Source organism: Hypomesus nipponensis, chromosome 25, assembly GCF_054491055.1.
Source record: "Hypomesus nipponensis isolate SF chromosome 25, ASM5449105v1, whole genome shotgun sequence".
Classification (NCBI taxonomy): Eukaryota; Metazoa; Chordata; class Actinopteri; order Osmeriformes; family Osmeridae; genus Hypomesus; species Hypomesus nipponensis.
This window is the reverse complement of record NC_140385.1, coordinates 10,907,505-10,977,142: the sequence shown is the minus strand read 5'-3', so window position 1 is coordinate 10,977,142 and position 69,638 is coordinate 10,907,505. Positions and strand designations below refer to the sequence as shown.

General features: G+C 42.5%; 6 protein-coding genes and 1 non-coding gene across 13 annotated transcripts in view; 5 read left to right on the top strand and 2 right to left on the bottom strand.

Annotated features, from left to right (window-relative positions):
• LOC146222248 (phospholipid scramblase 2-like) overlaps window positions 1-5,131 on the top strand; it is a 9,477-nt gene extending 4,346 nt beyond the window's left edge. For both annotated transcript variants that reach the window (XM_084692119.1, XM_084692120.1), the window contains exons 5-7: window positions 255-416; window positions 2,533-2,694; window positions 2,789-5,131. In XM_084692119.1, the coding sequence (XP_084548245.1) occupies window positions 255-416; window positions 2,533-2,694; window positions 2,789-2,818 (354 nt within the window). In that variant the 3' untranslated portion in view covers window positions 2,819-5,131. The remainder of the gene's footprint in view (window positions 1-254; window positions 417-2,532; window positions 2,695-2,788) is intronic.
• A 797-nt stretch (window positions 5,132-5,928) lies between these two features.
• On the top strand, window positions 5,929-12,578 carry LOC146222247 (phospholipid scramblase 2-like). The gene is made up of 8 exons (XM_084692021.1): window positions 5,929-6,071; window positions 6,796-6,915; window positions 8,399-8,715; window positions 8,847-8,889; window positions 9,261-9,481; window positions 10,144-10,305; window positions 10,477-10,638; window positions 10,732-12,578. Exons 2-8 carry the CDS (start codon window positions 6,903-6,905, stop codon window positions 10,789-10,791), a joined length of 978 nt encoding a protein of 325 aa, XP_084548147.1. The 5' UTR covers window positions 5,929-6,071; window positions 6,796-6,902; the 3' UTR covers window positions 10,792-12,578.
• A 955-nt stretch (window positions 12,579-13,533) lies between these two features.
• On the bottom strand, window positions 13,534-13,694 carry LOC146222246 (U1 spliceosomal RNA). The gene has a single exon (XR_014747298.1). It is a non-coding gene; the product is annotated as a U1 spliceosomal RNA (small nuclear RNA).
• Window positions 13,695-14,809: 1,115 nt separating this feature from the next.
• On the bottom strand, window positions 14,810-23,311 carry tnk1 (tyrosine kinase, non-receptor, 1). The gene is made up of 14 exons (XM_084691438.1): window positions 23,053-23,311; window positions 20,410-20,598; window positions 20,099-20,169; window positions 19,811-19,999; window positions 19,553-19,705; window positions 18,833-19,110; window positions 18,011-18,137; window positions 17,741-17,887; window positions 17,418-17,512; window positions 16,717-16,935; window positions 16,447-16,520; window positions 15,765-16,267; window positions 15,568-15,663; window positions 14,810-15,331 (listed from the first exon to the last, which is right to left on the bottom strand). The coding sequence occupies exons 2-14, from the start codon at window positions 20,570-20,572 to the stop codon at window positions 15,182-15,184; spliced, it is 2,265 nt and encodes a 754-aa protein (XP_084547564.1). The 5' UTR covers window positions 20,573-20,598; window positions 23,053-23,311; the 3' UTR covers window positions 14,810-15,181.
• A 1,967-nt stretch (window positions 23,312-25,278) lies between these two features.
• Window positions 25,279-34,215, top strand: trmt44 (tRNA methyltransferase 44 homolog). Of its 4 annotated transcripts, XM_084691840.1 has the most exons (12): window positions 25,279-25,685; window positions 25,823-25,940; window positions 26,113-26,332; window positions 26,508-26,576; window positions 26,704-26,811; window positions 27,252-27,323; window positions 28,383-28,489; window positions 29,308-29,491; window positions 30,145-30,493; window positions 30,559-30,664; window positions 33,250-33,366; window positions 33,657-34,215. In XM_084691840.1, the coding sequence occupies exons 1-12, from the start codon at window positions 25,340-25,342 to the stop codon at window positions 33,730-33,732; spliced, it is 1,872 nt and encodes a 623-aa protein (XP_084547966.1). In that variant the 5' UTR covers window positions 25,279-25,339; the 3' UTR covers window positions 33,733-34,215. The 4 variants fall into 4 exon arrangements, with proteins under 4 accessions (XP_084547966.1, XP_084547965.1, XP_084547967.1 ...); XM_084691839.1 differs by lacking the exon at window positions 30,559-30,664; XM_084691841.1 differs by lacking the exon at window positions 33,657-34,215 and having other exon boundaries at window positions 30,759-33,282.
• A 17,190-nt stretch (window positions 34,216-51,405) lies between these two features.
• On the top strand, window positions 51,406-54,427 carry LOC146222243 (G-protein coupled receptor 26-like). Its single transcript, XM_084691506.1, has 3 exons — window positions 51,406-52,073; window positions 52,180-52,293; window positions 53,300-54,427. Exons 1-3 carry the CDS (start codon window positions 51,406-51,408, stop codon window positions 53,535-53,537), a joined length of 1,020 nt encoding a protein of 339 aa, XP_084547632.1. The 3' UTR covers window positions 53,538-54,427.
• A 702-nt stretch (window positions 54,428-55,129) lies between these two features.
• LOC146222242 (carboxypeptidase Z-like) lies at window positions 55,130-64,060 on the top strand. 3 transcript variants are annotated; one of them, XR_014746744.1, is made up of 12 exons: window positions 55,133-55,287; window positions 55,776-55,805; window positions 56,772-57,146; window positions 58,446-58,658; window positions 58,888-59,117; window positions 59,492-59,653; window positions 60,381-60,539; window positions 60,702-60,837; window positions 61,174-61,313; window positions 61,788-61,887; window positions 62,254-63,613; window positions 63,781-64,060. XR_014746744.1 is itself a non-coding variant. In XM_084691504.1 (12 exons), exons 1-11 carry the CDS (start codon window positions 55,176-55,178, stop codon window positions 62,604-62,606), a joined length of 2,010 nt encoding a protein of 669 aa, XP_084547630.1. In that variant the 5' UTR covers window positions 55,134-55,175; the 3' UTR covers window positions 62,607-62,651; window positions 63,781-64,060. The 3 variants fall into 3 exon arrangements, 2 of the variants coding, with proteins under 2 accessions (XP_084547631.1, XP_084547630.1); XM_084691504.1 differs by having other exon boundaries at window positions 55,134-55,287; window positions 62,254-62,651; XM_084691505.1 differs by lacking the exon at window positions 62,254-63,613 and having other exon boundaries at window positions 55,130-55,287.
• Window positions 64,061-69,638: the final 5,578 nt, after the last annotated feature.

Here is a 69,638-nt window from a genome sequence, read left to right as displayed (position 1 = left end):
TGGACTGTGGTCCGCCTCCACTAATGAAGGCCCACTAAGTGTATTCGTTTTGTAATGGCAATGGTTGCTATGCTACAAAGGAGAGATTTGTTCACTCATCTTACAGTCCTAAACAATTTAGGACTATTTTGAGCCACATGTCCCTTGTCCAGATATGTGCACTTGGTAATAGCTTTCAATTTGTGTGTATGTGCCCATTTTTTACATGTTTAGGACATATACATTTTCATAATGATGTATTGGTGTTTTCTTAGCTTGAGGTGCAGGCTCCACCGGGCATCACTGTTGGCTATGTGTCACAGGTCTGGCACCCTTGGACTCCCAAGTTCACCATTCAAGGGGCCAACCAAGAGACACTGATGACATTGGAGGGGCCCTGCTTCGCCTTCAACTGCTGTGGCGAAGTAAACTTTGAGGTGAGGACAGGGGCGTCGTTAGACCCTTTTTACTGGGGCACGTGCCCCAGTATAAATCTGCTGTGCCCCAGTAAAATCTAAAATTTGAGTTTTAACAATTTACTTTATTAGTCAATGCACTAATTTAGATTGATAATCCCGAAAAAAATTAACGCAGTGTCCCAATAAACGCTTGTAAAATTAAAGCAGTTTAACCGAAAACACAAACCGATGCATGCAACAATATTACATGAAGCTCAAAAAAACAGTATTTGCGCTCAAAGGAATGCACAAAAAATGTGCGCTCTCGCATTAACTATTGATGTCCCTTTCAAAGCTGATATCAAACTTGCGTCCCTGAACCGTGTATAGTGAGTTAAGCAAGGGGGAGTTTCTATTGCCAACAAAAAAAAGGGATATAAATAATGGCCTGTGCCCTAGTAGAGTTTTATGTCTAACAATGCCCCTGGGTGAGGATACAGGATACAATTTTACAGCACTGCATAGACTTTATTTATATAGCACTTTTCATACAAGAATTGTAGCTCAAGGTGCTTTACATAAAATCAATAAAAACAATAATACAAGTGACAAAAGCAATAATTAAAATAGCAAATATATAAGAACAATAATATAACTAATAAAAGTAGTAAAACCCTTTTGAGATAAAATTACTTAAATGCTTTGGTAAAAAGGTAGGTTTTAAGCTGTCTTTTAAAAATGTCTAGCATGTTTGCTTCCCTAATATTTATGGGTAATTTGTTCCTTAGTTTTAGGGCATAATTGACAAAGGCCGAATCACCAATCTTCTTATGACTGCTTCTGGTGACCTGTAATAGGCCTGCATTTGATGATCGCAGTGTTCTAGTTGGTGTGTAGTTTATAAGGGAGTTACCAATGTAGCTAGGTCCTTGTCCGTGTAGAGCTTTGTATGTGAGGAAAAGGACCTTAAAGTCATTTCTGAGGTGACTGGGAGCCAGTGTAAAGTAGCAAGGACAGGACTAATGTGTTCTCTCCTTTTAGTTTTTGTTAAAAATCTAGCTGCAGAATTTTGAATGAGCTGTAGTCTTTCAGTGGTTTTCTTGGGAAGACCAGTGAAAAGTGCGTTACAGTAGTCCAGCCGGCTGGATATAAAAGCATGAATTAACTTCTCTGCATCATTTTGGTTTATGAATGGTCGTACCTTTGCAGTGAAAGAAAGCTGTTTTGGTAACTTCATTAATGTGAGAGTTGAAATTCAAATCTGAGTCCAGGATTACACCGAGACTAGTCACCTCTGGTTTAAGACAGGGGGTTAAGCCTCCTAGATCCTTAGTAAGCATCTCTCTTTTGGATTTGTTATTGGATTTATCACACAGTAAGACCACATAGAAGACAGTTTTGTCTTCATTTAATTTAAGAAAGTTATCATTCATCCATTTATTTATTTCCAATAGGCGGTAATGGAATTGATGGCCATTCCATCGTTGGGTCCAGTGGATATATATAGTTGTGTGTCGTCCGCATAGCTATGGAAATCTATATTATGTTCTCTGATTATGTTGCCGAGTGGTAACATATAAAGAGAAAAAAGTAATGGACCTAGACAGCTTCCTTGAGAAACCCCGTAGCAGTTCTCATGTTTCTTGGACCTATGGTCTCCTAAACTAACATAAAACTTCCTTCCTGTGATATATGATTTCATCCAGTTCAATACACTATCCATGAACCCAATAAGCTTTTCGAGTCTATTGATTAGGATGTCGTGATCAATGGTATCAAATGCTGCACTGAGATCTAACAGGTTAAGGATAGAGACTTTATTTGCATCAGAGTCTACTCTGAGGTTGCTAATTATTTTGGTAAGAGCAGTTTCAGTACTGTGAAATTTCCTGAAACCTGACTGCAAGACTTCCAGGATGTTATTTTCTTCAAGAAAATAATTTAATTGGACTAAAACTATATTTTCCAGTACTTTACTAATAAATGGAAGGTTAAACCTGAAGTCACCTCGCCAACCCCAAATCCTGCTTTGAAGTGTAGACCCCAAGTGTCATGTTTTTCACGGGACTCCATAAAGAAGGTTCCCAAAAAGAAAATGGACATACCAATTAACTTATTTGTATGTCTAACCCGTGTCCGTTTTGCCCAATCGTAGTTGTGGGGGAAAGATGGGGAAGAGCCGATTGGTCGAATCAGCAAGCAGTGGAGCGGTCTTCTTAAGGAGACCTTCACCGACACCGATAACTTTGGTATCCAGTTCCCCCTCGATATGGATGTGAAGATGAAAGCTGTGCTCATGGGCACCTGCTTTCTCATTGTGAGTCCATCTGTCGTTTTTTTGGTAATTAATGTTTGTTTGGAGTTATTTTATCTTTTAATTACTTAATGTTTTTGTTGCTTTTTCTTGACAGGATTTTATGTACTTTGAGAGTTCGTCGTAATTCGGTTTTCTCATAACATGGACACGTAGAAAGGAAGAGAGAAGGAAAGTCAGTTCAATCTGTTATTCTTTGTCTGTTATTCTTTGTCTGTTTTCTGGATAAAATCCTGCCTGTTTCCAAAGCATTTTGTAATCTGCCGTATTGCCAGTCCTGGAGTTTTTCTTTATTTATTCTTCCAAAAACAGTATGAAGAGGTGGTACAATACTAATGGGAGAAAAAAAACATGATCACGTGTAGAAAAAAAAAATCAGGCCACTGAAAGCATGATCAAAGTTGTTAAGTGTCTTTGACTGCTTTGCTCGAGTTCTTGGCTTGTTTTTCTTGCTAAAGGTTGCATGTTGCATATTTCCTAACCACTGGGCTAACGTCATACATGCCCTGGAAATCCCCATTTGAAACCCCTGAAACCGCCATGAAAAACTAAAGGCAGAGAGAAACATGTTTAAAGAGACAGCAGCAAGATGATAAGCTAATGAAGGAGGCATGCCACCGTGCTATTGGATAGAGGAGACCAGCTGATCCAAACAGCTGATACCCAATGACAGCCCAGGCATTAACAATGAGGAATAACGAGCATGCATAGTGGGGGGCGGGAACTTTCGTTAGAGCTTCATTAGTCAATGGATTTATGCAACTTTCCCCTGTTGGAAAGTCAAACTAGAGAATTAAACACTTAGAGTTAAAGGGAGAGAATTAAAATTAATGTGACAGAAAAGGCGAATGGGAAGTGAAAAAAAGGAAAAGAAAAGTCCAAACCACTGGACTAACATCTTACATACACAAGAAATCCCCATTAGTCAAGGGATATGTGCAACCTTCTCATGTTGGAGTGTAGTGAAACTAGAGAGGACATGCCATGGCCTGTTTGTGGGAAATAGGCTAAGTTGCTGGGATGTTCAGGTGCAGAAAAGCTACAGTAGGCCTAGTGCCTAATAGATAAAAATACAGTTTTAATGTAATCTAAATATGTTGAAAGCAAGATACTGTATATGTTAAACCAAGCATTTGTAGCTAACATTTTACTTACCCATATGTCATATCAAATACCATGGTTGTGCCTGTAATGAGGGTTTGGTTATTTGATTTAAAGAGACATAAAACGTTTCCATGTAATTTGAAGGCTTTTTGACAGTGAACATTTTATTTTACCATTGATACAGTTTTATCTGTCATTGATGAAGTTATACATTCTCTGCTTATATTTTAGCATGACTACCAACAAGGAAATGTCAAAAGACAACAAAAGGATGTTGTCAAACTTGTGAAAAAATTGCCTTGACTAACTCTCCTGTTTGTGACTAGAGATATCAATGCACAGTGCCCATCATGCAGTCAATTATGAAGATATCAGTGACACAAGCACAGAGATTCCTGGAATTATATATAGTGCAGAGCTTGGGATGTTAGTGCCTTTGATGGAACTGCAGTTTTTCTCAGTTTATTTTTTACCTACATTTCTCATATCAATCAATCAAAATTGAAATTCTCAAAACTACTTGTTCGACCTCCACATCATCCAGTCAATTATACATTATAAGAAAAGCATTTACTCATTCTTACAAACAAATTGGCAATGCTTTTGTGCATTCATCACACCTACGATTCTCTGCTGTTTTATACATTATCAATTGCTTATGCCCTGGTTCTTCCCTTTGGGACTTATTTAGTTTTCACAGTGTATGCTTAATGTTTTGGCTACCCGCAATGTTTGGGTCTCAATCTCGTTGTTATGATCAGTGACCTATGCACTTTTGTAAAGCTCTCTTTTGGAAGTCGCTTTGGATGAAAGCGTCTGCTAAATGCATAAATGTAAAATGTAAATGTAAAATAGTCCTGGCCCAGCAGTGCCATCACATTTTAGCCATATTTTACATCACCAAATACTTAGTCCTGTAATTACTCTAAGATATTCCACCTCAAAGCTGACTTGTTACCGGTAACTTGAACATTAACATTTAGAAGATGGTATGCAAAACAAATGTTGCCATACTAGTTCAGAAAAGCCATAATGTGTGAAAAAGTATTGAATATGCTACTGTATATAAAAAAAAACCTCATTGTTAATGTAAAAGAAGTAAACTAATTGCACACTTGAATAAACGTTTTTTTCTAAGGGCACATTTAGAGAACGTTATGTCCCAAGATTGTCTCCTCCTACGTGGGTATGAATTATTATTATTGATCTTTCTAAGAGTTAACATTTTCTGACTGGAAAAGGGACTATAGCTGACTGAATTGTGAGCTGACTAAGGCAGCCTAACGTTGGGACACAATTACATAGGCTACATTTAAAATACTCTTGTCTCTTGTCGAGTCGACATCCTCTAGTGGTGGCTGAAGGTAGGCCAACAAATCTTTTCAATCTTCATCGAACACTTGGGAGATCAGAGAGAGAATAACATGTATTGTTGAGGCTGATGTTCCCTAGCCTATGGCCTAGCCTACTGCACTTACACCAAACCATTACCACACAACACATTTGCTGGTGTTTACTCTTATCTGCCAAACTTACATGTCTTACATTTTTTGACACAAGTTTGAAAAAGATATTCAGATTAGCAAGGATTTCACGCTATTTTCAGAGATGAGCAATTTTCTATTATTCTTTTAAAAACATTATTGAAAAAGTAAAGGGTTTGGAAGTAGACCAGACATTATTAGAATAATCTGGTGACAGTTTGAGGTTTTATATCCATAAAAGTATTATAAAAGTCATATTTTTAAAAATTGTATGGGTGATTTTCACCCGGTCCCTAACTCGACGTCGCAAGGTAGCGTCTTCTGAATGTGAGACGAATGTCGAATATGAAACTAACTTCACCTCGGTAGTTAACTCGAGGTTTGTGTAATCGACGTTTCTTTTTCTCTCTACTCCTCCAGTGCTGCATGTCAGTTAAAACAAAAATATGCAGGAAATAATACGTAGGCTACCATACTATACAGACATAACAAAAGAAAAGGTGTAGGTTACAAAAAGCTACGATAAAGAAATAATTTACAAAAACATATATAGAAAACGGATATCGTCTACATCAGATCCTTCAAGCATCATGAAGGCATTAAAGCTCAAAATGGGGGGTGGGGGTGGCGGTGGAGGGGGGTGGATTGCAAAAAGCTGAACTGGGAGGAGTCTTTGCTGCTGTCGAAGGCTTCTGTCAAGCGAATCTGCCCGGGCAATCTTATTTAACTTTAAACATTTTATAGTCGTGACTTCCGCGTTGAAGATAGCCAGGTGTATACTCTTCTCTTCAGGTAAGACATAACAAACACAATTTTGTAAACCTATATTTACTTTTGCTCGCAACTAGTCACAAACGGAAGGCTATATTGAATGCAAAACATTTGTTGCAAGTTGAATCAAAGGCTTTTACTTATTCGCAGCTCAAAAGAACTGTTGACATCTCTAAACGGAAAAATCCCTACTGATTCATGCAATTATGTACAAACTAATTTGCTTTCCCAGAATCCTTGAAGGTGAAAATACAATTTAATTATAATGACTGACCTGCTCGTATCCGGTGTGATACAAGACATTCTGGTTATTGTGTGGGTGACCTGGATGTCATATCTTTGATTTCATATCCCTGTGAAAACTTGTTAAATGGAATTCCATGCCTCACCTAAAATATAGTGAGTGGAAAATGCCCATGATCCTTTCTTTAGCAGACCACACCCATAGGCTACAATAAACGATTTGAGTTAGTATTTGATAAAGCCATGAAAAGCACAAACTGGTTTGACCAATTATAAAGTTGGCAAAAGGGATTATAAAAAAATGTAGCAAACTGGACTTATCCTGGCTTTCCTTTTCCTATAGCTAGACAGATAACATAGGCCATTGGGGCTATGTGATGGGTTTTTTCTATTCTCTCAACTTGGAAAATCCGACGACAAATGTGTGAACTGGTGTGTTGACTTGTTCTTCCTTTTCCTTCCCTTCCCCAAAATCCCTCCCCCGATCCCTTTCCCTACTCAGATTTGCATTGCATCCACCTCCCTGAATTTCTCCTGGTCTCCATAGTGACAAGGGAGGAAGTTAAACCTACTTTCCCGCTTGTCTGGACAGAGAAACACTATCTCACAATGTCTGCTCCAGGTGAGTGTCTCCGCAGTCCCTCCCCTTATAAAAGCATTAGATATCATGTTGCATTTAATGAGAGCTTATTCATAATAGGTATGTATTAGCATTCACAGTGATGGATGTATTTGTTTTTTAACCAGATGTTGTTCTATACACCTTTTTTTCTGCATTACATTCCTAGAGGCCCTGTACCTCATACACCTCATATAATAGTAGTTAGTTAGTAACCAGATCCTTTATTCAGGAGGTACTGCTAATGTATTTAAAAACACCTCTCAATTTTAGGAAAGCCTTTAACATTTATATATATATATATATATATATATATACACACACTTTTTTTCTCTGGGATTTAGATGAATATATGTTTTTCATATAAAATAAGTATTTTACCTGCCAGACACATATTTACTTGAACAACAAACTCTAGTTCTATCTGATAAAATGCAGCGTGTCATACCTAAGCGGTCAAGACTCCCAAAATACATTAGCCGACATGTTTGGAACCATTGTTGGGAAAGCCTAACAGGAATTTGCCTTCTATGTCGTTTGGAAACTTATTTCTATGGAGACTGGTTGTTTAGAGGAAAAAGTCAATAGCAATATAGTTCCACTTTAGTTTGAGTTAAGTTTTACTTTTCTATTTTCCTTTCTACTTTCTGTTTACGCAACACTATGCATACTTAAGGTAGTACAAATGCGTTGATTATTGTTCAATAGTAGACTCCCACAGTAACACAGATCAGAAAAATTGACACTGTCTCTCCTTAGGAGAGCTTTTCATTCTTTTAGATTTGGCCCACTAAAAGGTGTACAGTAACATGGTCAGGGAGTTGTTAGTGTGATTGAGTTGCAATATGTATGTAATTGTTAATATGAGTGTCCAGAGGAATGTGTTGATCTAACCACTATCCTAATGGCAACCTCGAGTTCTCGGGTCATGTTCATGCTTTCCAAAAGCTGGCAAGACAACTAGGTTATTATTATAAAACCCAGCAACTATTGCTCCAAGTCCAATTGTTGGTGAAATGTGTCAGACCATAGTGAGAGGTGTCATCAGTGGTGTAGGCAACCCTTTTGTTTGTATTTTTTTGCGAGTATCCAGACATTGGATACCACTGCCTGATGAGAATGTGGTGTCGTACTGTAGAGCAATGGCTGATGGCTACACCCTCGTCTGACCAATGTTATGTCAAGTTTCAAGACCGTTTGGCCCATGAAGGCAGAATTATTAGGTTTTCTTTCGTAAGACTGTGAGTGTGTTGAAACTCAACTTTGGCAAGGATTTTATTTTATCAAGGGCATTTCCGCTTAATCTGGACAGATATATTGAAGAGAAAAGGGAAACGTGAGGGATAGGGATAGAGGGGAGGACATGCAGGAAATGTGCAGGATTCAAACAATTTCCATGGAAACGGTACAGAACAGAACATCGCCTCACACAGATGTGGTGAATCCATAGGTCCCTTCAAATATTCGACTTTTCTGTTCACCGCAGGTTACCCATCCCCCACCCAGGCTCCATACCCCATGCCCCAACCAGGCAGTTACTCCATGAGCCCCTACCCTGTGCCACAGGGAGGTTATGGTGATCCGAGCCATGCCCCCCCACCTGCAGGCTTCAACATGGGCTACCCGCCCCAACCACAGCCTGGGCAGCCGATTATGTACCAGCCAGCAGGTCATGGTCCCATGCCTGATTACGGAGGTCCAAACATGGGTTCCCCTGGAGGCATCTCCCCTGCTCCAGCTCTGGCTCCAGCTCCAGCATCCGTTCCTGTCGGTGTGCCACCTGGGCTGGAGTACCTAACCCAGGTGACTGGTTGAGGATTCTCATACCCTGTAAACGTCAAACACTCACCATGCAACAGGTGTCAGTTGATATTGACTCATCTGACTTCTGACTCATACATCATCTTGTGTTGTGTTCTTTATATATTTTTTAGGTTGACCAGATCCTTATACACCAAAAGGTTGAGCTTCTGGAGGGTGAGATTGTTAATCTGTTACTAAGACCGTTGGTGACCAGAGTCTGTGGTCATCTGGGGACCGAAGGTTTTAAAGGGTTGATGATGCATTTGCATTGCTTTCTCATTTGTAGCCCTTGACACAGTACTGTTTTTAGGAGAATCAACCAATTTGCAAATTGAAAACCATAACATAAAAACATCGGTCTCTACATTACATCATTAATATGTTTAAATTTGAGCGTTTGCCATGAATACCATTTAAAGTAAAAATAATACAAATGATTGTGTGTTGTAACTTATTTAGTCAAAGTCTATTGTATTACCTAGTTTGCTCCTAACTTATGTTATTAGTCCGTTTTAATCTCTTCTCCTCATCCTCCTGATTCTCAGCATTCATTGGTTTTGAAACCAACAACCAATATGAGATCAAGAACAGCTTGGGCCAGAAGATCTACAAGGCCAAGGAGAAGAACGACTGCTGCACCAGAAACTGCTGTGGCGCCCTGCGCAGCTTCGACATGAAGATCAAAGACCTCACGGACCGAGAGGTCATCCGCCTCATACGGCCCTACCGCTGCGCCTCCTGCTGGTGCCCCTGCTGCCTGCAAGAGGTGTGTGTGTGTGTGTGTGTGTGTGGGGGGGGTCTCGGTGGGGTGTGTGCACGTTACATAGAAGAGAAAGCACTATATACTATGTTCCTGGCAGTGGTATAAAGTGGGTTGGTGTTAGTGGTTAGAGGATGTTCTGCCCTGAAAAACTACTACTGTGCTGGACCAGAGTCCACATTACACAGCCCACACCACAGCCGGTTGGGATTTGAAGTCTGAATTGGCCTTTGTCAGTGTAACTGTCTCCCAGACCATGTTGAACTCTTCCCATCGCTTCCCTTTCGATGGTCTTAATTGAATCTACAGCACATTCCCCATGGGCCATCTGAGCCCTCACACACGGACTGTGGTCCGCCTCCACTAATGACGGCCGTACCCTGCCGTGGCCACGTGAAACACATTTGTTTTGTAATGGAAACAGTTGCTATGCCACAAACGAGAGACTGGTTCACTCATCCGTGAGGTTGTGTTGTGAGTAGACTGGGAAGCTTTGTAGCGTCAGTCCTAAACATGTAGGACTATTTTCAGCCGCATGTCCTTGGCCCAGATATGTGCACTTGGTAAAAGTTTACTATTTGTGTGTGCATGTGTGCACGTTTACATGTTTAGGGCATATACATTGTGCATATGTACATGTTCATAGTGATGTACGTGTGTTTTCTTAGCTTGAGGTGCAGGCTCCACCGGGCACCACCATAGGCTATGTGTCACAGGACTGGCACCCCTGTGTTCCCAACTTCTCCATTCAAGGGGCCAACAGGGAAACCGTGATGAAATTGGAGGGGCCCTGCTTCGCCTGCAACTGCTGCAGCGACGTCAACTTTGAGGTGAGGGTGGAGGTGTCCTGTTTCTTTTAGCAATACTTAGACCATGTCAGGTCACAACCATTTTGGTTTGACGTGGAATGAGACCCCATGAAGAAGCTTCCCCGAAAGAAAACAGACATAACAAGGAACTTCTCGGCATGTCTAACCCCTGTCCGTTTTGCTGACTCGCAGTTAAAGGGGAAAGATGGTGGCAATTCGATTGGTCGAATCAGCAAGCAGTGGAGCGGTCTTCTGAAGGAGGTCTTCACCGACACAGATAACTTTGGTATCCAGTTCCCCCTCGATATGGATGTGAAGATGAAAGCCGTGCTCATGGGAGCCTGTTTTCTCATTGTAGGTCCATCTGTCATTTTTTGGGTACTTAATATATGTTTCAAATTTCTTTTAGTTAACAATTACTTTACATTTTGTGTTTTTTCTTCACAGGACTTCATGTTCTTTGAGAAAGTGGGCGAAACAAACCAGCGTAATACTGTTTTCTCGTAACATGGAGAGAGAGAAGGAAAGTCAATTCACTCTGTTTGTATGTGTGTCGAGGCAATTTTTCTGGATGAAATTCTGCCCGTTTCCAAAGCATTTTGGAATTTGCCATATTGCCAGTCCTGGAGTTTTTATTTTATACCTACAAAACTGGAGTATTCGTCTGATGATGATCTGCAGTTTAGCGAAACACAGCCTTCATGCAGTCTTCTACATTTGTGTCAATGGAGAAGTCAACAACCAGATTTGGGATGTTTTTTGTACCGGGTTTCTAGTCCTTTCTATGTAGTGTACTTGTCCATGTTTTATTTTAAGGGTTTCATATCTATTAAATACGTGTGGGGTTCACTTGACACTTAAGTATTTATTCTTCAGGTAAACCAGTCACATGCATCAAAATTGTCTGGCATTGTCTGTTGAAATTTGTATCCATCATCATTCATTCTTCAACTATTCAAGTGTGTATATTCATCCTCATTTGTCTTCTAATGATGTGCCTCATCTCTCCATTTAACTAAATATTCTATGATTCTCGTTCATATATCAATGATATTTAAGGGTGTACATGTGCAATATTGTAGTGTCATAGCTGCCATGTTTGTAGAATTGCTAATTACATTATGTTTGTTGATGATATATATATATATAATATATCTCTCTCTCATCCGTCCCCAAATTGTCACCTCAAAGTTGCATGTTGCACATTTCTACTGAGTGCCTACCCAATGTAAACAATTGTGTGTTTTGCATAGTTTAGGCTAACTACATGTATGCGTTTTTCCAGTCTGTGAGTGCAGTATGTTCTATGTAGGTCTACATTCTGTATGTATCTCACTGTGTGTGCCATCTTAAAACCAATGCAACTGTGCTGGGGGTCATTCCAGAAAGCAGGTTATGTGACACACCCAGATAAGTTAACTCCCCGGCTGACACCCAGCATTGTAGCAGCCAGTAGGTTGCTGCAACATTGTGAATCAGCTGGTGGGATAACCGGTTATGTTGCATAACCTGCTTTCTGGAATACCCCCCTGTTTGTGCTGTTGCTCTGGAGAATGGCAATGGTCGTCTCCCTCATCATCTGAAGATGGGTGGACTCCAAGGCAGGCCAAAAAAAGGAGGGAAAACAATAGTGACAGAGGGGAATGGGAAGTGAAAAGAAGAAAAAGGACCTCATAGGGCTTACATCTAAAATGCAGGAACTCCCCATTAGTCAAGGGATGTGTTACTTTCCCTTGTTGGTGTTGAGTGAAACTCGAAAGGTCATGCTGTGTCGTGTTTGTGGGAAACAAGTCAATGGGTTGTTCAGGTCAAGAAGAGCTACTTTGGTGCCTGAAAAGATGGTTTCAGTGTAATCTAAAGATGTTTAAAGCATAGCTTATGTTTAACCAAGCCTTTGTCACATGCATTTTACTTACACTTGTCACATCAGATTTCATGTTTGTACCTGTACTGAGGGTTTGGTTATTTTATTTCAAAAAGTGATATCTTAAATGTTTCTTTTGGTGTTTTTTTCCAGACTTTTTGTTTGTGTATGTTTTATTTTACCATTTCTGTTTTCAGTCTATGATAAAGTTATACATTCTCTGCTTGCATTTTAGCATGACCACTAACAAGGACAACAAAAGGATGTTGTCAGACTTGAAATATTTGCCTTCTCACCACTCCTGTTTGTGATATGTCGGCATTTGGATATGAGATAATTGTTCATTACCTGGTTTGCCTTGCTAAACCTACATGTAAATGTGTGTTTATTCATACTGTTAATGTTACACATAAAGTGCCATTTAAAGATGTGTATTGTTCTGTCGGTGGGTATAGCAGAGCATCAGAGTGACGGCTTGGGAAAGAAAGCTGTTTTCAGAACCCCCTTCCTTCCCAGACATCTGTTTCCAATTGGAAAATGTGATCCATGCTTTAGGAGGGGTTGTCCTTTCTCTCCACCACCTCCAAAACGCTCCAACCAGAGAATGTTTATTAGGGGAGAACTGCCACTCTCGGGAAACCTCCGGGTTCTGAACTGGTTGGTCCAGTGCAGATATACCCCTCAAAATCCACTTTTGTCAGGATAAATTTGAATGTTGAATTCGAAAAGGGAGGCAAATACATACTGCTGGGCTTTAGATTTGTTAAATGTTGCTTTTTTGTCTTAAAAAGCCTTTTAAAATGTCAATGACGTCATACACATAGTACGACCAGCGATACTGCTTCACGGCAAGCTCAAGTCACTTCCTTTATTCTCTCGAGGCATTGGCAACACAGCTGGCAGGTTGTCCCTGTCAATACACATGCTAGAAAGAGTTTATGCTTGCTAATGTTGATAATGCTCTGACATTCTGGTTCCGCTCAGGATGCCATCAAGCGGGGTCTCTGATTGTAGTCAGTCCTTCACTAACCAATCAGCATTCATTAACGACTCACCCTGTAAGAACTTTAAAGTGCATTAATACTCCATCATTCAGCTTTCGACCTATAATCCATGTGGAACATGCACAAACTACAATCGAATCTGAGATTTCTCAACGACAATCAGGCGAAAGAGACATTTAGCCATTTAGCTCCATAGACTCCCATTCAATTTGCACTCGAACGCGATCACCCCCAGTGGAACTCTGTGTAACTGCAACAAAATTCTGTACAACGGGGCTTAATAGGGAGTGTGTAGGCTATCTTTTGCTATGTTCTGCTTATACTGAAGTTTCGGAACCTCGTTCATTCACGTTCCCGGTGTCCGACCATCTTGCACATGTCTCATTAACGATTCATTAATTGTATTACTTTCACATGCAGTCAGGGGAGAGCTTCCACATTTGGGATATTCGCAAGCGTCAGACAGCCGGAGTGCAATGGCTGAGCCTCAACTTGGGGGAACCACCTCTGTGATCATGGTGTCTCCCCTGCCAGGTAAGTATGGTGCTCTTCGAATAATGTGGGGTACTGATTTCCATTCGTACCCTATACAGTGACGGTATCATATTGACTTCTTTATTCTTTTACCAGCGCATCAAAAAACCATTCACTTGGTCACGAATAACCATGAGAAATTGCTTTTGGCTGCGTTTTAAACCTAAATTTAAATCTACTTTTGTCTCTGACCCACAATGCATTGCAGTATGTTACCCAATTGTATTCGACTTCATTCAGCGGGCTGACTTGAAAAGTGAACGCCATTGACTGCTTCAAGTCAGCTGGCTGCAGACGGCTGTCGGCGCCTATGGTCATCAGCATATTACATCAGAGACAACGTTCGCTCATTAGGTTCGAAGAACCTAATAACCTAATGAGCCATATCATGATTAGCAAGATGATGTAATCTTGGATGTGCCATTTGATCTCGGATGTAATAAGCGAAGAACGAACTCTAGGTTTGAGCATTGGTACTTAATGTTTGTCGAGGGAAAAGCCAGTCTAATCTTTTCTTACCCAGAACAAGCATAAGTAATACGATTCTATGGTTTGGCAGTGATTCAAACAAGGGTGGAGCAAAGCTTGGGTCCAGAGTTCATCACTGTCCTCTCCTCGAGGGAAGATGATGTTCTCTGAAGGAGGAAAACTACAGTTATACACTAGTTTTGTACTAGTACTAGATTTGTACTATTTATAGGGTTAATTATTCAATCAAACATATTCTTGTATGATGCTAATTTAGCAGGATGTAATCGGAGGTTATAGGGCACTTTGGGAGGTAGATAAACCCACAGTGAACACACCTCGACATGGCCCTCTGGTGGGTATTTTAAGATACATTAAAATGGTCAATATATTCTTAATTCTGAAATACACTTCCTGCCAGACATGGACATGAAGGTAGGTAAGGGCACATGGGCACCTGGTTTGTCATTGTAATTTAGCTGTTCGCTATTTTGTAGCACGATTGGCTATAACAGTGAATAGTTACAGTGCAAACACTAGAAAATAGTATGAGTTGTTCTTTGTACTTGTAAAGGGGATTCATCACAGCATTGGGGAGGGGTCACACAGCACTACTGTTCTGCAAATTCTAGGTGACAAAATATTACAAGTAAAATACTTTTAAATTTGTCTTTATTGAATTAGGAGGAAAAAAACCTCTGCCTCAAGTTTCTGTTTGGCCCATTTGACATCCAACCTTTTACGGTACTGTAACCTGCATTGACAGTTTATTCAAACAATTAAGACAAATAAAATATGTACATATCTATCAGGATATATGTTTTAGAAAACTGTGGATACACCTGTCTCTTCATTAAATAAAAGTAAACACAAAAGACGGAATCGGACTTTTATCTTCTTCATACTCCAGCCTGTTTGTAGTCCATTCTTCATTCCTCCTCCTCCATTTCTCTTGTCTTCCAGTTCCTTAAACCTCCCTCATTTAGTTCAGTGTCCTTCCACCTGAGTTGGTAGGTGGTGCCTCCCTCTATCTCTCACTCTGTCCCCCATTAACCCTCTCATCCCTGGTCAGTTTGATGAGGTAACGGCTGGCCAGCTGGAGGTCCCACTGGTATTTGGACAGGATCCTAAAACAGTCCTCTCTGGTACACAGACTCAGAGAGTAGAGCTGCTCCATCTAAGAGGAGATCAGATCATTTGTAACCGATTAGTTTGATAAAATGCATGCTGCAATTTTACAGTCCTTCAGGGATAAAAGGGTCTTCTGTGTAACCTCAGGAAAAATTGTTAGTATATCTAATAATCGAAGTGTGAGATATAAAGGGAGAAAATACAATATTAGATTGACCCGATTCGAACACAAAGAAATTGTTACACAAAATGATGGAATGAATGTTTGAATACTATGCCAACCTTAAGCTGTTGTTCGGCCTTGAGTGGGTTCCATTCATTGCGACGGAGTGCGTTACGGACTTCGTCAATGGTCACACCATGCACCGCCTCCATGACCTGGCCAAACAGAGCAGAGAACCAGAGTTAAATCTGTGAAATTGCTTGCTCCATGTTCCAGATCAAACAGCGATGATATTTAACCAACATCTCAAACATACCTGTGAAATGACTGCTTCTCTGGTGTTCTGCACTTGAGGTGGGTACCGATCTCTTTCCTTTTCCCTGTCCCTTTCCCTCTCTCTCTCCTTCTCTCTCTCCTTCTCTTTGTCTGCACTGTCATCAAGTTGTGGTGTTGAGCGTGCCATGTGGGCCATCTTGACCAGGTTGCTGATGCCCATGGTTGGCTGAGGTGGGGGCTGGGGCACCTGTATCTGCTGCTGCTGAGGGTGTGGAGGCCAGGAAGAGCCTGGGGCTGGATTCACCGCCGGCCTCCGGTCTCGGATCACCATTTGTGGCTTGAGGCACTTGAGGTTTGGGGGTGGTGGGCGTGGAGGAGGGGCTATGCTGGCCTCGCTGAACCTGCGGGGGTCCTGCGTGACCACGCTGCGAGCTGCCATGGGAGTGTTGGGGAGGGGTCTACGGGGGTCCGCACGCAGCCCTCCTACCGGCTGACCTTTACTCCTAGACTCACCCAGGACAGACTCCAAACTCCGACACATACCTTGGAAGGAAAGGATGCAAGCATTATAGCTTCTAGTAACAAATCAATCCATCAATCAATACGGGCAGAAGTTCAAACACAAGTACACAGGTTTAGGCAATTATTAAAACAGTTTCTGAAAAAAAAGATGCCTAATTGGGATGCCATTTGGTGGGATCTGAATGCAAGTAGTGGTTTACCTGCCATGCTCTGTAAATTTGAGCCTTCCTTGTCTCTCTCTTTGGGGACTACAGGAGTTTTCCACCTCCCACTACTGTAACAAAACCACAAGCACATGTAAACATGCAGCATAAAGTGAATCTAAATCTGCAAACCAGGGATGTGTCAATAGTGATTTCCATGCTCTGTAGCACACGGCGTCTGTAAAACGCCTTACTTTGGTCTCCCGTAGAAAAGCAGTCTGTTCTGACTGGGACCTTGTTTGAAAGCTTACTGAGAGATATACTCACTCCTCCAGGCGTTCGGGAGTCCCCCAGCTCCGGTCGGGATGGGAGTCCCCGTGCCCTGTGTGCTGCAGACTGCCCCTCAAGGGGGCAGAGATGTGGGCGGTGGCGGGGCCTGGACCAGGGGCGGTGCCGGTGGTGACTGAGGGTGCAGCCAGACTTGGGGGGAACCAGCCGACGCTGAGGGTCCTCTGGTTCTGGCCCTTCCACTCACACAGCTCCAGGCTGCAGGAGAACAGGAAGACAAAGGGAGAGTCACAGGAAGTGGTTTCACATTATCTTCATATTGCAATGGCAGATTAAAAGCGGGAGGAGTATGAGAGAAATTGAAGAAGAAGAAAAAAATTAAATGCACAATAGCTGTTATTTACACATGCCATGAGGCTGTTGACCTCCACATTGCCCATGCCCTCTAGAACGCAGCCTTTAACCCCCGTCCTGACAATATCTCAGCTTTTCTCCACCCTTCCTTTTACAAATCTTGATATACCGACTAATGTGAAATACAGGGACATGGAACGACCCACATGAATTTCAGGGTATGCTTAGAACATTTTCTGCTGTGTCTCTCAGACATCAGAAGTAAATACCTCCCATGCTTAATACCAAACCCCTTCCTTGAGAGGGAGGAAAGAATGTGAGGCACTGGTTCTGGAATGTTCTTAAGAAGTAGAACAGTTCATAGGCTGACCCCCCACCCTTCTCACCCGTGGTCTATGACGGTGACTAGGTCGTTGGCCAGCAGGGGCAGCATCCTGAGTTCGTTGAAGTCCCTCACCGCGCGCACCTCCATGGGTTGAGCCTGGAGAGACGGGAAGAGGAATGGAGGAAGACAGAAAAATTGAAAAAGAAGATTGATTGAGAAAACAGAAGTAGAGCATTTGGATCGACATGCTCACAACCACACGGAACACCCAGCAACAAGTGGTGTTACTATGGTGACGATTGGCGAGTGCTAATGGGAAATGGTGAGTGCTAATAAGTACTGGCTAGTAGTCATGAGTACTGGTGGGTGTACTGGTGAACCGACCTCTGCCACCAGCGTAACGAGATCTGAGAAGGTGGGCCGGTCGGTGGCGGCGCAGGCCCAGCACTTCCTCATGACGGAGTACAGCTCCTGGGGACAGTCCGGGGGCCGCTCCAGGCGTTCGCCCTCGCGCTCCACCCTCCACAAGATCTGGACACAGCGAGAGGGGAGTTCGAAAGGATTGTTTTCACCCTAGTCAACGTCGAGTCGATGAATCCATCGTCGCTTTTTGGAAGCACAGCGTCCTCACGCAGTTAAAAGCTCCCCACACACCTGTCTGCCTGACATGCCCAGCCAGGGCTCCTCACAGTAGGTGAACATCTCCCACAGCGTGATCCCAAACATCCACACGTCAGACGCATGAGAGAACGAGCCGACGCGCAGGCTCTCTGGGGCACACCTGGAGAAGGGAGAGGGAACATTTCTTAGTCAAGAAAGGCTAATAAGCTTTTGTGGCAAGGGGCGACAAGTCTCCCAAGCTACTTTAGTGGGAAAAATATGATTTACTATTTGCATATGTTATCCCAATCAGTAGATGAAGCATGCTTTTTAATACTTAATCTATATGACCTTATTATTATTATGTTCTCATGTCATATCATCCACTTGTCTTCATATTACTATTTTGTTTCATGTTGATTTTTGTAGAGCAGTTTTCCATTCATGTCACCTTTCACCCAATGCACTGTTCCAGTATTCTATTCATCTGTAGTGACTAACTATGGGCAGGTCCAAAAGAGGGTGTCCAGGTCGAGCTGTGTTTCACTCCAGCGTCTGGAGCCAGGAAGGGAGCTGACAAGGGTATGTATGTTAAAGTAAGGAGCCACTGGAAGGTGCGCACTGGCCTTTAGTGCTTGTTTTTCATTCTTTTTCCTCTGTTCTCTGTAAAAATGAGCTCCCACCTCAAACTGAAAAAGGTGAAGGGAAAAAAAAAAAACCTTCACACCTCAGAGAGCCTTTGCCATAGGCCTTCCAGCGTCTGTCCTGGACATTATTCATGTCGTAGTCTCCTCTAAATGACCCTGATATCTGCTCCCCCTGCACCCAACTCCACCTGCTCCTTCCTCCTGCCTCCCCCGCTTCCTATCTCCTCACCATGCAAACGGGATCCGTCTGTGTGCCTTCATCACGTAGTGATCCTTCTCCTGGCTCAGGCCCCTCATCAGCCCAAAGTCCCCGATCTTCACCATCTCCCGGGACGCTAGCAGGACATTCCGTGCCGCTAGGTCCCTGTGGATGAACCTGCGCCCCTCCAGGTACTCCATACCGGCTGCAATCTGGGTGGCAAAGAGCCACAGGCGAACGAGGGGGTACTCGTACTGGCGTGAGCGCAGGGTGTCATACAGGGAGCCCAGGTTTGCGAGCTCTGTTACCTGGAGATGGTAAAAGGAAGGGCAAAATCAACCCAAGGATGCTTACATAACGCTGTTCCTTTAAAGTTGACAAGTCAATGGAGATCGTAGGGAAACTGGATAAAGATTTCCGAGTCCAGATATAGATCCACTGGTCCCCTTTACTATCCCCTAGTACCAATACTAGATGTTGTAGTGCTCTGTTTCCCAGTGATCCTGTAATCAACTCAAACTATTTAACTCATAGTCTTCTCAAAATGCTAATTGTATGCTAACCTATCCAATCTTGCATCTGCCGAGACGACCAACAGAAAATAACATTTATGTAACACGGTATCGCATAAGACTGAAGCAGGATGACAGTATAACTCGCATGAGTATTGTTACGGTATTGATTAAATCCAGAATCCAGCTGACCTGAGAGCTATATGCTCCCAGCTGACCGTTTTAGTAGGATTCCTACCATCTTGAGGGGCTGCGTCAGCACCACTCCGTACAGACGGATGATGTTGGAGTGGTCCAGGGACTGCATGGTGGTCACCTCCTGGAGGAAGTCTGTCAGCGTGTCCGCCTGTCTGGACAGGCTGCTACGCAGAGACTTCACGGCGACGGGCAACTGTCATGGCCATAGGAGAGACATATCTCAGCAAATAAACCCCGCTTCAGCAAATAAACCCCGCTCAAAGTTGTATTGGATTCAAAGCCGAGCCCAGTGACCCACCACTTTCCCGGTGGGAGTGTGCCACTCTGCTCTCTTCACCACCCCGAAGGAGCCAGAGCCCAGCCTCTCTCCCAGGGTGAGGTCACTGTCCTGGATTAGACAGCTCACGTTCCGCCTTGTGTCCTGGTCCTGGCTGGGCGCTCCCGCACTCCATTGGTCGCCAACCTCTGGACCACGCCCACTGAAGACCTGGACATGGGGGGAACAGGTTTGAATGTGCTGCACGACCTTTTGATCCCAGAGATATGGCGGTCAGGCTTTTCGAGGTTGAGAAGTGAGCTTTTCTACCTTGGTCATCCATGAGCGTGGTCGCATGTTGAGTTTGTAGCGTTTTAGAGCCTCCCATAGTCTTCTCTGTCCTGCATGCAGAAAATACCCACATTATACATAACACACAACATACTGCACGAAAAAAAAAAAAAAGTATTTCATTAATGAACACCTCTCAGAGGCCACACATAATAATTCAGACGTTTATACCAACATAAACAGGATTTCCACACCCACGCTGCACATATGGAGCTGACTACAAGAACATGTACATCATCCCATGATAGAAAACCAAATGTTTCTGTTCCGTGTTCCAAGACCGAACCGACCTGGTTTGCTGATGCCTATCTGCTCCAGGTCAGCCTCCTTCACGTAGGAGAAGTGCTCGACACGTGTGATGTTGAGTCCGTCCCGGACGCGCAGGTAAAACCTCTCCAACTGGACCTCGGCCAGGAGATGGTACAGCCACTGTGTGTCCTTGTCCATCAGCATGACCTGCACAGGCAGCGCAGTTCAGCCTGGGGCCAAAGGGCAAAGGTTAGGAGAGGAGGAAGGGAGGGAGGGGAAATACACGGCCCTCGACCGATAAGACTGGAGAAGCACAGAGGACAGCTCATTTCATGTGACATTCCTGGGATAGAGTTTGACAATGTTGTTGCTGTCTCATCTATCGTGAATGTTTTGAGGAAGTTCTATTCCCGACAAGGAAGCAAAGATCCTCTGTTGAACTCAAAATAAGGTGCCATTTTAACTGCTTTCAACTCAGCATATTTAGAAATATACTATACAATACACACACACAATATCATTCCAAATTCACTCAAGTTGTTTATTGGAAGCAGATCTGAGAAATCCCAGAGAGCTGTAACCAGAGGAGATGGTGTTTCTATGCAATGAAACGCTTCCCTGTGTTACTGTAACTGTGCTGACACTGTCACAATAATAAACCTTGCAAGCTGATCTCCTGTCTGTCTAGAACCATCAAACCTCTGTTTTGTGTCCCTTAAAAACATGGAAGCCTTGCTGTGGGGAGAAATTTACGCCTGCCAGAAAAGTACAATGTCAGCTGAGTTCTGGCTAATGTGATATCCCCCCCCAAAACAACATGGACGCCATCCCAACTTCCATGGCAGCAGGAACAGACAGGTTGTAATCCCAACAACAGAGTTCACAATGCATGGCAAATGAGGAACTAGGAGATCGAGGACAGGAGATCGAGAGAGAATACCTCAATCCACAGAAGTTATGGGTGACTTGGCCACGCATGGGTGAATCAGTCAACACCAACAATAATCTTTAAACAACATCACCAACCCAGATAGGAAATGGTTGGTGGTCGACTAACTAGTCCAACCTGTTCTTCTCAGCAATTACGTAAACACAAAGGACAGAAACCAAGAGATGCTCAAACCCAACACTAAAGACGTGTTTTGTAAGGAAATACTGTCACAATGTCTCTGAATAAGCTAAACAAAGCATTGACCCTGAACGGAATCACTTATGGTCAGAGTGCGAATTATACAATGACGATCGGGGGGGGGGGGTCAACTTCTTCTCCAGGGTGTGTATCAACCCCCCCCCCCCGACCAGTTGTTTTGACCTCTTTTGGGGGAGGTCCAAGTCTTAATTAAGGGGGTCAGACCCCCCCAAACCCCCTGTATTTCACACCCTGCTCACGCTCTCTAATGAGCAGTCTATGTGACACTGATATTTGAGCTTTTATCAGTGTTCCAGGTTGTGTTTCCTTTTCTGCACATAATTGCTCTCCTGTCAGTGTGAAATGTCAGCTATTATACGTCTGTCTGTGTATGCCTGCTTCAGGCAACAGCAGTCATAAAACAGCCTGTCAGTATTATCAGCTGGAGCAGTTAGGGGGGGTAGGGCATGAGTCAGGAGAAGCCTGTCAGATTCCTGTGTCGTTTGTTGCCCTAGAAAACTCAGAGCCTGACAATGTCATGCAAGACAGACATGTTTTCAATCTCTCCTTGACGGCCCCCCCCACAATGATTTTAAGACAGACACATGCAAGATGGGGCTAGTCCAGACAGAACTTCATCAAACGGAATTACCCAAGACTACTTCAGCGTCCACACCCAAACACATTTGAAAACATACTGGGTGGGACAGTTGTGCCGTGTCGGCATGTGAGCCAGTAAACATTGGAGGGGTCTGTTTCATGCCATTGAGTTGAGGTCAGTTGTCCCTATGTACACACGGTGGAAATCTTTAACCACCAACTGGATAATCGTTTGAACATGTCTTTCAAGGCCTGGCCTATTAAACTATTATTTATTTCACATTGGCAGTCCATTTTAACATTTCTAAGTTTCAAACTATGCTGGACGGACTTGAGTGAGTGCACAAGATCAAGGGAGATCAACTTATAGAGTAGTAACCCAAGAAGTTGAAAAAACGTTGGAAACACGATCCTTGATAAGAAACACCCAGACAAAAAGCCTGGCAGACAAAGCATAAAAATCTACTTGTATAACTTCTCTTGACAGTCTGCTGCTTATCCACATCGGCAAATAAGCGTGTCTTAAACGATGTCTGACCAATGTTGTGTTGAGAAATGTAGTCTATAATTAATGAAGTAATTATATACCTCACTGACGTTGCCATTACCACTTAATCAATTTCAAAACTAAACTTAAACGACACTGCACGGGTTCTAATACACGCACACCGCAAATTACTGGCATTGCTCTCAATGAGACTACTTTCACTTTTGTTAGGACACATGTAGGCCTGATTCCTTATGAGTTCCAATTAATACTTTCAACAAGAAATTATAACACTGAACAATAATTTGGCCTCAATAAATTAATATGAATTTAAAGTGATCAAAGCCATCATGTCCAAATTATTCATATGTCATTATTTTGTAGAAAGGGAGTTGACTTGCTGATAGGCTAGTATAAATCTATCCACCAAAGTTTCATTTATTAAGACAGGTAAGTGTAAATACATACCGCCAACAATAGGTTTATGACTCCACGAAAAGCAAGGAATGATTTCGCTTATGATCCCAGTTATTTCGTATTTACATAGAACACACATTCCCTTCTAGCCATTGCTGTCGGCTAACCTCCATAGACTCGACGACTCATCCACTTCTGAAAAAATAGTTTGAATTATGTTTAATATTTACGCGATTCTATCAGTTCTTTTTTATGCATACAGTGTCTCATGGTGTCTTCAAAACGTTTTTAGATACATTTGTTAGTCACGGAAATCTTTTCGAGCTACCTGTTGCCTTGCTAGACTCCACCCCTGTCAGTCTTCCACCTGTGCGCACATGACTGATCACCGGAGACTGGAGAGTATCGTAGCATTCAAATTCACGGAAGTACTCTGTTTATAAGACTATCAATCTTTATTGCACTGAAATTGAACATAGCAATTACTAGCCATAAAATTGACAAAAATAGACAAAAATGATCACATTTACATTTAGTTTAATTTTGCATTGTGCTTTTTGGTTAGATACTTTAGGAACTCAGCATCCTTTTACAATTAAAAAAGAATATGTTGGAGCAAATATTTTAGCATGAATTCACAATTCTAACACTAAGGACTTCATTGAGAAAAGAGGCGATGTTCCTGCACTCTTAATTAACTTATTTGGTTGTGTTTGGATACCGAAACTTGCCAGGAGCCAAAGAAAACTCTCGACACGCTCTCTTTCTATGTTCCAGTCAAGCCGGTCTGGCAAGATTTCTACTTCTCACTTGGCCGCCAATTTGAATGTTAATGTAACCATATCTTAGAGGCATGCCTCCTCTCTCCTGTACCTTGTACTTCTTGGTACAGTATGACACATTCGTTCAACCTCTGCTCACTTGACTACACCTAAAATAGACTGTGAAGGTCCTATTCACATGAGTGGCTGTTCATTTTACATTTCAAAGAAAGTGTTTATTTTGTGTTACCTGAAATAATGGCATGCAAATGCCTGATTCTATGGATTTGGAGTTTAGCCAATACAGAACTGTGTGTGTGTGTGTGTGTGTGTGTGTTGATAGTGGGGAACAGGAGGCACATAATGTTGTATTACATTATATTACATTTTACAGAATAAATGGAATTGTTGAACCTGTCAACTTCAGACTGTGATGCTGAAATTTGTCAGAGCTGAAAACTTAAAAACAGCCGAAAACAGCTGAAAACAGAGCTGGAAACTTAAAACAGTCTTGTGCAACAAAAAAAAAATCACCAAGGCGTCAATGTGGGAATCTATCCCAGGGTATGTGGGTGGCCTGGAGGTGAGCAGAGGAGCCTCAAACATGATATGCACCTCTCACTCACATGCATTATGAATGCTGAAGTTATTTGATTATGTAACACGGTCGATACAAACAAAATCAGCATCCCTGTACACGTGTTTAGGGGGTGGCCTATGGTGACCCCTCGAAATGTGATTGGTCACTCCAGTGGCTCCTGTAGAAATGTGTGCAGTTTTGGATAGATGTCTAGCAGGTTGGAAAAAGACTTGTGTCAAGATAACAGGGAAGGTTCTACCATTTAATCTGGGGGGGGGGGGGGTATACACGCTGGGGCAAACATTAACCCTAACCATATCGTTTTCTTCATTGCATTAACAGGCAAAATACCATGTTTACAATAATTCTGTACAGTGAGGGTGTAAACAAGGCACAGAGCCACAAAGCTGCTTCAGGTTTTAAATTGAAGCATAAAAAATGCCATTGCATTCAAGCTCTTTGTTCCATGTGTGCCATGAATACTGTATGTATTTTCTCCTTCAGTTTAATGTATGTAAAAGTGAACGTGGCCCGTGTAGTCTACATTGTGTACGTGTGTGTCAGTCTCTCTCTGTGTGTATGTGTGTCTTCAATGCATATTAATACATACGTATATATTATTTCATGTATTTAAAACTTTCAGTAGTAGAAGTAGGTTAAGTTTTGACAGAGTAGTGGTGCTAGAAATAACACTAGCGCCCTCTCCTGTCTCTGTCTGTAAACGCAGTTCACTGACATGACGCCATTCTCTTGCCCGGTACATATAAGATAAACAATAGTTATATTTTGCTGTTTTATAGACTTAAATAATATATAATTTATTCCTATATTGTAAAATATTCAAGATACGTATTCATTAAATTGTCACACTTTTGAAAGCCTTCTTGACTTTTATTTTGAAATGTTTGGCTGTTTAATGTATCCGGAAGTTAAATGTTTCGGTAAACACACGTTTTCTTCGTAATGGTACTCTCAGCCGTGGTGGTATATCTTAACAATGCCAACATTATTTGAATTAAAGTTCCCGGATCAGTGCAAGACTCTTCCAGAAGGATTTTGGTCTGCTGTGGAGGTGTGGATAAAGAAACCTCATGTTGTGAACAAACGCTTATGCGGAGTTAAAGAGACAGAGAGGAAGGATGTGGACTTAACAGAACTTGCACCCATTCTACAAGGCCAAGAGAAAGATGCCACCGAATCCAATGATGTGTTTACTTTCTTGAGAACCAGTGGTGGTGAATCTGAACGTGGAAAGGAAGGACAATGGTCTTATAGTGTTAGAACAATAATCCCCAAAGTAAATTGTTATGGGACAACGGCTCATAAAGAAATTATACTCAGAGGTAAGGACTTGACCATGATAGCCAGACTAACGAATCCTGTGCAAACCTTTTAAATCATGTTTTTGGATAGTGTTGTTTCATACATTTGTATATTATTACATTACAGTTGTGTACGTTTATTATGATACTGTATCCAGACTTTGACACTCAAAGAGTGACCTTCATACCGACTGAAGAGGACATAGAGGGACAGGTATCTCACAGAAAAAGCAACATATATCAGCTCCAGCTCCTTGCTCCAAGCTCTAATGAATGGTGAGTCACATAATGAAAGTCTTTTATTATTAATCTGAGATCATATGAACAATTCGAATCTAACATTTGCTAGCTCGGGGGTGACCCGAGGGATGAGGATCTTTTTGGAGGACACGAGTAATGTGAAAAGCTTATCCAGCGTAAGACAATCCCCTCCCCTTTCCTCTCCCAGGGTAGTGAGACTACATGTCCTTAGGCCAGAAGAATGGTTCTCGGATGGGGTGGCCTACCCGAAGCTACCCTGGCTCTCCACAGAGCTCCTGCCCAGACTGGTGCGTTGGGCCACAGAGAGCAGGACCAGTGAGTTCAAGAGCACCCTGTCTCTCCTGCCTGTAGAGAAGTACAGCTATGTGTACCAACAACTAAAGGACAAGTACAGGGAAATGGTCAAGGTAAAACATATATATATATTCACAATGCAAGCTTAAGAAATTGTGTTAAATCGTTTTAAGGTATTAGCAAATGTGTTGTACGGTCTGACATGGAAACATGGTGTGAGTCTCAAATGCAGCCAGGCCTATCTGAGAGTTGTTGACTAAGAAGCCATTTCTGTACCTGTTCCCTCAGGTTTGGCCTGAGGTGACCAACCCAGAGAAGTTTGTCTATGAAGACGTTGCCATCGCTACCTATCTTCTGGTAGGTTGAGCTTAGTTCTGACAGCACATCTCTAAGTGGATGCTTTCATATTTCATATTTATGTAAATGCAAGTGGGAGTATATCAAAAGTATCACGAGGACAATAGCTTTCTTCACTGTTCTTTAGGTCCTCTGGGGTGAGGAGCGATCTGAAAAGGGCCTCACTGACAAACAGTCGTTTGTGGATCTTGGCTGTGGAAATGGCCTTTTGGTGCACATACTGACCAATGAAGGAGTATGTATAGTAGTCAGCCCACAAGCCTTCCCTTGCATGCTCATGTATTACATATATATATATATATGTATGTATGTATACATATATACATATGTATGTATATGTGTGTATACAGCTCCTGAATGTCAATACCGAAAAAAAAACCGAAAAACTTTTCATGTGGAAAATTGACCTCTCTTGCTAAAGACTTAATTTTTAAATGTTCATTGGAACGCTTAATCAATGACTCGGTGGTTGTCTGACGCAGGTGAGAGGATTTAATCCCTGGAAACACATATTTAATCAGCAATCTCATACAGGCCTATCATCCAATCATGGTCCTGGGAGGATGTAATTGAAATTACACACAGGGGCTGTGTGGGAGAAGAAGGGCTGTAACCAGACTCGGTCGGCTTGACGTAGACATTATGAACTGACCGTCATGGTTGCTTGTATTGCAGCATCCTGGAAAGGGCATCGATGTGCGGAGAAGGAAGATCTGGGACATGTACGGACCCCAAACACTTCTGGAGGTGAGATAGTTCAGTACATTTTCCTGATGGATACAAATAGTATAGACCAGTGGTTCTCAACCCTGTCCTCAGGGACCCCCTGTCCTGCATGTTTTAGATGTTTCCCTGCTCCAACACACCCGATTCCAATAAAAGGGTCGTTATCTAGCTCTGTAGAAGCCTGGTAACGAACATGCATTTGAATCAGGTGTGTTGGAACAGGGAAACATCTAAAACAAGCAGGACAGGGGGTCCCTGTGGACAGGGTTGAGAACCACTGGTATAGACACTTCATGGTGTCGAATTGTGCAGTACGCAACTGTGATGCCGTGATTTGACGTCAAGTGTAGTGACTGACCTAGTAGTATAGCTTAGAAGAAACTTGAACATCAACAGAACATTCCCAACCACGAGCACAAACACACACACAATCATAGGGAACCCCTTTTTACGTATGCCCACTCTACTTTTCCCTGCCTCTTGTCGGCTTCAATCTTTCATTTGACAACACTCCGCTGCGTGTTCTCCACCATCCATTATTCACTGTGTTGAGGCCAGGGAGGACACGGCTGGCCACTTCATCCCACAGGGCGCCCCGTGCTCTTAACAAGGGGGTGGAGTTCTGTCGGAATCTGCTCACTCATTCAGCCCTGGTTGTAATAAAAAAACAAACTTGTGTTTACCGCTTTATCAAGGAAGCAAGGAAGATTAGCTAGTGTTCGAAGGGGGTTGTTGCCGCATCTTAGTTTCACTGTTGTAGCTGACGTGAATGCAATTTGGGATATCGGCTCGAGCAATCATCCACATTTGGAAGCCCAATCCCAGTGTTGAATTTCAATACTTTCAAACACCCAGACACAAAATTCAACATGCATCATAACAAAACACTTGCTACATTCAAAGTTAGAACACCCCCCTGGTCCCCCCTTGGTCCCCCCCCCTGGTCCCCCCCCCCCCTCCTTCCCATACAGGCAGGTTGTAACAAGCAATTTTTAATGAACGATTCCAAATGTAATTACAGCCAGTGTGCCTCTGATCTGCAGAAGCTCTCACGGTTTCAGGGGGGTGTTTCTATTTCAGGAAACCGCAATCACCCCCGGCGATAGCTTCTTGTTCCCGTCCACAGATTGGCTGATTGGGAACCACTCAGACGAGCTCACGCCGTGGATCCCTGTGATGGCGGCGAGGTGAGTCATCGACATATTCACTTTAGACAAGAAGCCTAAGTGCCAGCTGATGTCTTGCGAGTTTGAATTAAAAAACAAGGTGGTGGTGATGATGATGTGACTGACGTGTAATTAGCAGTGCCGGCCACCTGAGGGTAATGTTGAGCTTGGGCTCTTGACTCTTCAGTGCATTTGCTACGTTGATTCGTTTAGCAGACGTGCAGAGTAGGGTAGTGTCAAGTAAGTGTAGCAAATAACCAACGACTAGAAGTGTCCAGTTCTAACTGGATTGTGGTTGTTAATGCCAAGGAACAGTTTGCTCATGTTCTTATTTCCTCTTTCAGGAGGAATCGCTGCTCCCTCGACATTCAGTTAGAACTGAGTTTACTCAGACTCATGTTATGGACCCTTTGGAGTTCATGTCTTTGCACTTTGCACATGTATTAAAGGGGACTGGATAGGTAGAGGAATATGGTACAGTTGGTATCTACACCCTGACTCCTTATAGCTCATACATTGACAGCATTCTTTCTACACCTATCCAGTAAATTTTTGATCTACGCTTCTTAGATAGACACTATTTGGATCAAAGTTCTTTAGATGTATACTATTTAGATGTACACTGTTTACATCAAAGCAATTTAGATCTACACCATTTAGATCTACACGATTTGACTCTACTCTACTTAGATGTACACTACGACCCAATGGGAAGGGCTGTGATTCATAGACATCATCGGCTTGGATGTGTTATTGAACCCAAACATGACTAAACCCACCTGAAACAAAGTTGATGAACCAAACATGTCAATCATCGAGTGTTTTATGTTCAACCCCAGGTCGTCCTACTCCTGTCGATACTTTGTCCTGCCTTGCTGCTTCTTTGACTTTTATGGGAAGTACCAGAGGAGACAGTGTAAGAAGTCTCAGTACAAAGAATACATTGACTTCATTACAGAGGTCAGCACAGCCTGTGGGTTCATCACCCAGGAAGACTGCCTAAGAATCCCCTCCACCAAGCGGGTAGGCTGGCAGCAACACTGAAACCTAGACATTGGCACCCTCCTTTCATGCCATGTCATGCTTAATGATGTTCACAACAATTTATTTGAACCTTTTTAACATTTACCCAAGGCGGTTTCAAGGTACACCTGAAATAGTGGCACACACAAATGGGATTTTACAAGCAAACTTACGTACATTATGTATTTGTATTATTTTATTGTTGCCTGCGCTCCTGTGCAATTTTCCCCTAGGAACGATAAAGTTCTACTCTCCTCTACTTCCATTTTCTTAACCCGTGTGTTCTGTTCGGGTCATTCTGACCCATCAGTCATTGTGACCCACCGTCGTTTGCAACAACTTTACCGCATACAAAAACAAAATGAAGCATTTTCTTTTAACCGTTGGGCTGTCTCAGACCCCCCACATTGCGAAGGTTAAAAGAAAATTATTTTTATTTGCTTTTGTATCGGGTAAAATTGGGTAAACACAACGATGGTTCGTTATGAACCTTTTGGTCATGTGACCCGAAGGCAGCACAAGGGTTAAGAGTATAATGTCATGTGCATACTCTGTTCCCAGTTCTCCACATTACTAGATCCCTTACTCACATAAATACAAATAAAAAAGTTTCCGTTAAGGTTTATTTTTCACTGTTGAATGTTTCTGTGCAGGTTTGTCTGGTGGGAAAGTCGAGGACCTATGAGCGCTCAGACGAGCACCAGGCAGAGGAGCACAGGATCCTGTACATACAGAGTCGCCAGGCTCGTTCTGGGACGCCGGGTCAAGGGTCAAATGCGAGAGGTGAAGTGGAAAATGGCCATGACGATTCAGAGGCCTGCAGATCCCATGACAATGACTGGGGCTCTGGGTTCCAGCCCCGAGAGAGGGTTGAGACGGTTCGGAACTGTGCCGCCCTTCCCCGGGATTTCATAGATGGTGTGGTCCTACGGGTTGCTAATGCTTTGCTGGGGTTAACCAAGGACGAAGACGGGGGGGTGCCAGTCGTCTGGAACAGAGGAGGTACAAAAAAATCAAAATCTGAAAAATTGTGTCCTGTTCAGGTAGACATAAATCTTCTTTTACAGGGTGTTATTATAGAAGTTTTGGATTAAAGACATTCATTCCGATGTTATGGTCCCGAGGGGATCATTGGGGTTTTAAAGGCATGGTACAGCTTCATGATTCATTCGAGTGAGTATTAAGGGCGGCAAGGGTTTACATGCACCTGCCTAAGATGGAGATAAATGAGTTCGGACATTTACCATCTGTACTTTATCTCTTCCAGCGCACTCTGTACTCATGGCTGAGTTTGTCATGCCCTAAACCTTCCGTTTTTAGTCTCTCTCTCTCTCTCTCTCTCTCTCTCTCTCTCTCTCTCTCTCTCTCTCTCTCTCTCTCTCTGTCTCTGTCTCTGTCTCTGTGTCTCTCTCTCTCTCTCTCCTATTCACTCACTTACACACACACACACACACACATTCCCTCCTACCCTTTTTGCTCCCTCTCTGTCCTTTCCATCTTTTGCTCTCCCCTCTTTGTCTCTCCCTTGCTTCCCCCCCCCCCGTCCCTCAGCATCAACAGGGAGTTCTCTGGGTAACCCTGCTTTGAACCCTGTCATTGTTTCATCCACTGCCAGCCTCTTCCTGCGTCACACCGCGCAGAGACCACTGAAACACGCACACAGGCCCACACACGTAGACATTACCCCCTATCTCTTTTATCACCACCCTCGGGACCCTCATCACACACACACGCGCGCGCGCACACACACACACAGAAATACAGACGATGGATGAGATAAGGAGATGAAGTCCACCCTGATTAAAACGGAATTGCAAGGACTGAAATTGCAAAGAGGGAGAGGTGGAGAGGAAGAACAACAGGTTGAAGAGAGGGAGGGAGAGAACCCCAGGATAAGAGAGGACAAGATGAATAATGCACTGGGACCCATGATTTATGCATGAGAACGCATTTGCGTTGAGCTATTCCTACTAGTTATCTTATGGTTCCCCTCAGTGAAGACGATGGGTGCATTCGGGTGACTCCGTGCCATGTTGTATCGATGGTATTCAGGCTCTGACTGACTCGCGCTCATGCAAGTTTGACAGGATATTTCCTCCCTCACGCTTTTATTACATGGTTATTAAATAATGGAACTTCTCTGTTGAACAAAGAATAGTCCAGGTGCCTTAGGTGTCGTGCCATATGTTTTATTTATTTATTCATGCTTATTTGTCGTAAGTCTATAGTCAAATGTTTTTTTTCCTGTTCCATACAAACAAGTTGTGTTGGGAACTTTCCAGGACTCCCACTCTCGAAATCTCCAGAAATAGAATTTACATAGTTTGTCAATTTTGAGTGCTCCTCTGTGTTTTTCCCTACTTGGTATTTCCTGTGGCCACTTTGTCTCCACTCTACCTGATTTTTGTACAAAACAGAAGAACAACATAAACACTTCCAGCTCCGCAATCAATCATAAGTAAGGCTGTACCCAGGGAGGGCAGCATAATTGAAGGTTAGCGTTGGCCGCTATCACGAGATCGTTCGCAGTCCAAGACGAGGCTGAATTCACGTTGTTGTCAATAGTCCCATTATGCCATTAATCCCCATTAGTGTACCCGTCTCCAAAGGCCAAGTCTGAACCTTGTATTGATATTATATTAGAGCCTGGAGCTCTCTTTACTGGCGTCTGGCCTCTTAGACTGCTGTCTGGACAGTGTTTACACTCTGGCTGGTATGCTGTCTGTGTTGTTGTTCCAGGTGAATGCTGAAATAGGCCCACTAGGCCTGGACCTATTAGCGCTCCGTATTTACTTTTATAGGCAAATGCAACAGAACAATGTTACCGCAAAAGACACTCAGGTATCTAGGGGTTGTTAATGATTGATTGACAGGTTTTGGGCGGTAATCTAGTTGCAGGGTACTGGCATGTGTGAGAATTGGAAGGTAATTATGGTGTTCCTACACACCCTGAACAAAAAAATGAGAAGAAAACAGGCAAAAACACGCAAAAACCTACGAGGGAATTGCACTCCCATATGCCAGAGAAAATGAGATTGTCATTTAAACTACCCAAAGGTCAACGCAGATTAAATTCTCCACTGGGAGGCAATGAGAGCCAGAAATACTTTTGTTTTCATGGAATGAAACTGAAAGGTTGGCTGCAGTGTGGACTGGACTGAAAATGTATTTCTCAGTTTACAGTATCATAGCGACCTGAGTTTTCCAATGCAAGCGGCTTTAGCTAAATCACTGCAAATGACTTGGCTTGTTTTGACGTTTAATCCTTTAATCATTTGCTCATCTTCCTGTCACACGATGGTATCCAAAATCACAGAACAAGTGAGTAAATGGTGGTTGGTTTGGAACAACAGTGAATCAGACTTTAAAATGGCCGTCAGTAATGGTAGGATCTTTTGATTGTTATGATTGTTGAACCAATTGAGAAAACTTCACAGCTTAGTTGCTGACATTTCAAGGACTTGACCAAGGTTTTCATTCCTCCCGTGTCTTTCTCCCTTTTCCAAAATCACATAGTCTTTATGTTCTAATCCACCTCCCTCAAGCTTTAACAAAGAAATGTATTTGCCTTCAACCACAAAACACTCAATCCAGCTCAAAGTACCACAACAATGATGTTGTAGTGGCAAGAGCAGAATAGCAAGACTCGATCCCTCTCATCTCTTCCCCCTCGTCTCCCATTTTGTTTTCATCTGAAGTCCACCTGTTCTCTCCCTCCCTCCCTCCTCCGGGGCGTCTTTCTTTTGCCCGCCCGTCAGGGAGCCTGTCGGTGCGAGGCGTAGCGGAGATGCTGGAGCAGGAGACTCTGCAGGTGCTGAAGAAGGAGTGCGGGGGTCTTCAGACGCTGCTCAGGAACAACCACCAGGTCTTCAGAGGTAACCAGCCCCCCCCCCCCCCCCCCCCCCCGCAGTCAGCCTGAGCGTCCAGCAGCCGGCACTCGCTGTGTTCGAATCTAACACCGCACACATAGCAATGCTACACTGGCTCGCAACTAGGACACGCAGTACACTACCTTGTTATACACAAGAAATGTATTCCCCCGAGGACAAATACAGTTAAAGGGTAATTGTTAAGAGTCTGGGATTTTGCTGTAATGTCGGACCTCTGTGTAGTGCAGTAATTGGCCCCAACAGTAATTAGCTTCTTTTGCTGGTGCTGTCTTAAGTGGAAGGAGGAATGGTCCATATCAGGGACTGGAGGACCCAGACTTACAGACCCAGGGGCCATGGCACCACAGCTGATGCCAAGAGGAAGCCTATGCCCCCTGGCGCCCTGAAGACGAGGGCTTGCTGGTTCCATGCACACCACCCTCAAGGATGCCCCCGGCAGGCAGAGGAGTGCGCCTTCGCACATGGCCTAGAGGACCTCAGACCTTCCACAAGACCACTGAAGAAATTGAAGACCTTTGCTTGTTGATTGGATAAGGTCCTACGGCTGTGTGTGTGTGTTTGATGAGGATTTCGTTTTTCATCTGTATCCATTAATGGTACTACAGTATGGCAATTATTCTGACAGCTTTAATAAGAGCAATAATCAATTGTGAAGGACTGAGACAACAGTCAACTACTTCAAGTGTTTTTATTTCATCATTTGTTTATTCAATTCTTTGGACTGTTAGTCACTCGGGCGTTTTGGTTGCATAGGAAATCCACGGACAATCCTCACTTTTCGGTCCTGCTAATTTTGTACAGATCGCAGCCAAATAAACATCCCAAATAAGATAAGAGGCTCTCTTGATGCTATTTTTGCCACGCTTTATTGACCCCACAATGCTGGCACAGACACGGGGCTGCTTTGAGGTCCAAATCAAACCAACGGAAGGACAGAGAGACTTAGCAGGGTAAATGTTAGTGTTATGAATTATTTGGTGGTTAGGTTGAGGGTTTGTGGCGGACTGGGGTGTGTGCCCGGTGTGGTGCTCCCTGTGTTCCCTTCTCTGCTCTTCTTCCCCTGCTGGACCTGGCCCAATGGCTCAAATGTCACTCGCAGATGGTTGGGGATTTCCGGGGACCACCCCCGGGGTCACGAGGGGAGGGGCCTACAGGGAGTCTCGTGGAGTGGGGGGTGGTGGGGTCACTGAGTCCAAAATAATGCAAATAACAAATACAGCCTTGACACTTATTGTTGTTACCACATAATGTATTTGTAACAATGCTGACACATAGGGACAAAACGTAACCAGGGAACAGGTTGACCTTGAGCTGGCGGCGCCTTCGAGTGTGCCGGAAGTGTCAACGTTTTGGATCGATGTCATCTGTAAAACTCAATCCTCTCTCCGTACAGGAGACATCGTTATTGACTTCAGGCAGCACATGCTTTGGTTTTTCCCTTGGCTGGATCTTAAGGTTGAAAATCCATATGCAGGTTCAATGGGACATTCTAAGGTTAGTTTCAAATTAACCAACTGTATTCCCTTGTGGCAAAAGTGACATTGACTTAAGGATGCAGAAAAATAAAAACAACAAACAGCCTATTGACGGTCTGGCCTGCAGTATATTTGTCCAGGAGTCTGAGCCGGTCCACCTGGTGCACATGCACATCTACCTGCTACACCAAATCACCCACACACACCCCTTACCTTTCCATTGTTGCTTCCTCTATGACCCTTTGACCTCATTTTCCTCCGCCACCCACGCCGTCCGCCCCCACACCAAATAAGAAACCACGATGACTCAGTTTACACCCGCCTCACATCAATACTTCACAAGACCCTTGACCAGAAGGAAGGAAAATTGATTCCCACCCCTCACTTGGTTGACGGAGTCATTGCCCGATGGTATGTACAAAAACAAGCCCAGTTTAAAAAATACATCACCACGCCAACTACAACAGAAGTGAATTAAGTAGCGTGTGCACTGTCCCAAATCATCGGGTGGCCCATGAATGTATTTAGTGTGTGATGTGTCTGGCCACTGAGACTTGAGGAAACCAAGACCCGGTCTCTCTCAAGCCAAGTTAAAAGGGATATTAAAGAGAGAGTGACAATACCAACAACAACTGACCCAGCCCTGTATCTAGGTCAGCCAGAAGTGGCTGATCTCTCCAGGAACAAAGTTCGCTTGTTTCTCATGTGTTACTTAGTGTGTCGCCATGGGGTTTGTGCAATGTTTTCCCTTGTGGACGTTTTCAAAATGCCCCTCTTTCATTACAGCATGAACAGCTGTTTCTTTAGTGCTCGTTATAAAGAGGAGATCGCTGTTACGACCACATTTCAACGTGTGTATCTACGGAGGTTTCCCCCTGCAGAATTAGAGAAGCTGCGGAAAACATTTGGAACATTCTTTAAAATGTGCTACAGTGTCATTACGAACTGATCTGCCCAGCTACACGTCAGTGCAGACGAGAGAACAGCATACAGGGAACTTCAGGGAAATCTCATGTCAACAAATGAACTCAAACACTCATCTCACGTCCCGTGCGTCCACGTGAGCGTGAGTCTTCAACGAGGGAGTTGCAGCTTGCATGTGGAGAATGGTCTCCTAATCTGCTCCAGCTGGGAGATGTATGTTCTCAGCTCTCTGCTAGCTGGGATGATCAATCTGGTGGTTGGAATGCAGAGGCTTGGTCAGACTCAGGTCATTGGCACGGGGAAGAACTGTGGTAAACATCCCACTGCAGAAGACCGGGTGAGTTAGACAGTTGTTTTGTTGTGGGGTGTGTGTTTATAAGTGGGAGTCGGCATATCAGTGTGTGTTTTGTGTGTGTAGTCATTCTTGTCATGAAACCAGCACAGAAATATGTGAGCTATGTACTGTGAGCAGGCCAACAGCTGGCCTTTTTTAAATGTCAAAGCGACTGTTTTTCTCTAGAATTGATCATTCTAAAATATATATATTCTAATCTTCTGTTCACATGTTCCATATATAAAACAAATACAATGAAACTTTACAAGGACATGTGTGAACCTGACTGGAAAACAAATACTTCACATCCTGTTTCGCCTGAACAACAAGATATAAATACAAACTGTCAATTAGTCATGAGCTAACTAGGGAAATGGGGCATAATAGCGTTTACTTTTGCTGTGTGTGCATCTGTTGATGCAGAGGCGATAGTGAGGGTCAGGACTAGTTCAGACACAAATGTGTTCCATCTGCATTGCTGCTTGACTGAGTATGTTTACACTCATGGGGTCAGTGTAGGACACTGGGCCTTGTTTCAATACTAAGTAATAGGCACCTCAGTACTTCCTTCCTAATCTACGATAAGCAGATGATTGTAAATGGCACTAGATTCATTGAAGTGAGTGCTTGAAAAGTATTTTGCCTCATTTCCTCAGTTTAAACAGTTGTGTGTAATTAAAGTGCCTGGTCATTCCAACAATAAAGCCGTTTTATTGTTACGTGTAGCTCGACAACAACAAGCAGTAATTCACTTCAATTCAATCTTCCCTCTGTTTCTTGAAGTCAAATCAAACCTCGGTCACAAAGGCAGAAGAAAATTTAAACTGCAAATGTCTATTGATAATCATTCTGGTTTATACTAAATATAAAGCGGCACATTTTTTCCTGTTATTTATATTAGTACGTATTGTTTATACTGTATTTCGGCAATTTTATGGAACAAGCTCTTGATTAAGATACTCCATGTGAGACTACAAGGAACACGCTGTGACCTCATCAATCTGTGAGACCTTATTGAAATGACTGTTGCTAGGATCAGAAATGGTGTATGTTTCTCTTCAGGGAAGGGTTAGGTACAGTAGTGTTGTACGGGTTGGTTAGGGTTACCTTCAAGGTAGTTAAGGGTATTGGGTTAAGTGAGGGATAACCCTTGTTTGGTTACCCTGTTTAGTGAGGGATTACCCCTAGGTTAGTTAGGGTAATTCCTGACCAAAGGAGGAAGCGACTGTTTTATTTGTCTTCCATGCTATCCACAAGTTTAGCATGAGACTTTATGTTATGAATAATGGAATTACCAAATTGTCTAGCCTGGATACCTTGAGGCCAACAATGTCTTGCAATGGCATGAGGTCTTGCACAGCACACAGATCACTTTAGATCATCATCACCAAATTGTTTAATAATTTATCTTGTGTATGTATCCGTGTATGTGGCTCAAAGGAATGGAATCACAAGGTCCAATACTCCAGCCAGGTTAAATATGCACGTTATTTTGTTTGCTTACTGACTGTCAATGGTTTAAAATGACCCTGAACTTGAGCATGTACGTTCTGTGATGTCGCTGGGATACAAAAATACTTTGGCTAAATTAGGTTGGAACACCATCCAAAACTCTACAGTCTTCTCTGCCTTATCAAGTAACCACAAAATACGGTACAGTCCTGCTTTGCTTGCATCCCCATTTTTGATAGGTGCACAACAGTGTCAACTGCAGGTCAGATTTTGAGTTCTGACAATTTGCCCTTACTGTTCGTGTCAACTTTGTTAGAAAGTTGAGTCAGCTTTTGATGAAAATGAATTTTGATGTTGTAATTCAAAACTGTCCAAATTGATATTCACTGTGGCAGATGTGAGGGACTAATTGCTTGTCACTTTTACTCAGAGTGTCACAGAAGAACGGTAGAAAAAATGAAAACAGTATCACAGTACATTCAAATGTTCAGAGCAAATGCTCAAGTAGTGTTGTTATCGCCTTCTCCAGGAAAATTCTGCCTCTCATCCTTTTAAATGTAATTTATTGTTTAAACTACAAATAAAGAAGAGAAACTGGAAAATATAATACATTATGGACTTTTGTTGAGTGTACGCTTGAGGACAGCACTCTAAGAACAGCTAATTTAGTTCTTCCCTTTTTCTAGGAAGTTTCCTCTTGTTGGGTATGCTTCACATATTCCCTTGGCTGACCATTATAAAAGGGAGGTAACAAAAACTGTTGACTAAAAAGGGAACTTAGGAATGATGACAAAGAAATTCAGTCTGTCTTTGCATCTGGGTTATGCTGTGCCTTTGTGGATCTGGATGTCTGTCAGTCACTGTGTGTGTGTGTGTGTGTGTGTGTGTGAGTGAGTGAGTAAGTGAGAAAGATGGAATAACAGTCTTCATCTCACACTCTTTCTTTGTGTGTGCATTTGTGTGTGTGTGTGTGTGTTCCTGTAGGCATGTGTGTATTTCCCTCTGCAAGCATGCCAGTTTCCATGGCACCTGTTTATCCCAAAAGAGCTTCAGGATTTTGGTCAAAGGCTGTGTCTGGCTTACTTTAGGGACACTAATGTTTCCACATAAAAACAAGGACCTCCGAGATCCACAATAACTCTGGAAAGCCAAGGAAGGTATTGGTAAGAAGCGTCCTTTAACCATAACACCAATTATAAATGTCAACAATTCTTTACTCGATTGATAAAAATGAAATACAAATACTAGAGCAACAGACAGAAAAGAAAAAACAACAGAAAAAGAGGAGCTGCTCACATTGGGTGACACAACACATAAACACTCCTAACCACTGATGAACACCTTCACCCTGTCTCACACCAACCCCAAACAGAACACTATCTAAGAGAGTGTTCTGTTTCTGAGGGATCTTCACCTCCCCACTATCCCAGATAGTGTTTGGTTTAGGTTATCTAGACTACCTGTCTGTCTGGTCTATCTCTAACCTAATAACACGCCACTGACAGTGCCATCTCGGTCTGCTGTGTTGAATTGGTATCGGACATTCCATCCAGTGTCACTCACACAGCCTAGCTGGGGAAAGGTAGAAGACACAGGTAGGGAATGGTCTCTCATGCCCAACCAGTGAGATGACCAAAGGGCCAGAAACAACCTCTTGTCACACAATACCGTCTCCGACTCCAGTCTCTGAATATTTTCATGTTTATTTATTTATAATGCCCACTCAAAATTACTGTTCAATTTATTGTCTGTTGCATACCTGTAGGAATTGGTGATGGTGATGTAACCTCTTAGATCATACAGCAATAACTAGAAAACTGTAGAAATAATATAAATCTTAGTACAGATGTTTATTATAAAGAGTATAAACTAAATACTAAGATTAAGACAACTGTATTATTTTGGTTTCTAAGATGGAAAAATTGTGTCTGCCAGACAAAAGAGCTGTGGTATTGTCATAGACAGCCTTGATGTGGGTCGAGGAATGGGGTTACCATAGACGCCACTACGGGGGTGTTGTTTCCATGGCGGCAGGACTGTGGCAACCTAGCCAAGATGACGCCAAGCTTGTCAAAGGATCACGCCCCAAATATCACAGTCGATACGTCTGACAAGGTCGAAACCACATCACAAAGGTGTGTTGCCCACACTCCCTTGTGGATTTCCCGACATAAAGTGGCGAGGTGAGTGCAAATAACTAAAAGGGGGACAAATGTGAACAGAAATATTGGCCTATTTCAGTTCAAAAAACATACATGTTTGCGTTTCATTTAGCAAGGCTTCTCCAAATAATCCCCGCGAGTCGTTGCTGGAGAAGCGTGTCTGTGTGTTTGCTCGGAGGTGGGAACTACTGGCAGCCGATGTGGAAAAGGCAATCAGAAACATGTGGATCAGGGGTGGGCAGACAAGGGCGTAAACACAGCAGCCAGCAGTGGACACTGTTGTTTGTTTAATGGCAGGAGGGGACTAACACAGATTTCAGATGTCACAGCTGGAAGCACAGCCTCTACATGTACTAACGTACATACTAAACTGTCATCTGAAAGCCACTTGAATAAATTAAATCCACATGTGTGATGGGTTGATGTGTTCAGTCACAGTTTGAGGATAATATTTTAATCTAGCACAAGATCTTTGCATTTGTTCTTGTTATTGATGGAGACTAAAACTATTCATGAACATTCTTGACACTAACAGGAAAACAAAAGCTGAAACTAAATAAAAACCAGTACATTTGGGTGCAAGCCCAGACACAAAGATATTTTTTTTGTTTTTGTCCTCCTGAGACCCTGCCCATTAACTTTTGTGCCCTATGGAGCTGTCAGATGATGAGAGAGATGAGGATGAGTTTGAGCCTGGGATAGAAGAAGATATTGAAGAAGAGGAAGATGATGCAGGAGGCTCATAGGATACAGACACAGAGACAGACAGGGAGGATCAGGAAAGATGTTGCCCTCTTTGGGCCAGTAGTAGCTCGTAGGTTTCATTAAGTACCAGGGTAAGGGTTATTTATATGTTATGCTTAAGATCAGAAGTGATGCCATGAAATAAATCCAAAATGTCTCAAGAATGCAAAGTTTGATGAGTTCCAACAGCTCTCCCAGCTGAACGTACTCAACTCCACCTGCATTTGGATCATAGACTTCCTGTCTGACAGGAAGGAATGCGTTAAGCTAGGAAAACATGTCTCTGACTCTTGGTCCATCAGCACCAGATCTCCTCAGAGCTGCTTTCTTTCCCCTCTGCTCTTCTCCCTGTACACCAACAGCTGCACCTCCAGTCATCTGTCTGTCAAACTTCTGAAGTTTTGCGGACGACACCACCCTCATTGGGGTCATCTCTGATGGGGACGAGGTCAGGTGGGAAGCGGCCAACCTGGTGACCTGGTGTAGCCAGAACAACTTAGAGCTCAATGCTCTTAAGTCAGTGGAGATAGTTGTGGACTTCAGGAAGAATACAGCCCCACTCACCCCCATCACCTCGAGTGACTCCCCAGTCAACACTGTGGAGTCCTTCCACTTCCTGGGCACCATCCTCTCCCAGGACCTCAAGTGGGAACTGTACATTAGCTCCCTCACCAAGAAAGCACAAAAGAGGATCTACTTCCTGCGGCAGCTGAAGAAATTCAACCTGCCAAAGACAATGAAGGTGCACTTCTATACAGCCATCATTGAGTCCATCCTCAGCTCCTCAATCACCATCTGGTACGCTGCTGCCATTGCCAAGGACAAGAGCAGACTGCAGCGCATCATCCGGTCTGCTGAGAAGATGAGGAGGACCTGCACACCTCGAGGACCCTGAGGCGAGCGAGGAAGATTGTGGCCGACTCCTCCCACCCTGGACATTCCCTGTTTCAGCTACTCCCCTCAAGCAGAAGGTTGCCTTTTTTTCCTTCATCATAATAGATTCACATGGGGTTCCTAGCTGTCAAGATGACCCTAAAACCCGTATTGTCACTTTACAGCCATAATATGTTCAGTTTTTTTATTTTCTAAATTTGACTATCTTTTCACACTAACATGATCCCGTGGTCCACTACAGCGGACATGATGAGAAAAAAATAATAAATACAATTTCAAAAGTCGAAATGCTAAGATGTTCTTTTAAGCCTATATAAACAGGAAATAAATTTAAAACGCTACTTTTACTTGGTTCCCAGGAGGCTATGGTTTTAAGGCATTTTGGGGGCATGAAATACACTCCCACACACTGTAGCTACTAGGGTCTGAATACATGTGGCAAGAAGAAGCTTTCAATGTAACAGCCTTAAATATTCTGTTTTTCGATGGGAGCAAGATTACACTACTCAGTGAGATACTACTGTGAGAGAGTGGTGAAAATACAAGGATGTTAAACGGGGAGGTTGATCCTGTCATGTTAGCTACAGCTATTCCACAACATCGTATTGCAGGTTCCAATACCAGCAAATACTTAATTGTTTTCTCAACCCATTTCCATGTTTGCAATTTCATTGAAAATTTATGCATGACCGAGTAACCAATTTCACCACTTATTTAGTTTTGACTCGTTTATAAAAATGTTGTTCCATAAAAATTCATTCTTTGACCCACCAACTGACCCTAATACACATATAGATTGGTTTAGATGGCTGAGCGGTTAGGGAATCGGGCCATTAATCAGAAGGTTGTTGGTTCGATTCCCAGACGTGTAAAATGACGTTGTGTCCTTGGGCAAGGCACTTCACCCTACTTGCCTCCGAGAGACTGTCCCTGTACTTACTGTAAGTCGCTCTGGATAAGAGTGTCTGTTAAATGACTAAATGTAAATGATTATTATATATTTACTGTATGCACCTGCCCACCAATTTAAATTCCTTGTTGTGTAAATTTCTTGGCGATTCAACTTAATTCTGATTTAAATTTGCTGCTTTCCTCCCTGACCTAATATCATCAACCAAATCTCATTCAATCAAACCTCAAATCTCTTATCAATCTAAATTTTATCCGGCCACATCGAGATGTCGGGGTATGCAACACAGCCACTCCTTCAAACGGTAGCACTGCTAAATTTAAGCACATTAACCAGGATATTTTTATAGTCCCCTTTTTTGACTCTTAAAGACTTACTCTTCCTCCCCAGAGAGTGAGGGGGTGGGCGAAGTCGGCTGGAAATAGCTGCCGCCGAGAACAGATGAATCAACGCTGCACCTTGTGCTTAATTAAAGATTAACGAGAAATCGGTTGGTGTGCCGAGCTTTCTAGAAGCCTCACTTACTTTCCTGATTAGACTTATGTAACACTTGTTAATACTGCATGGGCCTGTTGAAAAAGTAATGACCTCAGCCAGTGTTGCGGAATCGCTCTTGTGATGGCGGCTGGTAGAACCTTGAGCCCAAAACGTGGCCCAAAGCGTTCGAATTAAAAAGAATTTGCTCATTGCCCGTTACCACCAAACCAGTTATCTAGTTGATGTGCAAGAAATGTCTTGAATAAATGATGGACGTCTCTCAAGAAGCTTGGCATATGAGCGGTTCCTCTTTGAAGCACCCACAGAAGACCCTAATGTCAGAGATGGTCTACTCTTGCGATGCCAGAACACAGTAGCGTCCTTGAAACCCAGTGGTTCATCAGTGTGTTGAGGATGTCAATCAGGTTGTCACCTGAAATGTATCTGGCAATACCTCACCATTACCCCACACCTACAATAGAACCCTCTTCCTCTTATCATACACTATAATAGCTGTTGCTATTTATTCAGTACAAAGCCTTTAGAAATGTGCTGCCCAGCACGACCACAGTGCCCATACTGTGCTGTAGTAGTGGAGCGACTTCCTCACTTCCAGCTTAGGGACATCATGACTCATCCATCTTTTCCATTATGTAACAGTAGGGTTCTGCTACTTCACAGAGCACGCAGACCAAAGAGCAGCCAGGTTTGTGTGCGCGTGTGAGTGTGTCACATTGATGGATATCTTGATGGATGGCTTAAAAGCCACATGACTGTCAGTTGTATTAGGACGTGCTGAATCAGATTGTCCACTGGGATAACTGCTTCACGATGGCAGGTTCACGTGTTTCGGAGAGTAGAGTACAGGGTGAACACGTAAAGCATCTTTGTGAAATGCACATCATGAGAAGTTACGCCTTTTTCGGAGAATTCAAAGGGTGTGTCTGTGCGCGCGCATGGGTGCGTATCTATCTGCGTGTGTGCACGTGCGTGTGTACGCGCGTGCGTGGTGGGGCGGAGGCGTAAAACAGGTGGTGAGAGGATGGATCTCACAACCACACAGCAGAGAGGGAAGTGTGAAACTAAAACAAGTGTTGCGCTTCTGCACAGAACATAACCGCTTTTTGTTTCAAGTAATGGTCAGAAAAATAAATAAATATATATATATATATATACAACAGACCTGACTCAAAATAGACAAGTGGACACCGGATAATTGGGCTCCACAACTCATGGATTCTGTAAGGCTTCAGGGTAAGGCTTCAGGGTAAGGCTTCAGGGTAAGGCTTCAGGGTAAGGCTTCAGGGTAAGGCTTCAGGGTAAGGCTTCAGGGTAAGGCTTCAGGGTAAGGCTTCAGGGTAAGGCTTCAGGGTAAGGCTTCAGGGTAAGGCTTCAGGGTAAGGCTTCAGGGTAAGGCTTCAGGGTAACGGCTACAAACACTTTCCTGCATTCTCGAAATAGAAGAAGATTCATTCCGCCTGTGCTGTTCTTTTTCTGAAAAAATTTATTTCTGTAAAAATGCTGGTTCATTACGTGACACACCCATACAATCTATCTGTCATACACAGTAGGCCCAGATAATGATATAATAGTACTGCTTCATAGTGAGGGGCCATTAGTTCAAATCAAGTTCTCAAAAGTAATATGGATGGTTTAATTATTAATCATGTATTCTACGTCCAAATAAAAAACACTGTAGATACTGTATTGACTTTTCGGGTTAAAATGTATTTCCATAGACTGCACCTTCCACACTTTCATAAAAAGAATACTAGGCCTAGGATTTCTTTTCAAACCCAGAAAACATTGGCAATGGGAAAGTTTAATAAAATCCAAAACATATTTACCCCCAAATAAACAACATGAGGGATGAACATGTATTTAAAAAATACTGATTTCCTCATCACGCTGCTCCGTTTGAATAAAGTTTTCGTTTTTTTTGTTCATCGCCGTGGAGGAGTTTCCTTTTCCGAGGCTCTTTTCACAGCGTTCTGGAGAAGCAGTTAGTGCTCATTGCCACTCCTGTCTAGCTGTTAGTGACTGGGCTGACTTCAAAGCACTTGGCTCAGCTAATGATAATGAATGCATCGTGTCTGCTCATGCTCAGGGTCCACCTTCGTGCTGTTTTGCAAGTCGGCCAGTCCCTTCGAAAGTGACTTTACCTCAGCTAACTTTCGAAACAGTTATTTTCTTCTCTTTTTTTTGTGTACCATTGGTGGATTTGAGTTGACCGGTTGTACCACAGATATGGTATTGTTGTGACTTTATAGGCTCAAGACCCTCAATGATGAATACCTGATACAAACAACAACAGGAATATGCAGCTATCTCTCTGTGAGAGATAAAATATCACTACCAGGACTGACAAAGAATACAAAACGATGTATTTAAAGCCAAACTCTCACTTTTCCTATACTAACAGACAACACAAAAAATTAATGAAAATGAATACGCCTATGGATAGTTGAATCATAATCATAATCATTGAATGACACCCTTTTAAAAGTTGCCTGCCTGTCATCAACGGGTCAAAGAGATCGATTACACTCATCAAGTTATAAAGGCATTATTTATGTGTTCTCTCTAGCCCGCCTTGCAAGCACTCTGTCCTCTGCTTTTGGTCTCCAGATAAAAGGGGGACCCTGGGGAACAAAGCAAAGGTTTGACAGGGCTTTGGAGTCCTGCAGTGGACCAAACCATTCAATCAACAAGAGCTCAATGAGGCTGTGTTGATCGGAAGTAGACTAGACCATTCACCGATAAGGGTGTGCATGTCCAACACAAAAGGTTGAGGGCATGATTGCTGCACTGCAATTCTGAGGACAAGGGCTGTGGAAATGCAATTTGGAAAAGAAGTGAATCCTGAAATTGCTTTTCATCTACAAATACCATATCTTGTATGAAACTGTTCTTTGTGCCACTTCACTTACGCCTGAGGCACGAAAACAAACTTATGCACTGGAATCAACTGTCACACATCTTTTTGGTGTCCCTCCCTCAATATGTCACACCAGTTCTCCCGTTGCTAAGCTACAGCAAAAGAGTAACACATGCTGCTCTGATTCTGCCATAGAAAGACAACAAAGGTTAAGTAAGTGACAGGGGAATTTTAGAGTGAGAGGGGCTCTGTTCAATGTCATAACCTACGCCATCCAAGAGATATTTAAATTGACATCAAACACACAAGGCGGCAGCGAAGATGGACGATAACTTCTCCTGGCTGTGGTGTTGCCATGGGAACATGACTCATCATAACACGTCATCCTGCTTTACCTGTGGCAGCTGGAGGCAACTCATGAAAGCTATTTCACACTCCTTTGTTTGCCAACTGACACTGTTTAGCAGCACTAAGCCCTAATTTTCGATAACATTTTACACCAGATGTCCTATGAAACTCAACAGGCAGACACTTAAAAATAGTTTGGAGTGTGCAAGTCGGTATTTCCTTGTTGGTGTGTTAACCCAGTTTCTCTGGCTAGTTCTATTACTTGGAACAGTGGATTCAGATTCGAAGTTAGTGCTGTTTAAATAGATAAGAAGCAAAAGACAGCTGGTAATGGTAAATTATTCTAACAACGAGGAATTCAACCAAGTGCCCCTCCACATACTGAAATAAGATTGATCTTCCTGACTGACTCTGAAGTGTGTCATGCAAATCCATATCACATAGCTTCCCAATGCAGTCTCTGGGGAGCTGTGCTGTCCTGGTGTCTTCTCATAAACACCAGATGTAACTAATCAGATTCAGTTGATTGGCCAGATCATTAAAATCAGGGGACCTAAATTAGGGTTGGCGTGAACACCTAGGTTGCAGCTCGGGAGTCCTCTGTCGCTCAATGCTGTCTGACGTGTATACAAGCCCTCTGGGCTGGTGTTTACAAACGTCCCTCCGGTGTTTCAGGTATGTTGTCAAACAGCTCTGCAGAGTGTGAAGGAGCTGAAGCCAAGCCATCTGTCACAGGCCGCTCTCTTCTGTAAACACTCTACTGAGCTGTTCATCAGCATCGAGGCTCTCCAATCGGTCATATCAGTTTGTTTTCTTGATAATCACTGTACGATAGCTCGTGTGTCATCGTGCTAGTCAGTGGATCTGAGGCCTGTTCCATAAAGCGAGTTTACCGAATAAGCCAGACTAATGTCAGTTAGTCGGACTAATTTCTAGTTCATTCGGTTCCATAAAGCTAGCTCAATGTAGTACAAACTCGGTTACTATGGCAACTTATGCTGCGAAACTAGTCAGGTCAGGGTCAGACTAATTGTCAGGCTTAGCGTGACTTGGTGCTTAACCAGATGTTCGTGTAACACTGACCCTAACGGGAAAACAATGTTTTACCACGTACATTCTCATTTTCTTATTCTCATCAGTTCAATATGTTCAACATTGATAGAAATCAACTTAATTAGCCTACAAACTTTTGGCCTAATGCTTTAAACACTGATGGACAATGCTTTGATAGGCTACACACCATATCCGTTAATGTATGTATTTTGGTTTGTGATTTCAAATGTTTAGGCATCAGGCATAGGCCTATTTTTCAATCTAAATTTAAGAGAGTATAATTATCATAGAAACATAATTGTTAACAGTATCCTACAATTGCAAAACGAACGTAAATCTGCCCTCCATTTCCCCGACACAAAAACCATGTTAAAAAGTTAGGCTACTGGATGTATTGATTGTCGAAAAAGCCAATTTAGATAAGTTTAGAGGGTGTTTTTTAATTAAGGAAGTAAAGGTCTAAAAAGGTCCTCGACGTACGTAGCCTGTCGTTCACAACGTCAAACATGGCGTGTCATTTTATTTTGATTGAAGCGGTGGATGAGGGAGCTGTCATTGTACACGAAGGAAACGTTCTTTCTGGAAGAAGTCACGTGGCCGTGTGCATTGCTTTTGCCGTGGTGGATTGTATGATCCATGTTTACCTCTCGGGCTGCTTAGGAATAGGGTGCACGTGCAATTAGCTTGACTACTTAAATCTGACTTGAATTAGTAGGACTGCGTGAGCTGAAATTGGCCTTTATGGAACCGCTTTAGCCCCGCTTTAATTAAACGTATTCAAGTCTGGTTTAGGACTTTAAGTTTAGCTTTTTTGAGCGGCCTTTATGGAACAGGCCCCTGTATACGCCTTTTGGGTCAACAGTCAACGTCAACAATGTCATAAGAAGTGGCAAACACAGACTTTCTCTGTATTTCATTGGAACCTTATAGTAATGTGCTAGTATCTCTTCAGGGAGAATAACAATGAATTAGCTGCGGGGTGCGCTGAGCCCTCAGACCTCTGCATGTCGACATTCATGTCATCTAGACTTTGCAGTCTGTGACCCATCATCTCCCTTTAGCTCGACAACCCAAGGCTGACCCAATACAGGTCACAGCTCAGCAGCATATCTTGTGGTGGCTAGGGCACAACCAACTACGATCAGATCTACCTTGATTTGAGTGCAGTTGTCGTATTTTAGTGCAGTCGCATTTAAGTGCAGCCGTGAATGGACAACATTGCATGCTCTCCACTGACACAAATGTCAGTGATTATAGTATAATTTGATTCACTCTACTCCAGCTAATAGGTCCCAGGTCAAATGTTGGAGTGTGCATCATTCTAAAGGAGTACAAGATAGCAGTGAGACATAAGGGACTTGTACTGTGGTCTGGCGTGGCAGTTGAACGACAATGGGATTAAGTAAAAGGAATTTGTGAAATATCAAATGCATGAACACATAATTGGGGCACCAGTCCAAATTGACGGTCTTTGAAAGGATGCTATGTGAAATGTTATCTTTCAACTGTAATTATTAGAGTAGCAATGAATGCAGCAATCTTCTGAAAGTAATAATGATGTAATAAACGTAGAGCAGATCCTAACAAGGATATGCTGGAGAAGTGTTTTAAGACTGTGCCCTGTTGAGATGGCATTGTCCTGGATGAGCTTTAAACAGAAATTAAACGTTGTAAAATGTAAGCCCTCCTGATCGTCTTTTAAGTTGAAGTAAGAAACACAATTGGCCTTCCAGGATGACTGATATAATTGGTTAATTCATATGTCATATGACATTTTCTGATATTATATGATCTGATATTCCACTCAATATTCCTATAATCTTTCAAGTTATTCAATGAGTCTATAGCAGGTCATTTAGGATCTCAATATATATAAGACTGACCCCCAGGGTGAAATCTTGCAATAAACTCTCTGACCTTTTAAAGTAGATTGAGTTTCTTCATCTGCTATTTTAAAGTTACCACAGTACAAGTGGCACTCTACAATGTACATTTCAGATACATTTTTCAGACACCAGGGAAGCCATCCCTTACACTAGGGAAAAGTCACCTATCTTCCTAACATCTAAAGCACTAACGTTGCTCTCCTGTGGTGCTGTGTCTGTTGTTAAAGGTCAGGCACGGTTGTGTAACAGTGTGGCCCTCTACTTGGATGGATGGAAAACTGACTGAACTGACCATGAAATTCTCCTTTGTTTAAATTGTTATATTTGGGTATCTTTACCCAAAGGTGCACTTACATCATGTCCTTTTTCCATCCAGTCATAATGTGGCCCTCGTGTCCTACACCAAACCAGTCATAATGTGGCCAGCATGCATGATGTTTTGTACATCTAAAGTAGGTTTCGAAGATTTGAGCAAATAATGCAATAATAATCCAAATATTCAGGCGGTTGTGCCCATACAGTTAAGCATTTCAACTGATTTCAAAATAATTCCTCAGGAAATCCATGCTCGGAAACATCTGTTGACACTGTTCATTATTACCATATTTGACTGTACTATTACAGTTTGTGGTCAACCTCTGGATTTGCTAGTCTTGTGAAGTTGTGTGAAACCCCAAATAAATAAATAGTCTGCCTGGTGGCTATGAGAAATTCCGAAAGCATCATTTTATTCAATGGGTGGAATACCTCACTTCACCCCTATGCCTATGTTGGCTTAGGTAATGCACCAACAGCAGGCACTTATATTAAAGGTGACACCCTGTCAGAGCTATAAATAGCCCTGCACTTTCCCCCCACGAGCACAGCTGTAGCCTCCCCCAAGTCGTTTGATCCGTCGTTTGCAGAGAGACAACATCACCCACTGTTATTCCATCTCCCTGACTCTCTCTGGCACATGCACACACATGTACACCCCCAAGACCCCTCAACTAATCCGCAGTGTACTCAAATTGTCTCGTTAGTGTGGTAGCACTTTCAATGAGATGTATTTGTGAGTCTTCATCATCTTACTGGACAACTATACCGGGCAATTTACCTTGAGGAGGCCATTTGGCCTTCAGGTCAGATGTAAACCATAGGGGACAAGGTGGAGAGGTCAGAGAATAGTCAGAGGGACACAGATTCTATTGCTGGTACCTGTTGAGTATGAGTCATCACTGGTTTTACATGGCACATCATGTATACATTTTTGTATTTGTTGGGAAAGCTTGACCTTAGCTACAAGGTCAACTTGGACCAAAAAGAAACTGGCACTAATCAGGTTCTTCTGAGTAGATGTTAATCAGGTACAGTACACTTCAAAAATATGCAACACTAACCCATGTTTTTCAGTACTTGAAGTTCTTTTGACTTAATAGTCGAAAACTGGATTGTAAAAGCATGTCCTCTCCCTTAATTGGCTCCTAAAATTCAGTACTAATTTTCTATACAGAAAAGGTATCTACGATAAAGATAATTCTTTACCTAGTATAGCGGCTATAAACGAAAGTATTTTTAGAACTCTTGGCCTTGGGTAGCGCTAACATGCTTTGGTGAAAACCTCCTTACCCAAAGTTGCTCCAGTTCTAAATAATTTATTTCAGGAAAATAGATCTATTTGACAGTTTCACTGTGTACTCCTACAATGTATGTGCACCTGGTGCCTTTTTGTCATGGGCAACGTAGGTTCAATTATCAAGTAGTAGCCTATATCCCTTGGTATCCATGCGCTCAGTTTTGCAGACTTGATGTGTTCGGTAGACAACGTGTATTTGGAATGTCAATTAATTACAGGCAATTTCTTCAACAGTTGAGAGCAAATATATTAATTGTTGATACAATAAACATAACGAAATAAACAAATCAAACGAGTGGGTTATTATCACGTGCTTCTCCACTTATAAGATACTAGGGATTGGCATTTGGCACTTTTCTATTTGTTATGAAATGTTTTTCTTTGTTGTGTTTTAACAACCGTTCACTTTTAAACAGCTCAATCAAGCATCTTCTGATACAGTGTTTTGTTTCTCCCTAGTACGCATGTTCTGCGCACAAGACAGGAGGGTGCGTTGCCACTGTTTTCATGCTGAGGCAGTCGTAGCAGTCGAAAAGGAGACACCATATACAATATCATGTCCATACAACTCAAATGCTTGCATTAGAACAAATGCATCATCCTTACTACCTGCTTCTACGTTTGTAAAACAATTCACAAGCCTGAGGAGCAAAATGGTCTGAGCGCTCAAGAAGGAAGGGTGCGCGTCTCCTCACTTCAGAACGCTGGACAGCTCCTCAACAACTTGGAGACCGGCTGCAAGACTTGTAGGAGTTAATTTCTCCAACCTGGAATGAGGAGCTATTGGAAATGAACGACGACTAACCATGGTGGATTTTATTTGTATCTTATCATCACGTACAAGTCCACATCCGGACATATTGAAGTGAGAAATGGACTTTGCTGAAATTATTTTCGCGTTGTTCATTGTCGTAGTCGCAATTGTGTCTTTGTTGTCGAACTTGTTGGTGCTACTATGTTTCGTTCACAGCACCGAGATACGGCGACAGGTACCAGGTATATTCACCATGAACCTGTCTTTTTGCAACATTCTCATCACTATTTTAAACATGCCAACGACATTGGTGGGGATTATCAGAAATCAGCAACCCTTTGGTAATTGCCTTTGCCATACTGTAAGCTTTCTGGAGACTTTTTTGACTGCGAACACTATGTTGAGCATGGCAGCTCTTAGCATTGACCGGTGGATAGCGGTGGTCTTTCCCTTGAGTTACTCAAGCAAGATGAGATACAAGGATGCAGTGATCATGGTTTGCTACTCGTGGCTGCATTCACTGACGTTTTCCCTCATTGCGCTCCTCTTCTCCTGGGTTGACTACAGCCACATTTACGCGTCCTGTACCTTGCACCTAACTGTGGAAAGCGACCGCATTAAGTTTACAGTTTTCACCGTTGTTTTCCATGCCACTAGCTTCGTGTTATCCCTTCTAATCCTATGCTTCACGTACTTGAAGGTTTTAAAAGTTGCACGGTTTCATTGCAAGAGGATTGATGTAATAACCATGCAGACCCTTTTTTTGCTGGTAGATATCCACCCAAGGTACTTGCATCCATGTTTATCTGTCAAAGGTTTTGTCCATAATATTTATATAATGTAAATGTTGTCTTTTGCATTGAACTAAAAGCAACATAACTGATGTTTTCAGTGTGAAACAAAGATGTCTGGTAGAGCAAAAAAGGAGGAAACAGAGAGCCACCAAGAAAATCAGCATCTTTATTGGCTCGTTTATCGTCTGTTTTGCTCCATATGTAATTACAAGGTAAGTGGGATTAATCATAAAGCAAGTCAGCAAATATGAACTGTATTACCTCCTGCAAACACACAGTATTATTTAGTTTAGTTGCTGCTATCTGCTATCTACTAACTATAAACTAAAGTATGAACATTCCTCTCACAATATGAGATACACTATACTATACAAAATGTTAAAAAAGTTTCATCCAATGAGAGCTTTGCAGTAGCTACTGTAACACTTGAAACACATGTTCCATGATTCTACCAAAAAATCCATCCACGTTTCTACTGTTATTTCACTTCCCAGTGTGAATAACGTTCATTCTTGACTTGAATAGGTTTAATGGAATCCCCCAATTCCAGAGTAAATTAAATGAGATGCATCTTATTCGTTATTCCAAGATATGGATACAGCATATGTGTCAGGTTCAATGAACGGAAATGTTAGGCAGGTAGTTTCCACTTAAGTGGTGGTGTGAAGGATGACAGTGGAGGGGAATTTACAAATTAGGAAACAGGAGGAGGAAACAGTATACAAATGAACAGCGAAATGGTCTCAGTAATTGGCTCACCTCTGTACCCTCCACAAATAGTCTGACTGCCCAGTGAAAGGTCTGCCAAGGATAGGGCCTATCAGACCCTTTCAGTTTTATGTTTAGCATCAATATCTATTCATATATTGCTGGATGCTGGATGTCCATGTCTCGGATGAAACACAACACAATGTGCTGTATTGTATAAGAAAGAACATGATGATGTTGCTACACAGTAGTCAATATATTCCCCGTAACTCAATTTTGTGAAAAGAGTCTCGTGACTGTGTAAGACTGCTTCGGAAAACAGCCAGTTACGTTCCATGGGTTTACCTGAGCTTGACATGGTACAAGATGTCTCCAATAGCAATCACTCACCACAATTCTTGATAACAAATAAAACAAATAGCTCTGAATCATACGTCTAATGAGAGAATATGTCCTTTCTAAAAGGTTATTTTGGCTATATTTGGCTCTCCCCCCCTCCTTTCCTCCCAGATTGACTGAACTACTTCCCTTCGTGGGCATCAACCGCCACTGGGGGATCGTCAGTAAGTGCTTGACATACAGCAAGGCCGCCTCCGACCCCTTCGCCTACTCCCTCCTGCGTCAACAGTACAAGAAGGTCCTGGTTACCGTCGTCAACAGGCTACTGCGCCGTGACCTGTACCCCTCGTCTGGGCACAACAGCTCTTTAGACACTGAGAACGACTACTGTCTCCAGAGGATCAGTTAATGACATCCGCTCGGACATGGAACATAATGCCGGCGCCCGAAAATAATGTTTGCCTCATAGGTAAAGAGAGGGGCGAGAAGAGATGGTGATCAATGAAGGTGATACATGGGAAGAAAACAGGATAGAGAGAATTGAAGGAGGAGCTTAATTGTGGGTGGAGGGACTGAGAGACAGTAGGATGGGAAAGAGATTGGTACAATAGAGGGAGACCCAAGAAGATGATAGAGCAGAAACACACTGTAAGAGAGATGAAAAGCCAAGGAGAGGGATCGCATTCTGAGACTCTGGCTCCAGACCGTATTGGTAAACAAGGGATGCGATCTATGATTCTCTGGCAATGCCACAAACACACGTACCACACACACAAACACACACAGATAACAATGAAATATTTTTGATAAGCTATTGGCTTAGTTGACATACAGGGAATGACAGATACTGTTCACAGTACTCGAGACCCCATGCGTATCATAGCTTAGCACTATTATCAGCGCTAAGAGAAAGGCATTTGCTTACTATCACAACCTCTGGCATAGTCACTTTTAACCCTGCTTTGTGACCCACAGAAAACAGAGACTTGAAGTAAAAGTCAGTTATGTTCTGTGAATTGATTGTGATGAATCATGGATGTCAAAGCTAGTATCTGTCTAGCTCACACTGAGCACTGGAGCTGCCAGGGGCATCAGGCTATTTCTTTAAATTACATTAAATCATATAGCCTCCTCACAATGGCAAGTGCCACAAAGTGGTGGCTGTATTCTGTATGGACTGTGTTAGACCTCTGCAGTTCTTCACAAATGTCATGTCAATCACTGGATAATGATGCACTTTGTATAATTCTCTGAAACCTACTAGTTTCAAGAGCCAAAGGTAAATCTAATTTTTACTATGATGTTAAAGTGTATATTGTAACTGAATGTACGACAGGTACTTTGGAATGAAATGCATTTGTATTTCTGTACTTATTTTGCCAGGTGGTTGCAGAAAGTATTTGTACAAATACATAGTGTAATCTTAATTCTTCTGCACTGTACAAGAAATTATTATATCTATTTGTAGAAATGATTGGCTATCTACAGTTGTGCTACGTAATGTAGCAAAAGAATGTCATTATGTTCAAGTGCTTTAAGACACTTGTCTTTGTGCCAGATTTCAACATGTGACGTTTTGATACACTTAAAATGAAGATAGTTGTTTCATGTTCTTTGGGTGTAGACAGGTGTTTTTAATTATGTGAGCCAGTTGCAGTTATTTGGCAGTGTAAGGTGAAGCTGCTGTGTGTAAAATTATGCGCAATAAAGATGTCAATTAGTATTTCTCTTACAGCATACACTGTCAGCATTTTAATACAATGTAATGTACGCTTTCAAATGGCGTAGGAAAGTATACGCTATACAGTGAAGTAGGCTATCAAAATAGTACGCTAAAAAGAGAATTGGTTCCACAAGAATGTTTAGTTTGAAAATGACAACAGGTGTATCACAGAACAAAATCTTGCTTGTCAGGACATGTCTTGTTCTTTCCGGTCAAAGATGTTTCTTGTGTAATTTGATAGTCGACCGTAATACGTGTAATAAACTTACATTTTGGGACACTTGAAGTTCCTCTGTAATTAAAAGCAGCGCATTTAGGTGCCACATGAGTATGGACTGCAGTCGGAGAGAAATGAACACTATAGTTTTTCTGGGTGTATTAGCAGCGGTTGCCTTGTCTTCGTCTTTGCGTTGTGAATCCGGACAAAGATTTCTACGTAAAGTATAACTTAAAATAAAGTGATTACTAACATGATGTTTTCGGTAAACTATAGTCGATCTGTAATATTGTTGGTTAGGGTTAATAATGTGTAGCCAAGCCTATGTTTAGTGAAATATGTTACCCTTGCCATCAAGGAAACTTTTTTATTGATAGGCTACAACGTTTGTCATCTTGTGTAAAAGTCAAGTTGTGGAAACGTACAAAAGTAAAGGCTTGCACAGACATTAGCCTACTAATGGGATGTTTACCACTGTCGAGTTGTTAAGTAGGCCTGTTTGAGACAAGAAACCTTCTGCATTATTTAACAGAACGTAGGTGTATGTTTTACAGGTGCAAATGTGTGGAGAGAAGATCATTTATGGCTCAGCTATAATCTATTATATCCTAGAAGTCTATTAAGTATAGGCCTAGTGATGATAAATACAATTCTGCCATCTAGTGTTTTATGTATTCCAGGAATATAAACACTGGTTTCTCCTGCAGGGCGTTGCAAACCAACCGATGAAAGCAAAAGTACGTATTCAAAACATGCCTTTGCTCAAAGTCTATAGCCAGTGGAGAATATCTTGTTGAAGAGCCAAGGTGTGGAAGGATGAAGTTTACTTGACTACCTTTAGACTTCATGGAAAATGCTAGAACATCCATAACCCAGTCTACAAGCTTAAAAGCCAGCTGTGGTCCAAAAAACATAGTTTCATCTGACCCAGATTTCCTATGGACTGGGTTCATGGATCAAAGTAACAAGGTGTAGCCTGGTTCAAGCTTACGTGCAGGGCAAGTTCCAGAAGGGTCTCAGAGGCAGCAGGCATATTATATTACCTTATAATGACTCAGAAATTTATGATTGATAAATATGATCAGGCCATGTAGATGGTCATGATAATAAGAAGTCATAATGTTATTCTGATTTCGTAATAATACAATATTATAAGAAGTCTGATGTATATTAAATGAGTCAATCATAAGCGTAGGCCTGTTAGATATGTTGTTTTGGTAGAGATCTGGGGAAGATGCGATACCATCAGCTTCTTTAGATTCAGGTCACTGCTGGTCTAATCTAGGCTAATGTAGTATATTGTGGATCCATTTACTTACAGCATGTTTTACCTATATACAAGTTGTTGGATAACTCAACTGGACAGATGTTTTCAGAAAGTAGAAGATGGGACCATACAGAGATCACACTGGTTTGGTTTAGTGGAATTTAGCCTTAGGGTCCTCCAGTGAGCTATCCAGATATCTTTTGGAATGATCAATGGCTGTATAAAATATTTAAATTCTAATTTCCAGAGATAATAGAAATATTTTGGACATGACCAGTCTGCAGAAGCACATGATGTATTGAGAATGTGCGGCCTGTAGCACTATCTGTATAATACCTTTCCTATTTTATGTAGTTTATGTTATTGCACTGCAAAAAATGTAACATATATTTAACATTGCATTTTCCCCACAATCCAACCCTCACTGACCCCTCAGCCAAATGCACGGACATGGTTTTGGGCTACTGTGAAGACATGCCCTACACTCAGACCATGTTCCCCAACACGCTGGGCCATCGAACCCGCCAAGAGGCAGAGATGAGCACCGAGTACCTCCTCCTCAGTGTGATCCACTCCCTCCTCAAGGGAGAGTGCAGTCCAGACATCCGTATGCTGGGCTGCTCCGTGCTAGCTCCGCGCTGCCAGAGAGACAAGGTGCTCAAGCCCTGCCGCAGTACCTGCGAGGCGGTGTTTGTGAGCTGCGGTCATGCTTTTGAGGGCATCGACATGGCATGGCCCTACTTCCTGGACTGTGACCGCTTCTTTGTCAGCAAAGAGGAAGGCTGTTACGACCCCCTGGATGGACTGAGAGGTAGGGACCCGAGTCGGGACTGTGTTCACTACACTTAAGGGTTTACATCGCAACCTGGTCTGTGACGTCACATCAAGATTGTGTTCACAGCCAGGCTGCTGGTGGTTTTGTTTAAAGCAATTTCCTTTTCTGATTCTGAGTCTGTTTCAATTCGAAAACACTGATAGAGGAGCAAATTTTGTTTTGTGTTTCAAAGAAAGTTAAACTCCCTCAGTGAGTCAGAGAGTTTTGAGGGTCAAGTAAGAGTACTGTTTCCTGCAGATTTACCATCCCCGAACGGCTGCAATCAGAGCTTTTGTGGGACCTAAACACACTTAGATCATTCATAGGTCAGTTTAAAAACCTTCTTCTATATGCAATCCAACATTTTATCTGGTTTTGTGGTTGCATTACTTCCTTTGGTACTGAGACGTTTCTAAAGAAGATTGCTGTAATTATTAGGCCGATGTTTGACTATCTTCAAAACAGCTACTTTAAACCTTTATTAAACCTTCCAAAAGAGTGAACAAAATACAATGGCTTCCCACCACTTTAGTACCATCAGATAGAGTAGACGTTTAATCAATTACATTACAAGCATAGTATAGGCAGATTATCAAATAAACAACTTACAATTATACCTTACACAGGATATTCAAAACAGCCAACACCAATGCCAAGTCATAATGCTAAATATGAAGCATCACTCTAAGACAAGGGGAATTTGTTGTTACCCGGGCAGTACACCTGCCTCCACCAACCAGTTACAGAACCGCCCACCACCTCAACCAATCACTGACAACCTGTACACCACATTAACCAATCACTGACAGCTTGTACAGTGCCCTCAACCTCTGCCACTGTTGTTTCACATAGCTGTGATTTGGCTGTGTGTGTGAGGCTTCCTGTGAACTCTCCGTTTGCTATATTTCAACAGCTGCACCAAGTAGTAGCCAATAGGAAAGCTTGTTTGTTTTCACAACACTGCTCAGTAATAGCAAAGGGGAGAGGATTTGAAATGTGCACACTGTATGATAAAAATAAAATGGGTTTGAGATTTTTTGTAAACCTGCTTTGGGTGCAGGATGAAACCTGTATCTTTCCAAGCCAATCATAGTCTTCACATAACCAGATGCTTGGCAACACCGCTGTTATGATATTCCTTCCAAACTGGCGTCATGCCAATGGTACTAGAGCAACCCCAGTGGAAAGAAACACTACACTGTTCTTTGGTTTTTAATATATTTTGGGTCAGTTTGTCAGGGATGAAAGTGTTACATGACAATGTTGACCTCCACCCCCACTGTCTGCCTGCATCAGACCAGCAGGAAGAAGCTTTACCCAGCTTCCCTATGGAGCCGTCCACCCTCATCCAGTTTACATACCAATCCAACGCTCAGATGACCAGCATCCTGACCAAAACTGCCGCACGCTGCTCCGACATCGCCACCACCTACAGCATAGGCCGCAGTGTGGAGGGCAAGGACCTGCTGGTAATTGAGTTCTCCAACAACCCTGGCCGTCACGAACTGTGTAAGCTCCTATTTTCCTCACTGATTGATTTATTTTCTGACGGCACTGCAAGCCCTCCTGTTTGAGTTTGAATCGAGCTATTGTTCCTTTTGAATGAGTGCAGTATATGTCGTTCTAGTGCATTTTTTTTTTTCGATTTGCCACATAACAACGACCATAATAACATGGTCTACAATTTAACTGCGCCAAAAAATTTTTTTTTAACTGTCTCCACCATGACCCCCTCTAGTGGAGCCAGAGGTGAAGTACATCGGCAACATGCACGGGAACGAAGTGTTGGGCCGTCAGCTGCTGCTCTTCCTGGTCCAGTACCTGTGTTCCGAGTACCAGCGGGGGAACCAGCGTGTCCAGACCCTCATCAACACCACACGCATCCACATCCTACCCTCAATGAACCCTGACGGCTACGAACTGGCCTTCCGTGGCATACAGGACAACATTGACCCTGAACACGAAACTGTGAGTTCACCTGTTATGAAACTTGGTTTTGTTGTTTTGGGGTTTCTCGTTCCAACACTGATTTAGTACACCTAATTCTCATACTTTGCTGTTTGACAAGCTGAATCATGTTTGTAACAACTGCGGTTGGAAACCAACAGAAGGGTATCATAGATTTACAGGGCAGGGAAACTCATGAAAGTCTAATTTAGCCATGGTAGGGAAGACATCTAGTTTGCCATGTTTATGGCCACGTGGATGCTGTATACAAGCAAATGTGTGTTTCATAAACAGGTTGCGCAGACTTCACAGAGTCCATCCAGTCCATACAGTACTAAAGACCTGTAAACAACTCAAACTATTGAAACCCGTCCGTTTCCTTGTTAAATTTTAAGGGTGGCAGATACGTGAGTCGGACTAGCGGTCGCACTAATGCCCAGAACATCGACCTGAACAGGAACTTCCCCGACCTGACCTCCCTTGCCTACAAAAGACGTAGACAGAAGGGCTACCGCACCGATCACATCCCGATCCCAGACTCTTACTGGTTTGGTAAGGTACAGTATGAATCCTTGTCCGTCTACCCACATCACTTTGAAATGTGCCTGCTATTTTGCGCTACCTTGGTATACTCATCCAAAGACAAGTTTTGGTTGAGACTAAAACACCAAACGCCATGTTCCAGCAGCCCTGGTTCTAGACTGAATTGATGTGAGGACACTGAGAAATCTTGGTTGGGCAGGATTTATTTTCTTCACTGAGTGAGTATATGCCTCTACTAAGTCTAGGCTAATCGGTAGTCTTGAACAAGGCTAGCAGGGCTAGCCGTGATGTGCTTTAGCCGGGAGCAGACCGTGACACACATTTCTCTAAATAAAAATGGCTGCATCTTCAAACTTTATTTTAGGCTGGTTTACAAGAAAGACTGAAGGTACGTATGCTTGCTTGCTAATCAATCACCCATGTACAATGTGGGCACGTTCATCTTTTATATTACTAGCCTGTCAGAAATATGTAAAATAACACCCCAAGATCCGGGCCTGTTCCAGGGTTGCCAACTCTCTTTTATCTGGCCTGAAAACCATGTTTTTGCCTTTGTCTCCTGCTGAAATATCAGCAAAAAGTCTATAGACTGAGAATTGGTTGTGTGCATTTATGCATTGGTAAGCAAAATCTCCCTACCAGCCAAATGTATCTTTGTCAAATTGACATTTTAAATAGTTCCTATGATCCTATGGAAAGGCTCATCAATGCATCACAGGCCTGTTTCATGACATGATGCAGGTAGCACCCGAGACCTACGCCATGATGAAGTGGATACGCTCCATCCCGTTTGTGCTTTCGGCTAACTTCCATGGGGGGGAGCTGGTGATCGCCTACCCCTTTGACTTCTCCAAGCACCCCCTGGAGCGCAACATGTTCTCCCCTACGCCGGATGAAAAGGTCAACAGGGCTCTGAGTCGCCTACCGTTCACCAGACCAGGCTGGAGAACAGTCGAATGCCTGGCAGACAATTTCTGTGATTGCCGACAGTGCACTGTTCATGGCTTGTTAATTGATGCTTTTGCATACCGTCGCGCTGTGTATTTGTATTTTAATCTGTAGGTATTCAAGCTGTTGGCACGAACCTATGCAGATGCGCACGCCACGATGAGTAGAATTGACACAGAGAGGTGCGGGGTCTCTCTTAGATCTTCGGAGGGAATTATCAATGGTGCACAGTGGCACAGCTTTGCGGGCGGTAAGTCAAGAGAGTTCATGAAGAGATTCGTGTGCTCTGTAGCTGGCAAGAAGTGTATTCATTGTCATTGTGTCGATTGCCTGTTGGCCCCAGGTTAGTTACTGATCTGAAGGGACATCTTTCCAAGGACAGTAAATTGTTTGAGTACCCAGTGTTATTCCAAGTGTGCCAAGATTGCCCTCTAGTGGTGTCATCTGTGTCCACCCATCATCTTATTGGCAAGCACGAGCCCCAATATACAAAGAGATAGTAATATAAACGCAGCTTGTAAAGGGTCATGAAGGACTTTTCCGCCGAGATAACAGATGTCCACATGTCATCATTTGACCTGGTCAGGTATGCAGGACTTCAACTACCTGCACACCAACTGTTTTGAGATGACCGTGGGGCTGGGCTGTGACACAACTCCCCCTGAGGAGGAGCTCTACGCCGCCTGGCAGGAGAACAAGGAGGCTCTGCTCACGTACATGGAGTCGGTATGAACAGCTCCTCTCGTTACGTTCCACTCACCGGTAGTGTAGACTGACCTTGTGAAGCCGCTTGTACATTATCGCTGCACAAAGATCAGCCCGCCCATTTCACGCTACTGGTTCAGGCTGTTGATGGGTTAACTGACAGCATCCTGATTGTAAAGTACTGAAAACCTATGCGTCGTACCACAATGACTCTCCAGAACATGGACTGAAAGCAAAAGACCAAATACGAAATAAAAAACTCTTAAGTCTGTTTATGGGTATATGATGAGTAACAGCAGGCACAATGCAATTACAAAGTCAGCATTATAGGTTATTACCCAATTACAAAAGGCTGTCAATGAGGGTAGGATTTCCTGCTTCTGGTATTTTATTGAAGCTACATAGTAACTAATGGACACTCAACATAGCCAAACGTGTAAATACAACAGCAAGTCCCACTTCTAACTGACCTACATACTGTGTCCTCCTGCTCAGGTCCACAGAGGAATAAAGGGCATCGTACAGGATGAAGACGGGAATGGAATCAAAGAAGCCAGGATATCTGTCAGGGGAATAAGACATGACATCACCACAGGTAAAACACTGTAAAACACACTTGTCCTTTCCAGCCAAGAAGTGACTGTTTATACGTATTATTTTGTGATTGTACGTTTTATAATGAGAAGCAGATGTGGAATTGAGTTCAGTTGCATATTCTGAAGAACGTGACACGGTTAGAGCACATTTTTTTGTCTCTGGGCGGTGTTCCCTCAACGTCACATTAATGGCTCTGGATGCTTATTTTCCTTTTTGGTTTCTAGTTCCTAATTCCTTGGTGCTTTTGTAACATTACTACACAGAGCAACCAGATAAATTGTGCATTTATCTCACAGTCATTTCACATTTTGGATGACAGGTATTGTACTGACTTGTGAGTCAAAAGAATGATATTTCTCTCCAGCTGAAAACGGAGACTACTGGCGCCTGCTCAGCCCTGGCATCTATGTTGTGAGCGCCTCCGCTCCGGGCTACGCCAAAGTCTTGAAGAAGGTTCACCTCCCTGCCCGAATGAGGCAGGCAGGCCGGGTGGACTTTGTGCTCCAGAGAGCTGTCCAGGAGCCAGACCAGGACCGGCACTACACCCTCCCCTCCATGGGGACCTACGAGCGATTCGACCCCTATAAGAAATTTGAACGCTACGCCCTGACTGACGTGGGTCGGAATGTAGAGGAGAGGCAGCAGAAGCCCTGGTGGTGGAGCTACTTCACCAGCGCCGGAGGCACCACGCCGACCTGGCTGCTCAGAAACCACTAGAGCCCCCCTCTGGAGGATCCAAGGGCATTTTCCACGAATTAAACGGTGTATATGGTTGTCACACTTTCCTGAAAATGAAAGAACCCAGTAAGCCTGTCAGAACAAACCAGCAACAGTAGTAACACATTTGCGTTGGCGGTATTACATAAGATGATGGTGTCAGTTATGCCAGGAATACATGTCTCGAATCATGTTCATGATTGCTCTAATACTGACTTCTGAAACCTACCATTTCAGGTGATGATGCTGACTCACAACATCATTTTAGGGACGGTACTTTTGTGCAAATGCTGCAAAGTCCAAAGAATTCCATTGAAATCACCATTGAATTCAGAATTCAGATACCTCTGTTTGAAGATAAAAACAGAGGCAGAGCATTTTACCAGAAAGTGAAGGATCAAATGGTGTTATGAGTAATTAATAACTCTGAAATTAAGATCTTCACAAGCTTTTTACCTACAGTTGATTAGTTTCACTTCATGAAACTGTGTCCATTATAAACCCATACTTGGCGTAAATAATAATTGTTTTATAACCAAAGATGAATAAAGAACTTGACTATTGCATTATTAGGATTAAGACCAGTTCTTCCAGTTTTCCATAAGTTACTCTTAAATTTACTTTCAATAAATATTAAACATATTTTAACACCTTTTAAAGATGCAATGACACAAGATTGCCACAAAGAGGCAGCGTCTTTCTACTCTCTTATGCAGGACTTTTAAGTTTCCATGGGTTGTCATTCAAGTCTATACATTCTCCATTTCCATACCATACAGCCATGTGCTGTATCTGTTCAAGCAATGCCAGGGTCTTGTGTCGGAATCCTCAAACTGTCTAGATTCATGGGTCATATAATGTGTCACTACTGTTAACACTGTCAGTCTCTCCAAGATGGCTTCAAAAATACTTCCTCACTTGTTTTTGGGAGGCTCTGTTGTTTATTGTAGATTCTCAATAGGCCTTCTTGCTCTCCATCAGTTTCTGAACTAACAATGTCTCATAAGGTTAGCAGACACTTATTTATCTCATCTTTTTGTCCAATTATAAGTTATTCAAGTTTCAGAAATCAAGATTTGTATTTGATTTACCTCCCACACCTATGAACATGGATTAAGGAAGAATGTTTAGTAAATGAAGACCTTACCTAATTTGTGCTTGTGTGCATTTCCAGATGTCAGCACTTTTTACATGCTACAATGTAGCACTGCCTGCTGTGGGTAGCCTGGGATCCTTAGAGCCTTTCGGACCTGAATGTTTCCATTGACCACACCCAACCTCAACATGGACCCTCAAACCAGATCCCGGAAGTTGCTATCAGAGCAATTTGACTTTATATCAAATTCCTGCCATTTTACCCCATGTGAAGTTAAATTCATAAAACATTTTGATTGGTTGCATGAGAGGTGGAGGGTGTTTCAACAGCTGCGGGCAATAAATTCAAAGGATCAAAACGTTTATGATTCATTTTTGATGTTGGCATGTTGGATGTCTGTCTTAACTGAAAGGTGGATTGACAAGCAGCAATGTGTCTTCATTCTTTATGTACCTAACATAACTCTATAGAATTGTCATAGACCTTCAAAACGCCCAGTTAGGAAGCTGGTGTGAAGGCTAGACTGTACTGAACATGGCAGTGTATTGCTACAAAACATGCTAATATGAGCAGGAAGGATAATGGAGTGCTGTAATGAAAAAAAAACGAATGAAAAAATGCTAATCCTTATTTAGCGGGTACTTGTAATAGTAAAATCTGAGTAAAAACTTTCTCTTTAGAATCACACACTGTACTATTATGTCCTCTATGCTGCTCTTTAAGCATAAAATACTATATTTATGTATATCCATCCTTAATAAGTTATTAACTAATAAATGTATTAGGAAACAGTATTAGGAAAGTGGAAGTTAAAACAATTGAGTATATGGTACACTAACCATTTTACTATTTAAAAAGACGCCATGTGATGTATATCATATCATTTGTAAACAAAAATTGAAACTTTTATATCAATCTGTACTTTTTTGTTCAAATTTCATAGTTTCCCTAATACACTTTTTAAAATCTGTAAACAGTAATAGTAGCTAAATAATACATTAGAAAGTATTAGTAGCTAAAATAATATACTACAGTACTGATAGCTCATTATCCCAAATTGGAAATGAGCCTAGCTTGTAGATATCCCTCTAGAATGGTACTAATAGTTATCATAGTAGAGTATACTGCAGTATTAGTGGCTCTGCAGTTTGAACACAACAGTTATCTAGAATGGTACTAATAGTTATCAGAGTATACTGCAGTATTAGCGGCTCTACAGTTTGAACACAATAGTTAACTACATATCTGTGTTGAGGTTGTGAGTGTCCATGTAACTGACTGGTGAGAAAGAGAAAATGAAGGACATGCACTGTTCAGTGAGAGAACAGGTCATCAGAATCAGGTCACATGCTGCAGAGTGGACTGAGCACAGTCCTGCGTGGGATTGACCTGTTTGCTTTACTGGGACCTGCTCTCCCCCGCTCCCCATGTGAGGTGGGGTCCTGGGTCACCAATTACTTAGGGAGGCTGAGAAAGTCGCATGGAGCTGCCCTAAACTGCCATGTTGCATTAGCATCACTTTGACTGCAGGTAGATAAGTAATCCTGCTGCATTTCACTTCAATGAATCTGCTGATTTTACATTCCCAAAGCAGCACTAATATTTATCCCTCGTAGTTTAACCCAACCTCAGTTAAGACTTTTTGTATTTGGTTAGAGTATCAAGGACCATATTATTATGGATATCAACATGTTACAATCATTAGGAATTTCTTAAGAGAAAGAGATTTACCAGTTAAAGAGACTAGCCTATTTATTTAAAGAGACTACTTTGGTTGGTGTGCACTTGGTCATTTTGAATTCAGTGAGACACAACCCTGAAATGCTTGAGGATTTGAGAAAAACGAAACGAACTCATTCCCCTTTCAGTCAAAGCAAACAAACTTAATGTGAGGTGGGGATGTGCTTTAATGTCTACTCCACCTCTTCATCCACAAAGCCCTGCCTTCCATACCCCTATTCAGAGGCACCACCAGTCTACGTTTTGATAGTGGAGTTGGAGTCGCTCCTCAAACTCTCCCTGCGGCCTCTTTGTCCTTTGCTCGGTACAGCTGAAGCCCGCCGATTGTAGCTAGATTAACTTTTTATGAGCCTCACAAGGGCGATTCACTGTGTTCAGCCAAACTAACATAATTGCAAAAACAGCATTTGATTTCCTAATAATGGCTCAGTGTCACGTCCAATTCAGTCTGCTTGTTCAGTGGCAGCAATTACTGAATCGTACATGTGCAGACAACTCCTCCAGTGGGCGATAATAAGCCACTTTCTTTGTTACAGACCCTGAACAAACTTGGACGAAACACGTGAAGCAGGGATAATGCGCCAAGTCAAGCGTGAGTGCATACAAAAACCCGCCGATCGTCGTTGTAGAAAACTCCTCAACTATAACAAAAGCGGGTCCAACTGGGTTAAGGTGATTCCACAGTAATAGTGGTGGGATCTCTGTCCACAATAGGCTATAACGAGAGAAAATACAGCTGCTCGTTTGTGGAAGTCACTAACTGGTGAAAATAAGAGGGTCGTCAGGGGTTGATTGACCACCGACGGGTTATGAACCGGGGAGTTTTGTTGAGGGACGGTGGGTTCCTTTGTTGCCATTTTCTATTGGTTTATTTGGTGTGCTCTCCATAAGCGTGACGGCCGTAGGTCAGCGTACAGAAAGGCCCATCCAGGCGAGACCCCGGACACTGTTTTGACCGCCTAAACCTTTCCCTTGGAATGATCAGTAAGATCCAACCACCATGTTTGTTGACATACGGGTCTCTCGTCCGTTTGTTTTGATTGGTCTTTGAAACGCTCTGCTACTTCATTGTACTTTGTGATCAAGGCTAAAGTCCTCTCTCTTGAAGGCAAGGCCCAGCCTCGTGGCAGAAGACTAGCTTGGAAGAAACAGCTAACTCCCCCTTACCTGCTTTAACTCCAACACCAGATCTGAACGAATAATTGCATTTGGATCATAATTATGAACTGTTCGGCTTAGAGGTTGCATCCCTATTATGTTTTCAGTTTTGTAGGATTAAATGAATCGCAGATTCAATATTTTACCTTTGAAATTTGTCACTTTTTTGTGTTAATCTTTAAAGAGAAGAAAGAGAAACCCCTGGATTAGAATAAAGCAAAACCTGGTAGAACTTGGTTGCAATCAGGTTCCCAAAAGGAGTTCTAATACTGCTGGGATGGGTTGGGATGTGTGAGGAAATTGGAAGAAGAGATGACTTGTAACAAATATTATGCTTGAAACATCTTTATAATTTAGACTTCCATGAGAACAGAGGTCCTCTATTAAAGTTTTTCCCCTTGGGCACATGCTGGCCAACACTTTTACATACAGCTGGGCTTAGAGAACATAGACCAGTTCACCCTCAGTCTGACAGCTCTTCAGCCAACATCATGTACTGTACAGTCTGATCGTCAAACATTCAATGTACTTTCATAGAGAGCAACAACAAAAAAATGTCCCTTAACACAAGCGGCAAAAAAGAAGGTCTGTTTAATTTAACAGCAGCTCCAAAGACCCTTTGGCAGCTGGATTTCAGGTCAGGTTTCAGACAGAGATACTTCCTTGAATTGCCCCGACTACAGAATTCAACCTTGTAATGTTTGGCTTGAAGAGCTTCAGCAATGCGCCGTCAAGAAAACATCTTGCTGTCAGTTACCTATTATCTGTACTGTTTTGTAGGCGGATGGGATGAAATATTAATTGGACAATAGGATGACACAAATGAGAAGAATGTTGAATTGCTAGATCTAAATAGCATTTCTGGATTCTATTTACATGCATCAGCAGTCAAACTTGATTCATGAACAGGTGTATGCCTGAAGCAAATAAAGTTACAACTAGTAGGAACATTAGAGACAATAAGGAAAAGGCCGAAATTCATAAGCACAAGGTAGAAACATCATGATCGGATCATTTGCTTGCATGTTTGCTTTAGAAAGAAGTAAACATAGATGGGGTCCAATTTGAGCCCACATCCCATATTTCTGAAGTCTGGGTGTTGTACAATACAACACTGTATGTCAATACTGCCTACATGTAAAACAATACACATGTGTGTTTACAATCCACATCAGTTATGGATGGGTTTATGCCAAGCCTCTGAATCAGCTATGAATAGCTCTTCTTTGTGACCTACAGTCTTTTGTAATGGAGTCCAATTTAAATTAAATGTTTTTTTTGGTCATCATGATCCTTTTGGCCCTATTGCATATACTTAAAGCAATAAACATGATATTTAATTACACACTTCCCTGAGGCCGAAAGTGTTCCAGTCGGTTTGATCATAGAAGCTGTCCCTTACATAACACATTACCACATGTAGGATTGTGAACATTATGCTGGCTTTGTACATACCACTTGAGACATTTACATTTAGTCATTTAGAATCAGAATCAGAATGGGGATTTATTCGCCATGAAAGTTTGCACAGACAAGGAATTTGCTTTGGCAGGAAGGTGCATACAATAAACATATAGGAATCTTAAATTTAAATATGTGGTCTAACTATACTAAGGATACATAACTAGCAATACCAAGTGGAATACAATTAAAATTAAATATACAATAAAGTAAAATATAAGTTGCCAATTTACAATATAAAATACAATATAAAGTACAAATATTACAGAAATTAAGTGTAGTGCAAAATGTAAATAGTTTTTAAAGACATTCAGTCAGTGTGAGCTTTGGCCTTGTTGAGGAGGCCAACAGCGGAAGGGAAGAAACTGTTTGTATGGCTTGAGGTCCATCAGGACCACAGCCTTCTGCCAGAGGGGAGTGACTGAAACAGGGAATGTCCAGGGTGGGAGGAGTCAGCCACAATCTTCTTCGCCCGTCTCAGGGTCCTCGAGGTGTGCAGGTCCTCGAGGGAAGGCAGATTGCAGCCAATCACCTTCTCAGTGTGGATGATACGCTGCAGCCTGCTCTTGTCCTTGGCAGTGGCAGCAGCGTACCAGGTGGTGATGGAGGAGGTGAGGATGGACTCAATGATGGTGTAGAAGTGCACCATCATTGTCTTTGGCAGGTTGAATTTCCTGTAGTCATTAAGTCCAGTTGGCCTGGGCTTTTTGGGCACAGGGATGATGGTGGAGGACTTGAGACAGGCTGGCACATGGCATGTCTCCAGGGAGGGGTTGAAGATGTAGGTAAACACCAGAGACAGCTGGTCAGCACAGTTCTTGAGGGTGGCTGGAGAGACAGAGTCCGGCCCAGCTGCTTTGCAGGGGTTCTGTTGAATTTAGTTCTTTTGGTCTCTTGCAGACGCGCTTATCCAGAGCGACTTACATTAAGTACATTTTTATTTTCCCCAACGCAAGTAGGGTGAAGTGCCTTGCCCAAGGACACAACGACATGTGCACCAGCCGGGAATCAAACTGGCAACCTTCAGATTACTAGCCCGATGCTCTACCCGCTCAACCAAGGAATCTGACTCCCTCATACTGTGCAGTCTGCACAGTATGACATTTCATCCCAGATGGTCTTGCCTTGATTTGGGTGGAATGTATGTCCTTAAAAACCTTTTGCATCTGGAAACAATATTATAGACTATTTTAACAAGATAATATTTGTGATTTGGGAATTTTCTTTTGTGCTATTTTACTGATCCCACATAAACATTGGCTCGTTTTTGGTGAGATATACTGTGTTGTCATCAGATGATGTGGTTTGCCGAGATTTACTTTGACTGTGGGTCTCTTCAAAAAGAAAATCTTGATCTTTTGAGATGGCAAGCCACAAACGATACATTCATATGCTGTTTCTTGTTTGGCTTTGAGTGTTGGTAGGGAATATATAAAGTTTGTTAAAATGTTGACACTATCAGCTTTTACTGGCTTAGAAACACATCAGAGCCAACAATGGGGATTTCTTTATTCATACAGTATAACCATATTCTGCAAAGATCACTCTAAGATTACCTTGGAAATACTACTGTGGCA

What these genes read in the sequence shown, in the direction of transcription:
- LOC146222247 (XM_084692021.1), top strand. An exon ending in GGCTGGAGTACCTAACCCAG is followed by an intron (nt 8,716 to 8,846) that starts GTGACTGGTTGA and finishes TATATTTTTTAG; the next exon opens with GTTGACCAGATCCTTATACA. An exon ending in GCAGCGACGTCAACTTTGAG is followed by an intron (nt 10,306 to 10,476) that starts GTGAGGGTGGAG and finishes GCTGACTCGCAG; the next exon opens with TTAAAGGGGAAAGATGGTGG.
- trmt44 (XM_084691839.1), top strand. Translation starts at nt 25,340, where the DNA reads ATGCCAACATTATTTGAATTAAAGTTCCCGGATCAGTGCAAGACTCTT. An exon ending in GCTCCAAGCTCTAATGAATG is followed by an intron (nt 25,941 to 26,112) that starts GTGAGTCACATA and finishes TTCCTCTCCCAG; the next exon opens with GGTAGTGAGACTACATGTCC. An exon ending in GAATCCCCTCCACCAAGCGG is followed by an intron (nt 29,492 to 30,144) that starts GTAGGCTGGCAG and finishes GTTTCTGTGCAG; the next exon opens with GTTTGTCTGGTGGGAAAGTC.
- tnk1 (XM_084691438.1), bottom strand. Translation starts at nt 20,572, where the DNA reads ATGCTGATGGACAAGGACACACAGTGGCTGTACCATCTCCTGGCCGAG. An exon ending in CACGCTCATGGATGACCAAG is followed by an intron (nt 20,000 to 20,098) that starts GTAGAAAAGCTC and finishes CCCCATGTCCAG; the next exon opens with GTCTTCAGTGGGCGTGGTCC. An exon ending in GAGAAGCAGTCATTTCACAG is followed by an intron (nt 15,664 to 15,764) that starts GTATGTTTGAGA and finishes CTGTTTGGCCAG; the next exon opens with GTCATGGAGGCGGTGCATGG.
- LOC146222242 (XM_084691504.1), top strand. Translation starts at nt 55,176, where the DNA reads ATGAGTATGGACTGCAGTCGGAGAGAAATGAACACTATAGTTTTTCTG. An exon ending in TTGACCCTGAACACGAAACT is followed by an intron (nt 59,118 to 59,491) that starts GTGAGTTCACCT and finishes TTAAATTTTAAG; the next exon opens with GGTGGCAGATACGTGAGTCG. An exon ending in AAGACATGACATCACCACAG is followed by an intron (nt 61,888 to 62,253) that starts GTAAAACACTGT and finishes ATTTCTCTCCAG; the next exon opens with CTGAAAACGGAGACTACTGG.
- LOC146222243 (XM_084691506.1), top strand. Translation starts at nt 51,406, where the DNA reads ATGGACTTTGCTGAAATTATTTTCGCGTTGTTCATTGTCGTAGTCGCA. An exon ending in CTGGTAGATATCCACCCAAG is followed by an intron (nt 52,074 to 52,179) that starts GTACTTGCATCC and finishes TGATGTTTTCAG; the next exon opens with TGTGAAACAAAGATGTCTGG. An exon ending in GCTCCATATGTAATTACAAG is followed by an intron (nt 52,294 to 53,299) that starts GTAAGTGGGATT and finishes CTTTCCTCCCAG; the next exon opens with ATTGACTGAACTACTTCCCT.